The sequence below is a fragment of the Porites lutea genome, chromosome 1 (genome assembly GCF_958299795.1).
Source record: "Porites lutea chromosome 1, jaPorLute2.1, whole genome shotgun sequence".
NCBI classification, from domain to species: Eukaryota; Metazoa; Cnidaria; class Anthozoa; order Scleractinia; family Poritidae; genus Porites; species Porites lutea.
In genome coordinates, this window is record NC_133201.1 from 31,566,344 (window position 1) to 31,638,432 (window position 72,089).

Genomic DNA, 72,089 nt, shown 5'->3' on the forward strand with positions numbered 1-72,089 from the left:
CGGCATGTGCGTGTGAAACTTGGTAAGCTTTTTTTTTGTTTTGTTTTTTATAATGTCCCCATGGTGGGACATTTGATCGGCTTTTTGGCTAGGGGAGGGGGTAATTTGAAAAATTAAATCAAAGTCCATAACGGAGAAACTTTTTTTTTCCTCTCTCTCTCTCTCTCTCTCTCTCTCACAGGAGAAGTTAAGTTGCATTGACCATTTTTAAATGTAACTTAAAAGTGACTCAAACACTGCTAGTTGCAGACAATTGTGAGTGACTCATGCATTTTGCGTATTTGTTTGTAAAAAGTCAAATGCGCATGGGGTTGCCCGGAGAAGAGGGATGTTGAAAATTCGAGTTGTCCGATAAGCAGGTATAAGAACACACGTTTGTGCCAAAATTTCTCAAACGCTGCATGCCCTTGTTCACGATAGAAATTCTTGAAAAATTGGCACCCTTTTTATGAGTCTTATCTCAAACTTCAAAGCACGAAAATGCGAAAGTTGGGTACCTTGTTTACGATTATGAGAGCAAAATCTAAAAAAATCTAAAAAGTCTAAAAATAGTATACCCTGAATCGCGGCAGTAGACGCAGAGCTTATGGGCGATATATCCCCCTCCCCCTCGGTAATTTAACAATTAAGCATCACGTCTACAGGAAACGACAAAAGTCAGTTTCTCAAAATATAAAAACAGCTCAGAACAATTCCTGTGGATAAAATTGCGTGAAACTACCAATTTAAGTGTACAAATAATGAACAGTAAACGACAAGTAAAGGGGGAATTTGGTCACGTAGTACCAAATTGCCATTAGACGTAAACGTGATGCTTAACCTGTTGTCGCGGTATACTGTCGCTTCTTATCTGACCCAGATCGACTTTGTTGTGTGCAGAGAACGAAACTAGCGGTTTAAATACTAATGGCTATAACCAAAAATACTGATTTGCCATGGGCTGCAAAAAAAAACGCCAAACTGAAGTTATAAATTAACTATCCTTCAAAATAATCGGGGCTTGAGCAAATAGCAAATTGATACCTGAGAGACATTTTATGCAAGTTGAACGAGAACGAGTTAGATAACCATGAAAATCACAATTAAAGTGGAGGAGCAAGGAAAGAGAGGCTGGCAGGTGCAAGGCTATTTAAGTGTGAGAATACAAAACAAGAAACATGGAATTTATAGAGTGAATGGAGGCAAAGAATAAAAAGCTTCGAGACTAGGAGGCTTAGAACGTGTTCGTGGAGGAGAAAAGGTGATAATTCGCGTGAGAGAGAGAAAAGAAGAAAAAACCGATCTGTTCAAGCAGACTCTCAAGGTCATGTTTCACATTATCACGAGTTCATGAGTCGTGTTTTGCTTGTCGGACGGTAATTTCTAACTGAATCGATCGTTGTTTCGGTCAGCATTTGTGAAATAGCGTACACAGTGTCTCAAGAGACAATCCACGGATTCCTACAAATCCGTTGTCGGCGAGCCAACAACCACCACTACTGTGAGGGCAATGAAAAAGAACCAAACCTTGCTCTAAATTAACGCAGGCATTGCGGCCATGCTTGATTCAAACTGAAGTTACTTTTCAGCTCCATCGTACATGAAGGGGGTTTTTTGCTGACGGTATAATTCGGTGCCTCTTATATCACGACTTTCTGTGACCCCATATACACATGCTTGTTTGTAACGCATATATATGTGCTTTTTTGTGCGCATATATATGCCCGTTTGTAAGAAAATGGTCGTATACTTGGGAATAAAAAAACCCACAAAGCAGGAAAGGACGCAAGTATACGTGGCAAAACAACGCACGTATATCGTGTAGCAGGAATGATTGCACGTATACGTGGGAAGAAACCGCCCCTATATCGTGTCATAATTTTGAAACAAATGGCCGACTATAGATAATGGGACCAAAATGACACTGTCAGGTGTTTTACTACAAAAGCAAGTGATTGCCTGCATTTATTTAGAATCATTTTCAAATATGATGTAAAAGTCTTAACTTGGTGCTCCAAGATCCAAGAACAACCAGCAACATTAGAACAGGCATTTTTAGTTTCACATAATTGCTTTATTATTATTATCATTATTGTTATTATTATAGTTATTATTATTATAATTATTATCATTATCATTATCATCATCTTCATCATCATCATTATCATTATTTATTATTATTATTATCATGACTATAATTATTTTAAGTTGTCTTGTCAAAATAGAGCAATACGGTTGCCTCAAGGCAAAAATGGTTTGAGAGCTTGCAAAAGATTCAGATTAACCTTATATAAATTGCAGCCCAAAGGCAGTCCTTTAGTCTAGAAAAGATTTTTGCAACACATGATCAACGCCCGTCGGTAAAACCAACGTTCGATGTTCATCCCTTATAAAGTTTGTTCTGTGCATATTCTTTTTCGAGGCAGTAGAGCAAGAATAATTTTGAAATCAGCTCTCGGTATTATTTTACATTCCTTGAGTCGGTTGCCGTCGTGAAGTGTAAGACACAATCCCCTTAAATCAAGAACGAAACCACGCGAACGTCAAAACACGCCTTTTGGCATCTTTGATTTAGGGGTAGGAAGGTCTAAAATTCCCATAATTATTTTGTCTAATAAGATTGCTATAGTAAAAAACGAACCAGGTGCAAGTACCATACATTAAAGGGGAAATTTGCATCCCTTTCCTCTTAGGAGAGCGGCCAGGGAAGGAGAATCAGGCTACATACCATGGATGAACACGTACCTGCATATGAAAGATTGCTTATATTATGAACTTTATTCGGTAAAATATATAATATTACGTATGGACGCATTAGGCTTACGCTCTATATGCCAACTCGTATGTTTACAAGTATTGTATCGCAAGCCATCTAACCACTCTTACTTACAAAAATGATCAAAAGATGTAATTGCGTTTTGTGCTTATATTTAAGAAAATATCATAGTATCACGCATATGGATTTTGTTTGAATAAAAAAAAGAAGCAAATTTAATCTAGTACCTTGGAGTAATTTTTGCAAAACCTGAAAAAATTATTACATACCTGAAATTTGCAAGATTTCAAAGGCTACTCAACTCAGAATTCATAAAACTGACACAGCCGTTGATTTCACTTTCGGCAGATCTTTCTCTGCGCTACAGAAACGCACGCCATCTTTCTCTTGTTACACATGTTCCTCTGATGTTCCTTTACAAACAACGCGTGGTCTCATGGGATAAATGAAAGAAACCAAAATAATAGCGCCGCTAAAGCGTTGCGAATACTGATTTTTCTTTGAAGGTCCAAGATGCAATTATTAGTGACGTCATAATATATCCAGAAATGGATATATTGACTGATTCATTAATCTTGAAACGTATATTTCAGCGGGTTGTATCCTCGTATATAACAGCGCCTGCAATTGGCCAATGATATTTATGACGTTTTTGGTTTCTCACCATATAGAGGTCGCAAGTATCATGGTACAAACGTTAGGTAATAATTTTTTTCATCATGTACATGTGTAGAACAAAAAATGACAGAGGCACGGGCAGGCAAATTCTTAGGATGAGGGCACTGATTGGTCAGTAATTTTAGAATTTTTAAGAGCATCAGCTGATAGCTTTTTAGGCGCTGTCTGTAGGCGCCAGCTACCATCCACACCCGCGCACCCTGTATTCCACACGAAAAATGTTGCATGCCAAAAGAAGAAAAGGTAGGAACTCTGTTAAACTAAGTAGCAATTTAAAACGTCTTGTAACTAAATGAAAGTCCTGCTATATTTTATTTTTACTAATGACGACAATAATGAGAATGAAGGCATGCGAAAATGGTATACAGATGTCAAAAGAGCAAGACGGGATGTTTCCAAGCCTTACAATCTCTCCTTTTCCATCGCCATTGCTTGGGGAGGGTGGCAAGAGCGCACCGTGACATGTTAATTGAATTTTCGTCTCAGAAAGAATGTTCTAAAATTAGGGAAAAAGCTTGGTTTTCTTCTTGGTTGGCCATTGCATAGATCACGTATATTATTCAGTTTTAAAAAGATTAGGTGCAGCCCATTACCAGTGAAATAGTATACATGTTGTGTATCGTGCAAGAAACGTTTTGCACGAATTTGGGCTCTTTGAAACGTTTGATATTATTCAATTTATCGGTCAAATCGAAGCTTCAACATTCCCCTCCTGGGTATTTGGCACCTTTGCCGTCCTGAGGAAAAAGAATTTGATAATCAGAGCCTTCCGGGGGATGGGAAGTCGATCCCCACGCATAGGGCATAGGGGAATATTTTTTTCTTCGTGGCCAATTGGCAGTTGTTATATAATGATGCTCTTTGGCTCAACTTTAACCTACTTTTTCGTGATTAACCACGTCATTTTTCTGTCATCCGTCATCAAAAATTTCCCTGTCCAATTTCTGTCTTCAGTTTTGTACTTTTTTTCCAAACTTAAAGCAAAAAATGATACCCTACTAAAATCTATTCCCGTCAATGATAACCCCCAACCCTGATTATTTCCCTTATAGTAGTACCCCCTGCCTAACTTTTGACGGTAATTAATCAGAGAAAAAATGACAGAACTTAGACACTAATTAACGATGATATAATGACATAAATTTTTAGAATAAACTTAACTGACAAAGTTTGTAATTTATTCACACAGCTATCCAAAATATATAATCATTTACATAACATTTCAAACACCTGCCAGTTTTTTTAACTGATATGTGAATATTTAATCAGTTACAGAATATTCTAGAAGGGGTTTTTTTCCCTCAAAAAAAACTAATATTAGATTTTTATAATCCAGAAAAATACAGCATGTAATTGCGGTTTACCAACAATAGTTGGTAATAACAATAGTTTTCAAAGACAAAAGAACACATTCCAGATTACCCTAACAACGAACAAAACCGAAAAAAGTATTTAAGTTTACTTTTCAAACATTGAGTTGCTAGGGTATTCCGGAATGTAGTCTTTTGTTTTACACGTGAAAACCTATTGTTTTCCCTTATTAAAATTTATGATTCTCGTGAAAGTTCGATTAAATACGTGATACGGCTTTTATTTACCATAATGAGCGATTTTAGTTGATGCAGAAGAAAACAAAATTAAAGCTTAATGTACTATCTACTCTTATAATAAATGAGCGCTGCTGATTTAAACAATTAACCAATAAGTCATTTAAAGAAACTTGTTAAGGAAGAATTTAAATAAATAAAAAATTAAAAGAGGATAAACAAAAACAGCAACTTATTGAAGCTTATATAAAACTAAAGAAAAAACAAAACGAAAAATTAGGAAAGTAAAAAACTAATCCAAAACCAAAAAAGAAAAAGAAAAAAACAACAACAACAACAAAAAAAAAAACATTTCAAGAATATTTTCAGGAGTGTATCAAAAAATAATTCCTGCTGATACTCCTTCCTACGAACAAGGTACCAAGAAAGAGAAATCAGCTCTTGATGGTTTTGCTGAAAAATAAACCATTGATGGACAATCAGGTGTTATTCAAAATCAGTATTTTGCGTACAAAGCAACACAAATAAAAGAGTTTTTTAGAAATCATCGCAATATTAAAACCCGTCTTGTATTAGTTTGCCTCATGGAGCAAAAGCTAATTCGTGATAAAAAGAAAACAATATTTAAACAAGATAAGTCCTATTCTCATTCTGAAACATATATCAATGTTGAAGCAACAGATGTTAAAGAAATACTTACCAAGATGATACTAGAGATTCTCAAAAGAGAAATTGCTATTTATTAAAGGAATGGTAGCGGTTGGTATTTTAAAGAAGTACTCAGTCTTGAAATTCATTCTGTTGATTATAAACCAATGAGGAGGTCTTCTTGAAAAAGAAAGCAATTAGAAACATTCAAAACAAAGATGAAAAAAGTTTTCTCTGGTGTGTTCTTAGATATCTTTATCCAACAAATCTTAATGATACAAGATCAACAGACTCAAAACAAAAACCAAAACCGCTTAAACTTACTAAAGTAGAACAACAGGAATTTTATAAAGCAGAGTTTTGCCATATTTTTGAAAAAGAATTATACGATGACGATTCAACAGGCAAAATGCTTAAAGTCAGAGACCATTGTCACTTTACTGGAAAGTATCGTGGTGCAGCACATAACTTTGGCCACCTTCAATGTCGCAAGCCAATGATTCTAGTCCAGTCATATTTCACAGTATTCAGGGTTATGACTAACATTTGTTTATCAAACGACTTGCCAAAATCAAAGGTGGATTGGCATGTAATCCAACAACTGCCCGGGGGAGGGGGGTACTCGAGATTTCAAGTGACGAGGATGATCGAATGGAGCCAAAAGCCAAGACCCAAAAAAATCCCTAGGGCTTCCAGCAAAGGCCCCAAAAATCCCTGGACCAAAAGTTGACCCCAAAAAATCCCATGCCGATTTTGTGACCCTTAAAAGTTCCAGAAAGGGGTAATGCTATAACACAAAGAAAAACATTGGAAATTGAACACTCGTACGTGTTTGTTTATCCATCATACCATCTGAATATATCCTTTCCTTCATCTGCTTCTTTTTAATACCCCCAAAAAATCCCTACTCAAATTAAGCTACCCAAGCCAAATTTTCGTGCCCAAAAAAATCCCGGAATGGAAAATTTCAACCCCCCAAAAATCCTTCGATCATCCCCGTCACTTGAAATCCCAAGTAACCCCCCCCCCCCCCCCCCCCATGGGAACAACTGAGGAGAACTATATTTCATTTTCAAAAAAATATTAAAGTCGACGAATACAAATCAAGAAAAAATGGTGAAGCAGTTTCACTCAATTTTGAAATCCACTTTATCGACTCTTTCAAGTTTCGGTAAAACATGGAGAAAACTTATATTTACATCACTCGTATCCCCTGGAACAAGATTACTGCCTTACGCAACAAAAGAATTTCAAAACCTGTTCCAGCATTGGTAACCGGAGCTGTTTCTGCCTTGGGAGACCTTGGAATAAATAAAATATTAGGAAATGGTATAACTATTAAAAAGATTAATTGAAATGCTTCCACCTTTCAAAAATGAGTTTATAAAAGCTCAAATAAACCAAATAAATAAAGCTTATCAAAGCGGTGGAAGATTGGTATTCAAACCAACAAGGAAACAGATTGAGGGAGGATTCTTAAGTACAGTGAGGAACTGTATTAAGCGGACACCCTCTATTAAGCGGACAGTGGCCGAAGTCCCCAAATTTATTACCCTTATTTACTTTTAACGAAACCTTTATTAAGCGGACACCTCTATTAAGCGGACGCGGAAACCTAAAAAGTACCTAAAAAGGGCCATTTCTATTGTTGCTAAACTGTATTAAACGGACACTTGTAATTAAATTCCACCACCCAACATGCCAGACCCCGGAAATGAGAAAGATTGCCTCGAATTGCAACCCACAAATTTTTCGATTTTTACATTAAAAAACATGACTTGACGAACTAATTTGATTAGTTTCACAGTACAGGATTGTTTTCTATTTCGTTTTGTTTGTATAGAGCTTGTTTCACTCATCTGATTTCTTCAAATGTGAGTTGTAATCCATGTTTATGGTACTATGATCAATTGGTCCACTTTGATAAAGAAATTAATGCACACGTCTAACGTCATAGTCTCTGGGAGTATTATAAACGCTTTCACTGTTCATTTGAATGGCATTTGACACCTCATATGACGTTATATATCGAAACCTGTATTGGGCGGACACCCTGTATTACGCGGACACTACAGCATTCCCCGAGGGTGTCCGCTTAATACAGGTTTCACTGTACACTTGCTTTAATTGGAATTCCAGTGGCAATTAGTTTGGTATCAAAAATATTTGGAAGTGGAATTCAAGTTGATAGACAGGCTTCAATAAATACAGGAAATCTTTATGTTCCTCAAGCTCCAGTGAAAGCAAGAGGTGAGGGTCACTATCCGATGTATCAATCACAGCCTTTTTTTTGGAAGTTGGGAAAATCCAATTGGAGCTGAGGTAAAATGTGAAAAGGTTTATTGCTAGGAAAAAACAGCCCTTTCAGTTCAATTCCAATTATAGGATCATTTTGTAAATAAACCACTATCCAACTTTGATTTGATTGACTGGGCAAAAAAAAAAAAAAAATATTCACCAAAAAAGATTGGAAAAGAGTGTGGATTAGTCAATCTCGATGATATCCAAGGTTCCGGAACACACACTGGGTTTGTTATCGAAAATTTGGAAAATGATTTAGTTGAATACTTTGACCCATTTGGTTTGATTATAAAAAATGCCACTTGACATTTATCACTATTTAATTTCATCTGGAAGAAAAGATAATTTACTCTCAAGATGAAATACAAAACAGAGACTCTGTTCTCTTTGGTTATTGGTGTTTGTACTACCTGAATGAAAGAAATAAAGGAAAAAGTTTATTGGATGTTATTCATGATCAAGATTTTGACTAAGATTATTATTTAAACAAGATAACTTCCTTTTACCAATCCTCTCAGTAAATTAAGCTTTTCACTTATCTCAAGAATTACTTTGATTATTTCAACAAATCTTTTATCATTTTCTAATTGCGAACAAGGGAAATACTGAATCATAAATGTTTCTTAATTCTTCGTAAAAATTATCTAACTCTCCCTTTACGAACATTTCTCTTGAACTCATCTATTAAATACATTATATAATCTTAAATATAAAATGGAAGAAACTTATTGCATTGTAGATAAAAGAAAAACTCTTTGTGTTGTACTAAGTGGTTATCGAAGCCGATAAAAGAAACAGATTTCAATTTTATTGTACTTGTGCAATCCGTGCAACAAAAAAATGTTAGATATGTACAAGAAAACGGACAAATTGGAACAGGAAGAAAGTCAAAAAACTAATTAGCGCGTCTCACGGGGCGGGCGTTTTTGACACTGTTGTTGGTACAGCGGCAGATGCTTTTGTTCATCATGGTATCCCTTGGATGGCAAAAAAGTCTGTTGAGATGGTGCGAAGAGATTTTTGCAACACATTATCAACGCCGGTCGGTAAAACCAACGTTCGGTGTTCATCCCTTATAAAGTTTGTTCTGTGCATATTCTTTTTCGAGGCAGCAGAGCAAGAATAATTTTGAAATCAGCTCTCGGCACAATTTTACATGCCTTGAGTTGCCCACGAGAAGTGTAAGATACAATCCCCCTCAAATCAAGAACGAAGCCACGTGAACGGCAAAATAATTTTGTACCTATAATAAAAAACGAACCAGGTGCAAGCACCATACATTAAAGGGGAAATCTGCACCCCTCTCCTCTTAGGAGAGCGGTCAGGGAAGGAGTATCAGGCTACAAACCACCCGTCTAATTCCACAGATCTACGTTTAATGGATGAACACGTGCCGCATATGAAAAAATGCTTATATAATGTGTTATAAACTTTTTCCGGTAAAATAATATTACGTATGAACGCATTAGGTTAACGCTCTATATGCCAACTCGTATGTTTACAAGTATTGTATCGAAAACCATCTAGCCACTCTTACCTACAACAACGATCAATATATGTAATTGCGTTTTGTGCTTATTTAAGAAAACTGAATATTATTCCGCCAAGTATGAGTCAATAACAATCAATAAAGTACCATTTACATAAGTATCGTAGAATAGAATGTTTTCTATTTTTGGAAACTAAATTTGTTCATATCATCTGATACAGGTGGCTAGATGAATACCTGACCATTTTTGTGCATCAAACCTTTACAACGTCGATGAAGACAAGATTTTCCGCACATTTTGTCCATGCCCTTTTTACCTCCGTAAAATCAAACAAGATTTGTGTTTTGATAAAATGGTTCTTGTGAAAGATATTTTCTCAATGAAAAAGAGGGTTAACAAAAGTGCCAAGATTAAGTAAAGTTTATCTGCATTTGCCGTGGACATAAAAAGCTATATCTTTTAACCTCTTGCTGTGCATTTTATATCATGCATGTACAAACATGGGAGGTATCAGCCACTGTAAGAAGAATTATTTGTGGCATAATATGTTAGTATAAATAACAGGAAGGGAAACTCCGTTATGTGCTTTTGTTTCATGTGAAGTTCACTTGCGCTATTTACAGAGCAAATAAATATTTTAGAAAAGCGCCTTGGGGGTTTGTCGCTTTAGAATAAAATAACTTATTCTAAAGCTCTAAATTCCCATTGTGCTTTTCTGAATTTGTACTCATTGTTTCAAGAGCGAAATTGGGCTCCAATAGGCCACTTCCGAGTTCCAAAAACCCTCACTTTCAAAATGAGGCTAGATGCACAACCTTTCTTGTGAAAATGAGTTTTACTTGCATGAGAATGAAAAATGATTTCCACATCGAAGGCTGCGCACCTACCTCTTTTTGAAACAGAGGCCCGCGGGAACTCGGAAGTGGCCTATTGGAACACAAACACATAAAGGAGTTTTTCTCTCTGTCCTTTACACTATGTTGCGGTATTTTATTTCATTAGTGTTTACATCTTCTCCGATCAATAATTTCCAGGTATGAATTCCTTAGCGGTTCTAATCGGTCTGACGCTGTTCAGATATTGTGCCACTGAGTGGCTAGACATGTCGTACAGTTACGACGGCAAGACCAACTACTTTCCTGGTCACACCAGATTTAAACAGACTTCCTCACAGAACAAAACGGCGCCAGCTGGGTTTTCCTACTACGATATTCTGACCTCAGAGCACGGTGGAACTCACACGGATGCCCCTAAACATTTCTGCGAAAAAGGGAAATATATGGACGAAGTTCTGTTGGATGAACTTATAGGTCCAGCAGTTGTTGTGAATATCTCGGCCCAGACTGCTAAGAACCAAGACTATCTGTTGAGCGTAGGTGACCTGGAGACCTGGGAAGAAAAACATGGCAAGATCCCGGACGGTGCAATCCTCTTCCTTTACTCAGGCCGGGGAAAGGACTGGGCAAATCCAGAGAAGTTTTTGGGCTATGATCCCAAATCAAACAAGACTGGTTACGGTGATCTACATAACCCAGGTAAAGCTTACATAGGAAAGCATCTAACGTTTGTACTATTCCTTATTTTCATCAATTACATGGGGATCACAAGGAGTTCACAAGGCTCTCAAAGAGTTCCCATGTAGTGTAAAAGGAAGAGGGAAGTGAAAAGGAGTCGGGGAGGGATCAGCCGAGGAAGATAAAATGACACCGAATATGGAGATGAACGGAGAAGATTGAGGAAGCTAAAAAGTGTAATAAGAAGGGGGAGGGGGGAGGGGCGTTGGAGAAGAGGAACGGGAAGCTAAGTCGAGAAAGCGGAAATTATATACATCGTCAATTTGGAATCAATCAATTCTTGAACTTGAAGTATATTGTGGCGATAAACAGGTTCCACTTGGCCTCGTACGGTAACTCTTAGCCCGGCAATATTTTAGAACAATCATACTGGTAGAAACAAAAACACAACTTTCGTTTTTACATTAAGACATATACGAAAAATATATTTCCATTCTTATCCTAGGTTTCAGTGCTGAAGCAGCTGAATGGATTGTGAAGAGTGGAAAAGTTACCGCAGTGGGTGTGGACGTTGTATCGTGGGACAATGGACCGTCGAAAATCTTCAAGGCACACACAATCCTAACAAGTGCTAACATACCCGGATATGAAATGGTTGCCAATCTGGATAAGTTACCCCCCGCGGGAGCTATGGTGTATGGTGCGCCAATTAAGATCAAGAATGGATCAGGAGGCGCTACTAGAGTCTTTGCTGATACTGGGAAACAGAAAAAGTGCGATAAACAGAGAACGAAGGTATCATGCTTAATATGAATTACATTTTTTAAAAATATAGTTATTAGTTACTCAGCGTGAGCAAGTTTTCTATACCAATAGCGAATGCACTACGTTTTTGGTATATTTTAACATACGTTTTTTAGCGATAAAAAAAAAAGGAATAGGGTAGCTCTATCATCGCGTTTGCTTGGTTGACATTTAAATTTACTTATTGGAGGGTATGGTCGGAATAAAACGAAGGATTTTCAATGATTGTACCAGGGGTGCTTACCATTTGACAGAAAATTTCGGAAATTCCGGATGGAAGGTAAATGGTAAGGTCACTTTTCGGAAATTCCAACCGAAAATTGAGGAGTACGTTTTGAGGTAGTCCTTTCATTCCGGTTGGTACGAACCAAACGGAGTGTTGCTTACCATTAACCAATTTCTCGGTTCCTTCTCGGTTCCAGACTCACGCTACACAAATTCGCCCTTTTCTTGGATTCAAAGCGTAACGGATGTGGTATCTCTACGGTAAACTGGTAAATCGCTTACCATTATGCTTTCGACACCCCAACCGGATTTTTCTGTCAAATGGTAAGCACCCCAGTAATAGCGATTTCGAATTTAGTGTTGACCCAACAAATTTATTCTGAAGAGACAAACGACGTGCATGCCCATAACCGTGATCGCGTCCCTTTAATACTTCTATGATCATGTATGATCAATCTATTATTTGAAGAACTTCCTTTTATATTATCAAACTATTCAGAACAGATAGCTTCAGCCATATCAATACTATAAATTATTTTACTACTTACATGAAGGGGGACCAAATTGTTAGCACAAATATGTTTGGAATGTGTAACCATTTAGGCATGCTTGGGATGTACATCAGGCCATAATAAAGACTTTTCGGCTAATCTTGAGCAGTTTAAGGGTATTCGATCAAAGAAAGAAATAGTCGGAACCAATTTAAAGTAGAAGATGAAAGATCAGGAAGAACAGAATTTCTGAGAGTTGTAATTAATTTAACCTTTTAGAGATAATTCTCATTTTAGCTATAAAGCCAGTCTGTTGAAAAAGGTTTACAAACAGGAGCCAATTTTTATAGGCTCCTAATGCAAACGACTTTCTGGGATCCCGGAAGAGAACAAATATCGCATGTCATTCAACAAGCAAATAATCCTCGCGCTAGTAATGTTTAATCAATAGAGTAAATCTCTGAGAACAAAATTTTATTTCTAGGCTATTTCAAGATATAATTGAGTTCACAGGGAAAAAGTGTTAAAACAATTACATGTTAATTCTCGGATCTAGGAACACATGTCAAGCCAGCTGAATTATTTCAGAATACATGTACACATTTCTCATCTTACCACCTACGAGTTATGGGTACTAAGAATGGCATCATCAAAGGCAAAGGCAAAGCTCCGGCCTCTCAGCGAAAATTTTCGAAACGACACCGTAGATAGAGAGGCAATTTACAAAAACAGATAGGCTCAATCAACTCTCTTTGTAATCATTTTGAAATTATGACCCCATATTTCAATGACATAAATTCGCACTAGGCACAATTACGCAAAGCAGACCTTTTTTTTTTGCCTACGAACTATTTATACCAAGATAAAAATAACAATGATAAAATACGAATCATGCATGAATTGTTTTGTCGCGGCTTAATAAGAATAGCGCTACTACAAAGGCAGACGTAAACTGAAACGAAAAAATTCACATTAAAAATGCGATCAATGAAAACTGCTACAGTGTGGAATGAGGACGAGGATTTGCCCTCTTTTTTTCTTCCCCACCGCGGGGAATTTGGCAGCTGAAGTTTCCCACCCTACACAAAGAATTTACCATCCAATGCCAAAAATGGGCCAAAAAAAAAAAAATGTTAATGCCGGGGAGGGGGGTGGTGGGCGCATCTGGATTTGTCTGATGTATTATGTTTTCTCTTCTACGTTACGTCAACTGCAGCGTTGTGCGAATCTTCTTTCTCCACCGCTTTCCTATGTTTAACAAATAATATACAAAAATTAGTAATTTTTTCTTCGTTGTTCTTGCGTGAAGGTTAAGTGGCTGGACATGACGTATTCGTTTAGCAACGAGACTTTCTGCTGGCCAGGATTGACGCCTTTCAACATGAAACAAGTGTATTGGCCTAACGTGACAAGAGACGGGTTTTACGCCATCATGTATGACTTCCACACCTCTGAAAACTGTGGGACACACATCGAGGCACCAAGAAGCTTGTACAAAGAGAAAAGAAGCACAGGACAGATCCCCTTGGATGACCTCATTGGACCAGCTGTTGTAATAGATATTCGTCAGAAGGCTTTCTCAAACGCGGACTATCAGCTGATGCCGAGTGACATCGAGGACTGGGAAGAAAAACATGGCAAGATCCCGGAGGGCGTGATTCTGTTGGTGTACACGGGGTGGGGAGAATTCTTCTCCGACAATAACAAATATCTAGGAATGCAACCCACTGGAAACGTATCCAATATGCACTTCCCAGGTAAGTGCTAAAGCTTTTTGAGTCCTATGATCTTCAGATTATGCTAGAGAGATAGGTTGTTGATCATCTAATAACATATTATTATTATTATTATTATTATTATTATTATTATTATTATTATTATTATTATTATTATTATTTAATACGTTCTCTTTGAACTGCAGACGTAATTGATATAACCAGTGATATTCAATTTACACGTTTCGACAAAGCGTGCTCTCCTATTTTGCGAAGCGCTAATCCCAAAGGGAGTGACAAGAGTTGCCTAAGTAGCTACGTTTTCTCCAGTTTACATGATTTCTGCAGTCCTTATTACTTCGTCTGCCTTGCATACAAAACAGTTAAAACGTATAGAGCCCTCCAAAACATAATTTGCTCGCCAAAGAAAAAAGCTTTATTAGAAAAAGCAGCGTTTTTGACATAAGGTAAACGTCGTGTGGCCTAGTGTCTTCTTTTACAGTATGAATATTTTTACATGCAGGTTCCGTTTTGGCTGGTGGAGATCAACACTAGGACTAATAAGAACCAAGCACAACGGAGAAAGTTCAACATTAATTGTGCACCTAACTAAGAACTTATCCACTCCAGTTTTTAGAAGAAGTGTACGGAAACGTTGTGCACACTTATTTACATGAGTCTTCGAACTGTTTTAGGGAAGAAAGTGCCAAAATTGTCACAAATGCTTACCTAAAAAAACACCCTTTAAGCTTAAAGCAGAAGTCAGAATATCGGAATGCACACTCCGTAATTATTGGCTGCGTTCAGTAGCCAATAGGTAAACAACATTTTTCGACACTCGACTTTGGTATCAATGTACGGGGTCAAAGCTCATACAGAACCGTTGTACCATTCTCCCCACGACACAGCACAACTAGAGCTGCTCTTAGTAAAAGCAACTAAGCATGAATGCAACTGATGAGGTTCGCGTGGAAAACCAAAATTATTACCAAGGGAGGAACTACGCGCTTCAGTCCAAAACAACCGGGAAAAAAATCTCATTTGCTCCAGAACATAATCTACCCACCAAAGGGAATATATATATATATACACCCGTTTTCAAAAAGGTTTTCATACAGAGAGATATATAGATAGATATATACTTTTGTTCTCTTGCACGTGCGCCCGTGTGTATTTTTCACTTGTTATTGTCCAACTTGTGAAAAACTCGGTTCAACGATACATTTTCTCGTCGTCGGGTTTTTTGTTCCAATTGGACATGTCGTTTTGAGTTTTTTTTTTTTAGAAAAATACATGCGCCCTGCGATACAAATTTGCAATGGCGAATTATATGGCTGATTTTGGGAATGAACAAAACATCCCGCGAAGCAGCCGATCCGCGAGTTATACGGCGTCACCGAATTGGTAGCCCAAATGCCATGGCATCTGTAGCAAGTGACGAAGCATTTTTATTGATGGAGTGTATTAAAAAATGCGCTGTCCAGGGGCGTGCTTAAGAGAAACTGTAGACTAACTTGAATGCATTTGTGGCCGAGAGTTTATTCTGTCTTCAATGACACGTTGTGATTTTACACGAAAAAAGGTGAGACATTAAGATACATGACTTTATCATGGTTATGATAAAGTCTGCTTCTACGAACCTCGTCATCGTCTTAGTCCGTTTTAATCAACTGCTATAATATTGTTGCTCCTTCCCACATATCCAATATGGACATCCACCATGACATCTTCCTTCTCAGCGGTTTCGAAAACACATCTTTTTAATTTCATCTGCGTTGTTTTAAAAATGAAAATCTTCGATGTTTTTCCCCTTATCCTGTAACGACAACAATTATATGATCTACAAGTGACCGAATTCCTCATTCTTTAATTTTCAAGACAATGCAAATCAAGAGAATTGCAGACAGTGCTCGTGCATTATTTTTTTTTTAACTGACAAATTGGAACAAAGAACCTGACGAAAAGAAAATTTATCGTTTAACCAAGTTTTTTCACAAGTTGGACAATAACAAGTGTAAATGAACACGGGCGCAGGTGCAAGAAAACTCTTGCACGTGCGCTCGTGTGCATTTACACTTGTTATTGTCCAACTTGTGAAAAAAACTTGGCTAAACGATAAATTTTCTTTTCGTCAGGTTCTTTGTTCCAATTTGTCAATTAAAAAAAAGCACGAACATTGTCTGCAATTCTCTTGATTTGCATTCTCCTGAAAATTAAAGAATGAGGAATTCGGTCACTTGTAGGTCATATCATTGTTGTCGTTACAGGATAAGGGGAAAAACATCAAAGATTTTCATTTTTAAAACAACGCAGATGAAATGAAAAAAATGTGTTTTCGAAACCGCTGAGAACGAAGATGTGACGGTGGATGTCCATATTGGATATGTGGGAAGGAGCAAAAATATCATAGCAGTTGATTAAAATGGACCAAGACGTTGACTAGATTCATAATCATAACCATGATGAGCTGGTCATATATCTTAATGTCTCACCTTTTTTCGTGTAAAAATCACGGCCTGTAAGGCAACGTCTCACTGAAGACAAAATAAACTCTCGGCCACAAATGTTTTCAAGTTAGTTTAACAGTTTCTCTTAAGCACGCCCCTGGACAGCGCATTTTTTAATACACCCCGTCAATAAAAATGCTTCGTCACTTGCTACAGATGCCACGGCATTTGGCCTACCAATTCGGTGACGCCCTATAACTCGCGGATCGGCTGCTTCGCGGGATGTTTTGCTCATTCCCAAACTCAGCTATATAATTCGCCATTGCAAACTTGTATTGCAGGGCGCATGCATTTTTCTAAAAAAAACAAAAAAACTCAAAACGACAGGTTCTTTTCAAATTGGAAAAAAAAAACCCGACGAAGAAAAAATTTATCGTTAAACCGAGTTTTTCACAAGTTGGACAATAACAAGTGAAAAATGCACACAGGCGCACGTGCAGGAAAACAAAAGTATATATCTACCTATATATCTCTCTCTATGAAAACCTTTTTGAAAACGGGTGTATATATATATATATATATATATATATGAACAAGCGGCATCTTGAGGTAAAAGTCGTGTGGTCTACCTACCCCTTTCTACACTACTAAGTCAGCTACTAAAGAAGTTTAAGATGCAAACCCTTTTACAATAGATACTATGTGTCTGCTGTCTCTCTGCTGAATGACAAGCTTGTTGATCTTCAGGTATCCACCCAGACTCAGCCAAGTGGATGGTGAGTCGAAAGGTAAAAGCAGTTGGTTTGGACACAGCGTCGCTAGACTATGGCCAGTCAAAAGATTTCCAGTCTCGCAGAACCTTATTCAAGGAAAACATCCCTGGATATCTGAACGTTGCTAACCTTGACAAGTTACCCTCCAAAGGAGCCACAGTCTTTGCTGTGCCAATGAAAATCACTCATGGCGCTGGAGGACCGCTTAGAATCTTCGCCAAACTTGGAGGGGAGTGTCCCACATCAGGCGGCGGCCGGAGTCTCGCCAGTGGACAATTGTTTCAGATTATAACTCTCCTGCTAGTGCTCAAGTTCCTTATGTAATTGCAAGTTAGATGCAAACAGCATTAGAGATAATTGAAAGAACATTATCTGAATTAGACCGCAATGCAGTCCTTTTTCGCCAAAGATTCCTTGCAGGCAATCAAGGACTAACTATGTTTAAAGGAAACAATTGCCGCCTTCTTTTCCAGATTACTTTTCGAGGAATCATACTATCCATCCGTATAAATAGAACTTACTAGTTATTATAATTACAGACGTTTGTCAGTTAGATATGGAGATGTTATGATATGGATCAGTTTACCACACAACTGGAAGGAAATTAATTCATTTAAGGGACGGACCATTAGGAAATTTATGAAGCGGGGGGGGGGGGGGAGGGGTGGGGGACGGGCGAAGTACAAAAAAAAATATTCGCACAAGGGAAAATTAAATGAAAAAATTCTTGCACGCCAGTTAACACTAAAAAAATATTCATGCTATGACCTAAAAAAAAATCATACAAGGAATTTGATAACGAAAAAAAATTCCTGCGGCTCGAAAATTCCCCTCCCCCCCCCCCCCCCCATAACATTTCTAATGGTCCGTCCCTAAGTTGCATTTAATTAAAAGTAAACTGGAATGTTTTGTTAAAAAATATAAAAATATTATATATATAAGTATATTGGTAGTGAATCTTCGTAGTGGAACATAATATGTACAGTAGAAGCCCGGTAACTCGAACTCTGAAGGGAAGCGAAAAACAGTTCAAGTTGCGAGGAATTCGAGTTAACCCGCCGGGTAACTTTCAGTGAACTGATTTTGATCAAGGGAAACGAAATTTAGTTCGAGTTAGCGGGGAATTCGAGTTATCCGAGGTTCTACTGTACGATACTCTTGCTGCTTAACAATATGTTCAAGGGCCACATATATTCGATAAGAATGTTTGTAATGCATTATAGAAATTTAAGGGGACCTCCTTTGAAAAGCTCAGTTGAGGTTCCAGAGATCTCCTGCTGGTAGCATGTTATAGGCGTAATACGAATAAAAGACTGATTGATTAAAATCTTGAAACGTAATAAGTATTTTTATCTTGTGTCGAACAAAACTGATAGAGGCAAGGGCATGCAAATGCCAAGGGTGAGGGCACTGATTAGTCAGTAATGTAACAATTACTCAAGAGCAACGTTGATAACTCAGCTGATGTGGCTTCTTAGGCTCTGTGTTTCTGACGCCAGCTCGGCATTCGACACCGCACACTCTGTATTCAACACGAAAATGTTGCACGTCGAAACAGTAAAAGTTAGGACCTCTCTTAAACTAAGTAGCCGTTAAAAAGGTTTGTAACTAAATGAAGACGTCGTTCTATATTTTATTTTTACCAATGGAGGTGATAACGTGGGGAGGAAGGCGTGCGAAAATGATAAGATATAATGTTATTAAGCCAGAGAGTCATCTCTTTTTTCCCATCGCAATTGCTTGGAAAGGTCAAGAACTCACCGTGACATGTTGATAATTGAATTGCCGTCTCAGAAAAAAAAACAAAACAAAACAAAACAAACAAACAAACAACAACAACAACAACAGAGTTCTAAAATGAGTTAAAAGTTTCTAATTGGTTTTCAGTTTTTGGTATGTTGGACATTGCATAGATCACGAACGTCACTTTTTATAAAGATTAGATGCAGCACGCCCCCAGTGATATTGTGTAAATATTATGTATTAGAAACACTTGTGAAGGCATAACCACAACGGTACGACAAACTGGTGAGGGTACATGTTATGTATCATGCAAGGAATGTTTTGGTAACACAGCACAAACGGTCTGTATTTGTATTTGGGTTCTTCATTATTATTTTTTAATTTTTTTTATTTTCTTCATTATTATTACTTTGTTGTTTTTATTTACTTTATCTGTCAAATCGAAGCTTCAACATACACTGTACCCTTCCCGGGTATCTGGCACCATTGCCGTCCCGGAGGAAGAGAGTCTTCCGGGGGATGAGGAATTTGATCCTCATGCATAGGGGGTGGGGAATTTAAAACATATCCTCAATTTCATGTGAGATCTCCGTGCTATGAGGCGAGCTTATCGTTCGCCCATTTGCGGAAGCGCTTTTTAAAATAGAAAGGACTTCTGAGGGGAAGGTTTTGGCTTCGTGGGCAATTGGCAGCGGTGTGCAACGGTCTACACAAGCTGTGTTTGGAGGAGGTATTTATTTACTGTTATTATTTCTTTTTTTATGATTCTTGCATTGAATATACGGATTGAATACGTTGCGTTTACAATTGCAATACAATCGATACCAGCGATCAAACCTATGCGATGATTTGATATGCCGTTGCAATGAATGTATGTAATGTAGTAATAGAAGTAGGTGGACTGTTCGTAGAGCTTATATGTCGCCTGAAACGTGAAGAAGAAATGAAAAAAACAAAACAAAACAAAACAAAAAACAAACAAAAAAACTGTGCGTGCAGTGTGGTATGATGGAGAGTTTTGCTTGTATTAAATTGATTTTAAGTTGGTATTGAAAGATTTGTTTGAAAACTGAAGGCGTTTCTGCTGTCCTTCTTTCATATATGTCCTTGTGTAACTGGCCTATCTTCGTAACTTCTTAAATGTCCCTTGTGTGGGACATTTGATAATCTGAAATGAACCTGTAATCGAAGTGACTAAAAAAATTGTTAATTGCGGATAATTGAACGTAACTCATACAGTTTGCATATTTGTTTGTTAAAAAAAAAAAAAAAAATCAAACCGTAAGCACGGTTTATTTCATAGAAGGTATTTTGAGAACGGACCTCTGGCGCCAGGGTAATAATACGGTGGTCACTCACGATGAAAAATTTAGAAATTCCGTGACCTTTGTCCATGCTTCATATAAGGCCGTTCACAGAGGACCAGTAAACAAGTATAAGCCCATGGGGCAAACGACGAGGTGATTGGTTTGGTTCGTTTACGGATGAATTTGTGTTTTTTCTTTCTGATTTGACTGAAGGCCCACACAAGAAACGAATCAACGCACGGGATTTCTCTTGACCCTCAACTTAATCTAGCGTACAGGTAGCCCAGTATTCTTCGTTTTCACTATCACGCAATAAACACGACACACAAAAAATAAATTAGAAACCGTCCAGGAGAAGAAGCCAAGAAAATGAAATGTTATAAAAGACTTATATGTAAACAATTTGTCCAAGTCTCAGGTCTTTGTGGCCCACAGTTTCTGAGTTATTTGCCGAAACGTTTCACCTACCGTTGTAGAGCTTATGGAGACGCCGTTGGTGGATAGTTTTGGTCCACCAATATGGCCGCCGGAAATCAACAAAAACATCAAAAACGGTGAATTCACTTTCCGCAAATCTTTCTCTGCGTTACAGAAACGCACGCCATAATTCTCTTGTTTCACATGTTCCTCTGATGTTTCTTTACAAACAGCGCGTGATCTCATGGGATAGATGAAAGAAACGGCTGAATGATAGTGACGCCAAGCGTTGCGAATACTGATTTTTCTTTGAAGGTCCAAAATGCTATTGTTTGTATTTCAGCGGGTTGTATCCTTTTATATAACAGCGCCTGCTATTGGCCAATGATATTTATGACGTTTTTGGTCCCTCACCTCATAGAGGTCGCAAATATCATGCTACTTGTATTTTTCATCTTGTACATGTGTCGAACAAAAAATGACCTGACAGAGGCACGGGCAGACAAATGCCAAGGATGAGGGCACTGATTGGTCAGTGATTTTAGAAGATTTAAGAGCATCTGCTAATAGCTTTTTAGGCGTTGTCTGTCTTCCATTCCCACCCGCAAACTCTGTATTCCACACGAAAACGTTGCGCAGCAAAAGAAGAAAAGCTAGGACCTCCGTTAAACTAGGTAGCAATTTAAAACGTCTTGTAACTAAATGAAAAAGTTCTTCTAGATTTTATTTTATTTTATTTTTACTAATGACGACAATAACGTGAGGATGAAGGCATGCGAAAATGGTATAAAGATGTCAAAAGTGCAAAACGAGATGTTTTCAAGCCATACCATCTCTCCTTTTCCATCGCCATTGCCTGGGAAGAAGGCAAGAGCGAACCGTGACATGTTGATAATTGAATTTTCGTCTCAGAAAGAATGTTCTAAAATTAGCGGAAAAGCTTGGTTTTCTTCTTGGTATGTTGGACATTGCATAGATCACGTATATCACTCAGTTTTAAAAAGACTAGATACAGCGCATCCCAGTGTTATAGTGTACATGTTGTGTATCGTGCAAGAAACGTTTTCGTAGCGCAGCACAAACGGTCTGCAAACTTTAGTATTTGGGCTCTTTGAAACGTTTGATATTATTCAATTAATCAGTCAAATGTCTCAAATCGAAGCTTCATCATTCATCTCCTGGGCACTTGGCACCTTTGCCGTCCCAGGGGAAGGGAATTTGATGATCAGGGTCTTCCGGGGGATGGGGAAATCGATCCCCACGCATGGGGGAATATTTTTTTCTTCGTGGCCAATTGGCTCCGTAGCAAAAGGTGCACACAAATTAAGCTTTGTGCTGTATTTGAAGGTGTATTTATTTATTTATTTATTTTTATGGTTCTTGCTTTGAATACATGGAGCTGTTGTGTTTACAATAAAATCGATACCGTGCGATAATTTAATTGATATGTCGGTGAAAAGTTCTGAAAGGCCATGAATGCATGGAACGCAGTAATTAAAGTAGGTGAACTGTTAAGAAAGCTTATATGTTGCATGACACGCGAAGAAAAGCTGTGCATTCAGTGTGGCGTGTTTCTGTAATTTCCTCTGCTTTGCACGAGAGTTTCGTCGTATTAATTCGTATTTTTAGTTCGCATTTAAAGTTTTTCCTGAGACAACTGAAGGCGTTTCCGCTGTCCTTCTTTCATCCGGCATGTGCGTGTGAAACTTGGTAAGCTTTTTTTTTGTTTGTTTTCTTTTTTATAATGTCCCAATGGTGGGAGATTTGATCGGCTTTTTGGCTAGGGGAGGGGGTAATTTGAAAAATTAAATCAAAGTCCATAACGGAGAAACTTTTTTTTTCCTCTCTCTCTCTCACAGGAGAAGTTAAGTTGCATTGACCATTTTTAAATGTAACTTAAAAGTGACTCAAACACTGCTAGTTGCAGACAATTGTAAGTGACTCATGCATTTTACGTATTTGTTTGTAAAAAGTCAAATACGCATGGGGTTGCCCGGAGAAGAGGGATGTTGAAGCTTCGAGTTGTCCGATATGCAGGTATAAGAACACACGTTTGTGCCCAATTTCTCAAACGCTGCATGCCCTTGTTCACGACAGAAATTCTTGAAAAATTGGCACCCTTTTTATGAGTGTTATCTCAAACTTCAAACCACGAAAATGCGAAAGTTGGGTACCTTGTTTACGATTATGAGAGCAAAATCTAAAAAACCTAAAAAATCTAAAAATAGTATACCCTGAATCGCGGCACGTAGACGCAGAGCTTATGGGAGATATATCCCCCTCCCCTTCGCTAATTTAACAATTAAGCATCACGTCTACAGGAAACGACAAAAGTCATTTTCTCAAAATATAAAAACAGCTCAGAACAATTCCTGTGGATAAAATTGCGACTTTGTTGTGTGCAGAGAACGAAACTAGCAATTTAAAAACTAATGGCTACAACCAAAAATACTGATTTGCCATGGGCTGCAAAAAAAAAAAAAACGCCAAACTGAAGTTATAAATTAACTATCCTACCAAATAATCGGGGCTTGAGAACTAATAGCAAATTGATACCTGAGAGACATTTTATGCAAGTTGAACGAGAACGAGTTAGATAACCATGAAAATCACAATTAAAGTGGAGGAGCAAGGAAAGAGAGGCTGACAGGTGGAAGGCTATTTAAGTGTGAGAATACAAAACAAGAAACATGGAATTTATAGAGTGAATGGAGGCAAAGAATAAAAAGCTTCGAGACTAGGAGGCTTAGAACGTGTTCGTGGAGGAGAAAAGGTGATAATTCGCGTGAGAGAGAGAAAAGAAGAAAAAACGATCTGTTCAAGCAGACTCTCAAGGTCATGTTTCACATTATCACGAGTTCATGAGTCGTGTTTTGCTTGTCGGACGGTAATTTCTAACTGAATCGATCGTTGTGTCGGTCAGCATTTGTGAAATAGCGTACACAGTGTCTCAAGAGACAATCCACGGATTCCTACAAATCCGTTGTCGGGGAGCCAACAACCACCACTACTGTGAGGGCAATGAAAAAGAACCAAACCTTGCTCTAAATTAACGCGGGCATCGCGGCTATGCTTGATTCAAACTGAAGTTACTTTTCAGCTCCATCGTACATGAAGGGGTTTTTTACTGACGGTATAATTCGGTGCCTCTTATACCACGACTTTCTGTGACCACATATACACATGCTTGTTTGTAACGCATACATATGGGCTTTTTTGTGCGCATATATATGCCCGTTTGTAAGAAAATGGTCGTATACTTGGGAATAAAAAAACCCACAAAGCAGGAAAGGACGCAAGTATACGTGGCAAAACAACACACGTATATCGTGTAGCAGGAATGATTGCACGTATACGTGGGAAAAAACCGCCCCTATATCGTGTCATAATTTTGAAACAAATGGCCGACTATAGATAATGGGACCAAAATGACACTGTCATTTATTTAGAATTATTTTCAAATATGATGTAAAAGTCTTAACTTGGTGCTCCAAGATCCAAGAACAAACAGCAACATTAGAACAGGCATTTTTAGTTTCACAGAATTGCTTTATTATTATTATCATTATTGTTATTATTATAGTTATTATTATTATTATTATAATTATTATTATCAATATCATTATCTTTATCATCATCATCATCATCATCATCATCATTATTTATTATTATTATTATTATTATTATTATTATTATTACTATTTTAAGTTGTCTTGTCAAAATAGAGCAATACGGTTGCCTTAAGGCAAAAATGGTTTGAGAGCTGGCAAAAGATTCAGATTAACCTTATATAAATTGCAGCCCAAAGATTTTTGCAACACATTATCAACGCCGGTCGGTAAAACCAACGTTCGATGTTCATCCCTTATAAAGTTTGTTTTGTGTTTTGTGCATATTCTTTTTCAAGGTAGCACAGCAAGAATAATTCTGAAATCAGCTCTCGGTATTATTTTACATTCCTTGAGTCGGTTACCGTCGAGAAGTGTAAGACACAATCCCCTTAAATCAAGAACGAAACCACGCGAACGTCAAAACGCGCCTTTTGGCATCTTTGATTTAGGGGTAGGAAGGTCTAAAATTCCCATAATTATTTTGTCTAAGATTGCTATAGTAAAAAACGAACCAGGTGCAAGTACCATACATTAAAGGGGAAATTTGCATCCCTTTCCTCTTAGGAGAGCGGCCAGGGAGGGAGAATCAGGCTACATACCACCCGTCTCTAATTCCACAGATCTACGTTCAATGATCACGTACCTGCATATGAAAGATTGCTTATATTATGAACTTTATGCGGTAAAATAATATTACGTATGAACGCATTAGGTTTACGCTCTATATGCCAACTCGTATGTTTACAAGTATTGCATCCCAAGCCATCTAACCACTCTTACTTACAAAAATGATCAAAAGATGTAATTGCGTTTTGTGCTTATATTTCAGAAAATATCATAGTATCACGCATATGGATTTTGTTTGAATAAAAAAAAGAAGAAGCAAATTTAATCTAGTATCTCGGAGTAATTTTTTCAAAACCTGAAAAACTTATTACATACCTGAAATTTGCAAGAATTCAAAGGCTACTCAACTCAGAATTCATAAAACTGACACAGCCGTTGATTTCAATTTCGGCAGATCTTTCTCTGCGTTACAGAAACGCACGCCATCTTTCTCTTGTTACACATTTTCCTCTGATGTTCATTTACAAACATCGCGTGGTCTCATGGGATAAATGAAAGGAACCAAAATGGACAACCAAAATAATAGCGCCGCAAAAGCGTTGGGAATACTGATTTTTCTTTGAAGGTCCAAGATGCAATTATTAGGGACGTCATAATATATCCAGAAATGGATATATTGACCGATTCATTAATCTTGAAACGTATATTTCAGCGGGTTGTATCCTCGTATATAACAGCGCCTGCAATTGGCCAATGATATTTATGACGTTTTTGGTTTCTTACCTCATAGAGGTCGCATGTATCATGGTACAAACGTTAGGTAATAATTTTTTTCATCATGTACATGTGTAGAACAAAAAATGACTGAGGCACGGGCAGGCAAATGCTAAGGATGAGGGCACTGATTGGTCAGTAATTTTAGAATTTTTAAGAGCATCAGCTGATAGCTTTTTAGGCGCTGTCTGTAGGCGCCAGCTACCATCCACACCCGCGCACGCTGTATTCCACACGAAAATGTTGCATGCCAAAAGAAGAAAAGGTAGGAACTCTGTTAAACTAAGTAGCAATTTAAAACGTCTTGTAACTAAATGAAAGTCCTGCTATATTTTATTTTTACTAATGACGACAATAATGAGAATGAAGGCATGCGAAAATAGTATACAGATGTCAAAAGAGCAAGACGGGATGTTTCCAAGCCATACAATCTCTCCTTTTCCATCGCCATTGCCTGGGAAGGGCGGCAAGAGCGCACCGTGACATGTTAATAATTGAATTTTCGTCTCAGAAAGAATGTTCTAAAATTAGAGAAAATGCTTGGTTTTCTTCTTGGTTGGCCATTGCACAGATCACGTATATTATTCAGTTTTAAAAAGATTAGGTACAACCCATTACCAGTGAAATAGTATACATGTTGTGTATCGTGCAAGAAACGTGTTGCACGAATTTAGGCCCTTTGAAACGTTTGATTTTATTCAATTTATCGGTCAAATCGAAGCTTCAACATTCCCCTCCTGGGTATTTGGTACCTTTGCCGTCCCGGGGAAAAAGAACTTGATAATCAGAGTCTTCCGGGGAATGGAAAGTCGATCCCCACGCATAGGGGAATATTTTTTTCTTCGTGGCCAATTGGCAGTTGTTATATAATGATGCTCTTTGGCTCAACTTTAACCTACTTTTTCGTGATTAACCCCGTCATTTTTCTGTCATCCGTCATCAAAAATTTCCCTGTCCAATCTCTGTCTTCAGTTTTGTACTTTTTTTTCCAAACTTAAAGCAAAAAATGATACCCTCTAAAATCAGTTCCCGTCAATGATACCCCCCAACCCTGATTATTTCCCTTATAGTAGTACCCCCTGCCTAACTTTTGACGATAATTAATCAGAGGAAAAATATGACAGAACTTAGACACTAATTAACGATGATATAATGACATAAAAATTGCTCGCTTCGCTCGCAGGGGTTAATCAGGAAAAAGTAGGTTTGAGTTTAGCCAGAAAACATCATTATATAACTACTCATATCCGAGTAAATTTTTAGAATAAACTTAACTGACAAAGTTTGTAATTTATTCACACAGCTATCCAAAATATGTAATCATTTACATAACATTTCAAACACCTGCCAGTTTTTTTAACTGATATGTGAATAGTTTATCAGTTACAGAATATTCTAGAAGGGGTTTTTTCCCACAAAAAAAAAACTAATATTAGATTTTTATAATCCAGAAAAATACAGCATGTAATTGCGGTTTACCAACAATAGTTTATCACATGAAAGACAAAAGAACACATTCCAGATTACCCTAACAACGAACAAAACCGAAAAATGTTTTCAAGTTTACTTTTCAAACATTGAGTTGCTAGGGTATTCCGGAATGCAGTCTTTTGTTTTACACGTGAAAACCTATTGTTTTTTCTTATTAAAATTTATGATTCTCGTGAAAGTTCGATTAAATACGTGATACGGCTTTTATTTACCATAATAAGCGATTTTAGTTGATGCAGAAAAAAACAAAATTAAAGCTTAATGTATTATCTACTCTTATAATAAATGAGCGCTGCTGATTTAAACAATTAACCAATAAGTGATTTAAGGAAACTTGTTAAGGAAGAATTTAAATAAATAAAAGATTAAAAGAGGATAAACAAAAACAGCAACTTATTGAAGCTTATATAAAACTAAAGAAAAAAGAAAACGAAAAATTAAGAAAGGAAAAAACTAATCCAAAACCACAAAAAAGAAAAAGAAAAAAAAAAAAAAAAAGAACATTTCAAGAATATTTTCAGGAGTGTATCAAAAAACAATTCCTGCTGATACTCCTTCTCATGAACAAGGTACCAAGAGAGAGAGAAATAAGCTCTTAATGGTTTTGCTGAAAAATAAACCATTGATGGACAATCAGGTGTTATTCCAAATCAGTATTTTGCGTACAAAGCAACCCAAATAAAAGACTTTTTTAGAAATCACCGCAATATTAAAACCCGTCTTGTATTAGTTTGCCTCATGGAGCAAAAGCTAATTCGTGATAAAAAGAAAACAATATTTAAACAAGATAAGTCCTATTCTCATTCTGAAACATATATCAATGTTGAAGCAACAGATGTTAAAGAAATACTTACCAAGATGATAATAGAGATTCTCAAAAAAGAAATTGCTATTTATTAAAGGAATGGTAGCGGTTGGTATTTTCAAGAAGTACTCAATCTTGAAATTCATTCTGTTGATTATAAACCAATGAGGGGTCTTCCAGCAGAATTTTATAAAGTTTTTTGGGACGATTTGTCTACCTTTTTACTCGCCGCTTTAAACTCGTCTTTTACCCAGGGTCACCTTTCCATCTCGCAGCGTAGGGGATTGATAACCCTGATACCAAAGAAAGACAAACCGCTACAGCATCTAAAAAACTGGAGACCTATAAGCCTTTTAAACTGCGACTACAAAATTGCAACAAAAGCAATTGCAGCAAGAATAAAAAAAGTGTTACCTGATTTGATAAACAATGATCAAACGGGCTTCCTCAAAGGTAGATCAATTGGTGAAAATGTTAGGTTAATAGACAGTATAATAACTTACGCTGAAAGCCAGAACATCCCTGGCATTTTACTTTTTATAGATTTTGAGAAAGCCTTCGATACTTTGGAATGGAACTTTATTGAAAAAACTCTCCGCTATTATAACTTTGGTGACTCCTTGATTACCTGGGTTAAATTATTCTATAATGATATAAGCAGCTGCATTCAAAATAACGGTTGGTCTTCCGCCTTTTTCAATCTTACTAGAGGTGTCAGACAAGGTTGTCCTTTATCCCCGTATTTATTCATTTTATGTGTTGAAATACTAGGAAATGCCATAAGAAACCACGATCAAATCAAAGGCAATTGTGTTTTAGGCACAGAATGTAAACTAAGTCAATACGCAGATGATACAACCTTGATCCTAGATGGCTCAGACAACTCAGTTCACCAGTCTTTTAGTCTTTTAGATTCTTTCGCAACTATCTCTGGCTTACGAATCAATTACGAAAAAACAGAGGCTCTTTGGATTGGCTCTTCACGTTTGCAAAGAAGAGTAATCCCGGGTTTTCAACATATTATGTGGCCTGTTAATAAAGTTAAAGCCTTAGGGGTCTGGTTCTCTACAACTAAAGGCGAATCTCTAACACTGAACTATGAAGAAAAAAAGGAAAAGATTTGTAGGTTAGTTGATATTTGGCAATTCAGAAGATTAACCCTTCTTGGGAAAATAACGGTCATTAAGAGTTTGCTTGCTTCGCAGCTAGTTTACATCTTGTCCCCTCTACCTTCGGCGCATCATGAACTTAAAGAAATAAAAGATGTTTTCTTTAAGTTCCTATGGGATGGCAAACAAGATAAGGTCAAAAGAACAGAAATAATCAATGACTTTGCCGAAGGTGGCCTCAAAATGCTAGATTTACAAAGTTTCAATCGTGCTCTTAAAGCGAAATGGATTCAACGATATCTAGATCCTCATAACAGAGGAAAATGGAAGCTGTTTGTAGAGTTCTCCCTAATAAGTCACGACATTAACCTTCTTTTGCAAGGTAACCTTAATTCGGATGATGTTGCCTCCCTGGGAATAGAAGACCCCTTTACTAAAGAACTTATTGAAACGTGGTCACTTCTGAATTTTAAAAAACAACTTTCCAACTTCGGCGAAACACCAATTTGGTACAACTCTCTTATACGTATTGACAACAAGCCTATCCACTATCGTAACTGGTCCACGGCAGGTATTTATTTCGTAAATGACCTTTTGGAAGAGGATTCACAATTTTTAACGTTTGATACTTTCAGGGAAAAGTTTGCGATAAAAGCTCACTTTCTACAGTACCACGGAGTGATATGTGCCATCTCGAATATAAAACGTAAAAACCATTGTCCACAAATGAACGGTGCTAAAACCGACACCAGAAGCCTATTATCCTCTGAAGCTTTCTGTAAATTAGCTTACAAATCTTTTCTAACTCAAACCGCCTCTATCCCTTGTAAAAGTCAGGAAAAATGGCTGACAGACTGCAACTTTTGTGACTTTGACACGATTGATTGGGGTAATTCATATACCCTTGCTTTCCTATGTACCAACGAATCTAAATTACGTGTATTTCAATTTAAACTTCTGCATAGAAAATTGGCAACGAACTATTTCCTTTTTAAAATTGGAATCAAATCTAATGATCAATGCAGTTTCTGTAAAGAAAGCTCGGTCTTCTTATATCTTGTGAAAAAGAATTATACGATGACGATTCAACAGGCAAAATACTTAAGGTCAGAGACCATTGTCACTTTACTGGAAAGTATCGTGGTGCAGCACATAACTTTGGCCACCTTCAATGTCGCAAGCCAATGATTCTAGTCCAGTCATATTTCACAGTCTTCAGGGTTATGACTAACATTTGTTTATCAAACGACTTGCCAAACTCAAAGGTGGATTGACATGTAATCCAACAACTGCCCGGGGGGGGGGGGGGGGGGGGGGTACTCGGGAACTCAAGTGACGGGGATGATCGAATGGAGCCAAAAGCTAAGACCCAAAAAGATCCCTAGGGCTTCCAGCAAAACCCCCAAAAATCTCTGGACCAAAAATTGACCCCCAAAAAATCCCATGCCGATTCTGTGACCCTTAAAAGTTCCAGAAAGGGGTAATGCTATAACACAAAGAAAAACATTGGAAATTGAACACTCGTACGTGTTTATTTATCCATCATACCATCTGAATATATCCTTTCCTTCATCTGCTTCTTTTTAATACCTCTAAAAAATCCCTACTGAAATTAAGCTACCCAAGCCAAATTTTCGTACCCAAAAAAACCCGGAATCGAAAATTTCAACCCCCAAAAAATCCTTCGATCATCCCCGTCACTTGAAATCCCGAGTACCCCCCCCCCCCCCCCCCCCCGGGAACAACTGAGGAGAACTATATTTCATTTTCAAAAAAATATTAAAGTCGACGAATACAAATCAAGAAAAAATGGTTAAAAATTTTCACTCAATTTTGAAATCCGCTTTATCGACTCTTTCAAGTTTCGGTAAAACATGAAGAACACTTATATTTACATCACTCGTATCCCCTGGAACAAGATTACTGCCTTACGCAACAAAAGAATTTCAAAACCTGTTGCAGCATTGGCAACCGGAGCTGTTTCTGCTTTGGGAGACCTTGGAATAAATAAAATATTAGAAAATGGTATAACTATTTCAAAAAGATTTATTGAAATGCTTCCACTTTTCAAAAATGAGTTTATAAAAGCTCAAATAAACCAAATAAATAAAGCTTATCAAAGCGGTGGAAGATTGGTATTCAAACCAACAAGGAAACAGATTGAGGGAGGATTCTTAAGTACAGTGAAACCTGTATTAAGCGGACACCCTCTATTAAGCGGACAGTAGCCGAAGTCCCCAAATTTATTTCCCTTGTATACTTTTAATGAAACCTTTATTAAGCGGACACCTCTATTAAGCGGACGCGGACACCTAAAAAGTACCTAAAAAGGGTCATTTCTATTGTTGCTAACCTGTATTAAACGGACACTTGTAATTAAATTTCACCACCGGTACCCAACATGCCAGACCCCGGAAATGAGAAAGATTGCCCCGAAATGCCACCCAAAAATTTTTCGATTTTTACATTAAAAAAAAATGACTTGACGAACTTATTTGATTAGTTTCACAGTACAGGATTGTTTTCTATTTCGTTTTGTTTGTATAGGGCTTGTTTCACTCATCTGATTTCTTCAAATGTGAGTTGCAATCCATGTTTATGGTACTATGATCAATTGGTTCACTTTGATAAAGAAATTAATGCACACGTCTATCGTCATAGTCTCTGGGAGTATTGTAAACGCTTTCACTGTTCATTTGAATGGCATTTGACACCTCATATGACGTTATATATCGAAACCTGTATTAGGCGGACACCCTGTATTAAGCGGACACTACAGCATTCCCCGAGGGTGTCCGCTTAATACAGGTTTCACTGTACACTTGCTTTAATTGGAATTCCAATGGCAATTAGTTTGGTATCAAAAATATTTGGAAGTGGACTTCAAGTTGATAGACAGGCTTCAATAAATACAAGAAATTTCTATGTTCCTCAAGCTCCAGTGAAAACAAGAGGTGAGGGTCACTATCCGATTTATCAATCACAGCCTTTTTTTTTGGAAGTTGGGAAAATCCAATAATCCAATAATCTAACTCTCCTTTTACAAACATTTCTCTTGAACTCATCCATTAAATAAATTATATAATGTTAAATATAAAATGGAAGAAACTTATTGCATGGTACATAAGTGGTTATTGCCTTTCAGGGCGCGTCTACTTTTCTATAAAAGTCTTGTTATGCCCCTTTTTGAATATGCTGATCTAGTATGGTACAGCGGCATGCTTTTGTTCATCATGGTATCCCTTGGATGGCAAAAAAGTCTGTTGAGATGGGGCGATATGGAGCAAGTCAATTAATGAGAAATAAAAATTTACAAAAGAAAGCTGTGAATAACGACATCAATGAACTTACTCCACTCATTCAAGGTTCTGTTGGAAAACAAGAACAGCCAGCAACATTTTAGTTTCACAGAATTGCTTCATATATCATTATCATTATTGTTTTAAGTTGTGTTTCCATTAATTAGAGCAATACGGCTACCTTAACGGAAAAATGGTTTGAGAGCTGGCAAAACATTCAGATTAACCTCACATAAATTGCAGCCCAAAGGCAGTGCTTTTGTCTAGAAGAGATTTTTGCAACACATTATCAACGCCGGTCGGTAAAACCAACGTTCGATGTTCATCCCTTATAAAGTTTGTTCTGTGCATATTCCTTTTCGAGGCAGTAGAGCAAGAATAATTTTGAAATCAGCTCTCGGCATAATTTTACATGCCTTGAGTTGCCCACGAGAAGTGTAAGATACAATACCCCCCAAATCAAGAACGAAGCCACGTGAACGGCAAAATAATTTTGTAGCTATAGTGAAAAAACGAACCAGGTGCAAGCACCGTACATTAAAGAGGAAATTTGCACCCCTCTCCTCTTAGTAGAGCGGTCAGGGAAGGAGTATCAGGCTACATACCACCCGTCTAATTCCACAGATCTACGTTTAATGGATGAACACGTGCCGCATATGAAAGATTGCTTATCATTATAAACTTTTTTCGGTATAATAATATTACGTATGAACGCATTAGGTTAATGCTCTATATGCCAACTCGTATGTTTACAAGATTAGTATTGTATCGAAAACCACATAGCCACTCTTACCTACAACAATGATGAATATATGTAATTGCGTTTTGTGCTTAAGAAAACTGAATATTATTCTACCAAGTATGAGTCAATAACAATCAATAAAGTACCATTTACATAAGTATCGTAGAATAGAATGTTTTCCATTTTTGGAAACTAAATTTGTTCACATCATCTGATACAGGTGGCTAGATGAATACCTGACCATTTTTATACATCAGACCTTTACAAAGTCGATGAAGATAAGAATTTCCGCACATTTTGTCCATGCCCTTTTTACCTCCGTAAAATCAAACAAGATTTGTGTTTTGATAAAATGGTTCTTGTGAAAGATATTTTCTCAATGAAAAAAAGGTTAACAAAAGTGCCAAGATTAAGTAAAGTTTATCTGCATTTGCCGTGGACATAAAAAGCTATATCTTTTAACCTCTTGCTGTGCATTTTATATCATGCATGTACAAACATGGGAGGTATCAGCCACTGTAAGAAGAATTATTTGTGGCATAATATGTCAGTATAAATAACAGGAAGGGGAACTCCGTTATGTGCTTTTATTTCATGTGAAGTTCACTTGCGCTATTTACAGAGCAAATAAATATTTGAGAAAAGCGCCTTGGGGGTTTGTCGCTTTAGAATAAAATAACTTATTCTAAAGCACTAAATTCCTATTGGCTTTTCTGAATTTGTACTCATTGTATAAAGAGCGGAATTGGGCTCCAATAGGCCACTTCCGAGTTCCAAAAACCCTCACTTTCAAAACGAGGCTAGATGCACAACCTTTCTTGTGAAAATGAGTTTTACTTACATGAGAATGAAAAATGATTTCCATATCGAAGGCTGCGCACCTACCTCTTTTTGAAACAGAGGCCCGGGGAACTCGGAAATGGCCTATTGGAACACAAACACATAAAGGAGTTTTTCTCTCTGTCCTTTACAGTATGTTGCGGTATTTTATTTCATTAGTGTTTACATCTTCTCCGATCAATAATTTCCAGGTATGAATTCCTTAGCGGTTCTAATCGGTCTGACGCTGTTCAGATATTGTGCCACTGAGTGGCTAGACCTGTCGTACAGTTACGACAGCAAGACCAACTACTTTCCTGGTCACACCAGATTTAAACAGACTTCCTCACAGAACAAAACGGCGCCAGCTGGGTTTTCCTACTACGATATTCTGACCTCAGAGCACGGTGGAACTCACACAGATGCCCCTAAACATTTCTACGAAAAAGGGAAATATATGGACGAAGTTCTGTTGGATGAACTTATAGGTCCAGCAGTTGTTGTGAATATCTCGGCCCAGACTGCTAAGAACCAAGACTATCTGTTGAGCGTAGGTGACCTGGAGGCCTGGGAAGAAAAACACGGCAGGATCCCGGATGGTGCTATCCTCTTCCTTTACTCAGGCCGGGGAAAGGACTGGGCAAATCCAGAGAAGTTTTTGGGCTATGATCCCAAATCAAACAAGACTGGTTACGGTTATCTACATAACCCAGGTAAAGCTTACATAGGAAAGCATCTAACGTTTGTACTATTCCTTATTTTCATGTTACATGGGGATTACAAGGGGTTCACAAGGCTCTCAAAGAGTTCCCATGTAGTGTAAAAGGAAGAGGGAAGTGAAAAGGAGTCGGGGGCGGGGGGGCGATCAGCCGAGGAAGATAAAATGACACCGAAGATGGAGATGAAGGGAGAAGATTGAGGAAGCTACAAAGTATAATAAGAAGGAGGGAGGGGGGGCGTTGGAGAAGAGGAACGGGAAGCTAAGTCGAGAGAGCAGAAACTGTATACATCGTTAATTTGGAATCAATCAATTCTTGAACTTTATTCAAGGTATATTGTGGCGATAAACTGTAACAGGTTCCACTTGGCCTCGTACGGTAATTCTTAGGCAATAGTTTAGAACAATCATACTGGTAGAAACAAAAACACAACTTTCGTTTTTACATTAAGACATATACGAACAATGTATTTCCATTCTTATCTTAGGTTTCAGTGCTGAAGCAGCTGAATGGATCGTGAAGAGTGGAAAAGTTACCGCGGTGGGTGTGGACGTAGTATCGTGGGACAATGGACCGTCGAAAATCTTCAAGGCACATACAATCCTAACAAGTGCTAACATACCCGGATATGAAATGGTTGCCAACCTGGATAAGTTACCCCCCGCGGGAGCTATGGTGTATGGTGCGCCAATTAAGATCAAGAATGGATCAGGAGGCGCTACTAGAGTCTTTGCTGATACTGGGAAACAGAAAAAGTGCGATAAACAGAGAACGAAGGTATCATGCTTAATATGAATTACATTTTTTTTAAAATATAGTTATTAGTTACTCAGCGTAAGCAAGTTTTCTATACCAATAGCGAATGCACTATGTTTTTGGTATATTCCAACATAATTTTTGTAGCGATAAAAACAAACAAACAAACAAACAAACAAATGAATAGGGTAGCTCTATCATCGCGCTTGCTTGGTTGACCGTAAATTTGCTTATTGGAGGGTATGGTCGCTGTAACCAGACTTCCAACAATGCCAGATTTTTAATTGATTTCTGACGACTTAAGTTTTATTCCGTGATACATATGTAAGACTTAAATACTTTGCCAAGAAAAGGTACTAATGATCCGTTTTTGTGTTGTGCACAGACTAGTTAAGATAGAGAGAGTGGAAGTTAATGTTCGTGATTCACCTTCAATAAAACTTCAGTGAGGGTTATATCTTACTCCCAATATTTTCTTTCTTTTACACCTTCTACGTTCTACACTCGATCTCTAACATTCCACAATCTGTCTTAATTATTTTCTTTCCTTTGTCTTCAGTACAACATAATACAATTCTAACGTTTCCATCACATCACGGACACTGTACATAGGTAAAACAAGGCCTCGGGCCTCGACTGTGTACTTTAATCTAATTTTATTACGATACAACCGCAAATGACATTCAGGTGTGAGTATAGACTTTCTCAAAGTCCTTCGCTTCTCACTTCCAGTTCCTGTAGTTGGCCCATCTCCTCATTTCTCGATCTAATTGTTGTTGTTTTTTTTGTTATTGTTTTCGTTTTCTTTTTTTAATGACGTATGCAAACCTTGCAAGGATTCTTACGTACTTGAACTCCACTGAAGGACCAGGCCCGAAACGTCTGGAGACTGAACTCACAAATATCACAAGACAGCACTTTTGTTCATTACACGTTTTTTTTATTAAATATTCCTTTATTTACTTTCTCTTATCGGATTTTTTTTTTCGATATTTGTTTGTTTTGACATACTTTAACAGCTCGCGACGACACACGCGACAGAGACGCAATTAGTTCGCGCCAAAATGACGTCACTTGATGCGAATTTTTTTTTGTTGTTTTTGTTGTTTTGTTGTTTTTTTTTTTTTTCAGGGAAAACAAGTCGAGCTCTAGCTCACTCGCTCGCTTTTGCAGCCGAAAACATAAAAAAATCTACCGCTCGCACCGGCTTCGCGCTCGTGAAAAAAATTGAGATCGACTTCTAGGCAAGTCTGGTGTGAGTGATAAGTTTTTCAATGAACATCATTATATATCCTGCGTAAATTTGAGTTGTTACGTTACGTAAACAATATTTCCCAACAGTGAAAGCAGAAAGAGTTTGAAATGGAAATATAAAGAACAATCACTTTCCGAACACAATGTGTAGGCCTATTGATTTCTACAACGTGTTGTTGGGTTATTTGTTCATTTGTATTTAAACATTTATGCATCAGTCAAATCCAACTGCACCCCCACCCCCGGGCACTGCGGGACATTACCTTCCTTGTCACTCCGGGCAGCCCGGGAGTGGGACCGGGCATTTGCAAATTTTGCGTGGCCCGGGATCGGGCATTTGCCTACCCCGGGGCCACCTCGAGCTTTTGGCACGCACTTGGTTTCCTATCGTAGCTAAAATAACTAAACATGGAGGAATTTACTGGAAATACAACCAGATTAGCAGATTGGCTTATCAAATAGGACGCGAGAAACTTGTAGATTTTTTTCAAGAGGCATGTTTTAGTACTTGAATCGACGTTGTTGTTGTTGTTGTTGTTGTTGTCTTTTTCGAATCGAATTTCTTTTGATCTAGGAAGGGGGTATAAAATGATTTTACACCTACACTACATCTTCACCTCCATCAAAGGAAAACGATGACCCCTTAAACTGTAAATGCAAAAACCTTATCTATCTCATTGAGGTCGAAAAATGGGGCAAAAAGTACATTGGGGAAACCAGGCGCTATCTCCACCAACGCCTTGGGGAGCATCGCCTCTCCATTCGCAACAATGGCCACTTTCCTAATCCTACTCCTGGCTCCGAGCATTTTAATCAAGCCGATGACTCTATCAACGACGTCCTTCCTATTCCCCCTAGAACTAATCCGGTCCGTAGCAACCGTGACTCTGTCAGAAAGGCAAGTGAGGCTCACCTCATTGACAAAGCTATGACTTTAGAACCTCATTGTAAAAACAGACGTGATCAAATGAACTCCCCTCAGTTATATTAGTGACATTTATCATTTTAGTAGCCTATCATTTTCTGTTTGCCATGTATTCAAATCTCGCATATGTAACGTTAATATTTTATCTGTATTCATATTTTTTTCATAGCCCCCGTGTTGGAGGTTTGTGTTGTAAACCGAAATATCGGGCAAATATAATTCACCACTTTATTATTTTTTCTTTCTTTATTTTTTTCTATCACCCTTCCTGCCGTAAGGATCAATTTATTGTTTTCAGTTTAAAATAAGGCACTCAAGATTTTACTGATCCAGGTCTAGTAAAGATAATTGCGGACCCTCTCTGGTTTGTCGTTGTGTCGAGTTGTGGGTTTTCCTTCATAAGTGTAATGATTTTAAAGGGACTGGTGCACGGTAATGCGCATGTGTGAGTGCTGACAGTAGCTGATTGTTTTTAAACCAATCGGAAGCGAGTTAGATGCACACACGTAAATTTACAAAATTCAAACTCATTGTTCGCAACGCGAGAGTATTTCCGGGCATTTGGTTTGGTTTTATATATCCCCATAATTCAAGTTTATTCTTTGCTACTCCTCAGATATATGTTGCAGCCGATAAGAATAAGATTTACGGCCCCTGTCCTGCTTTCAAACAAACATTTACCATCGTGTATTTTTACGAGGTCGTACCCACGCTAACAAAGCAGTCACCGATCATCAAACAAAATTTGTAAACAAGCATTTTAATACTGTTCTCTCAGTTCGCCTTATATAAACCCAAAAATACCTACATATAGCGCCTGACCGGTGACAGAAACACACAACGTATGAGTATAAAGATTATCCTTAATTGAGCATAAATTTTAATTGTTTATCAGCAAATGAACAAATTTATTGGCGTCGCATCGGGTCGGTGTTCCTCAAAACAAATGTTATCGAGTAGAACACATAAAGAAACTAGATTATAAACAGAATATTCAGGCAATAGTTTCTTTTAAAAACATCAATTCTTAGACATATACGATCGTAAAACAAAGATACAAGGAACATTTCAAGAGTACCAGATCGGTGAAGATCGCGGGACCTGTTGCGGTGTAACTGCAGATCAGAGTCAAAAATCAAATCAAAGTTGAACGAACTTGATCATGCCTTTAACCACTTTCCAAGTGTCGTGTATTCTTTTCGTAAGCCACACACTACTCCTAGAACCATACCAGATCGATCGGCTAAGCTCCTCTATCTCCAAAGACTCTTGAGAACGTCCTGTTGCCGGACGGCCACGATGCTCTTCTGAACCTCCATGATCAAAACATTATTTTTTCCGTCTTTTCTGAAAACATAATCAGTCAAACAACACAACCACACGTTAGTCACCACTACCGAAGTATAACTAGGCCAGCCAAAGCGACTAATGTCGGAATAAAACGAAGGATTTTAAATGATTGTACCAGGGGTGCTTACCATTTGACAGAAAATTTCGGAAATTCCGGATGGAAAGTAAATGGTAAGGTCACTTTTCGGAAATTCCAACCGAAAATTGAGGAGTACGTTTTGAGGTAGTCCTTTCATTCCAGTTGGTACGAACCAAACGGAATGTTGCTTACCATTAACCAATTTCTCGGTTCCTTCTCGGTTCCAGACTCACGCTACACAAATTCGCCCTTTTCTTGGATTCAAAGCGTTACGGGTGTGGTATCTCTACGGTAAACTGGTAAATCGCTTACCATTATGCTTTCGACACCCCAACCGGATTTTTCTGTCAAATGGTAAGCACCCCAGTAATAGCGATTTCGAATTTAGTGTTGACCCAACAAATTTATTCTGAAGAGACAAACGGCGTGCATGCGCATAACCGTGATCGCGTCCCTTTAATACTTCTATGATCATGTATGATCAATCTATTATTTGAAGAACTTCCTTTCATATTATCAAACTATTCAGAACAGATAGCTTCAGCCATATCAATACTATAAATTATTTTACTACTTACATGAAGGGGGACCAAATTGTTAGCACAAATATGTTTGGAATGTGTAACCATTTAGGCATGCTTGGGATGTACATCAGGCTATAATAAAGACTTTTCGGCTAATCTTGAGCAGTTTAAGGGTATTCGATCAAAGAAAGAAATAGTCGGAACCAATTTAAAGTAGAAGATGAAAGATCAGGATGAACAGAATTTCTGTGAGTTGTAATTAATTTAACCTTTTTAGAGATAATTCTCATTTTAGCTATAAAGCCAGTCTGTTGAAAAAGGTTTACAAACAGGAGCCAATTTTTATAGGCTCCTAATGCAAACGACTTTCTGGGATCCCGGAGGAGAACAAATATCGCATGTCATTCAACAAGCAAATAATCCTCACGCTAGTAATGTTTAATTTATAGAGCAAATCTCTGAGAACAAAATTTTATTTCTAGGCTATTTCAAGATATAATTGAGTTCACAGAGGAAAAGTGTTAAAACAAATTACATGTTAATTCTCGGACCTAGGAACACATGTCAAGCCAGCTGAATTATTTCAGAATACATGTACACATTTCTCATCTTACCACCTACGAGTTGTGGGTACTAAGAACGGCATCATCAAAGGCAAAGGCAAAGCTCCGGCCTCTCAGCGAAAATTTTCGAAACGACACCGTAGATAGAGAGGCAATTTACAAAAACAGATAGGCTCAATCAACTCTCTTTGTAATCGTTTTGAAATTATGACCCCATATTTCAATGACATAAATTCGCACTAGGCACAATTACGCAAAGCAGTCCTTTTTTTTTTTTTTTTTTTTGCCTACGAACTATTTATACCAAGATAAAAATAACAATGATAAAATACGAATCATGCATGAATTGTTTTGTCGCGGCTTAATAAGAATAGCGCTACTACAAAGGCAGACGTAAACTGAAACGAAAAAATTCACATTAAAAATGCGTAAAGTGGTACTATTAGACTATGCGATCAATGAAAACTGCTACAGTGTGGAATGAGGACGAGGATTTGCTCTCTTTTTTTCTTCCCCACCGCGGGGCATTTGGCAGCTGAAGTTTCCCACCCTACACAAAGAATTTACCATCCAACGCCAAAAATGGGCCAAAAAAATTGTTAATGCCGGGGAGGGGGGTGGGGGGTGGGGGGGTGGTGGGCGCAGCTGGATTTGTCTGATGCGTTATGTTTTATCTTCTACGTTACGTCAACTGCAGCGTTGTGCGAATCTTCTTTCTCCACCGCTTTCCTATGTTTAACAAATAAGATACAAAAATTAGTAATTTTTTCTTCGTTGTTCTTGCGTGAAGGTTAAGTGGCTTGACATGACGTATTCGTTTAGCAACGAGACTTTCTGCTGGCCAGGATTGACGCCTTTCAACATGAAACAAGTGTATTGGCCTAACGTGACAAGAGACGGATTTTACCTTATCATGTATGACTTCCACACCTCTGAAAACTGTGGGACACACATCGAGGCACCAAGAAGCTTGTACAAAGAGAAAAGAAGCACAGGACAGATCCCCTTGGATGACCTCATTGGACCAGCTGTTGTAATAGATATTCGTCAGAAGGCTTTCTCAAACGCGGACTATCAGCTGATGCCGAGTGACATCGAGGACTGGGAAGAAAAACATGGCAAGATCCCGGAGGGCGTGATTCTGTTGGTGTACACGGGGTGGGGAGAATTCTTCTCCGACAATAACAAATATCTAGGAATGCAACCCACTGGAAACGTATCCAATATGCACTTCCCAGGTAAGTGCTAAAGCTTTTTGAGTCCTATGATCTTCAGATCATGCTAGAGAGATAGGTTGTTGATCATCTAATAACATATTATTATTATTATTATTATTATTATTATTATTGTTATTATTTTTATTTTTAATTTGTTCTCTTTGAACTGCAGACGTAATTGATATAACCAGTGATATTCAATTTACACGTTTCGACAAAGCGTGCTCTCCTATTTTGCGAAGCGCTAATCCCAAAGGGAGTGACAAGAGTTGCCTAAGTAGCTACGTTTTCTCCATTTTACATGATTTCTGCAGTCCTTATTACTTCGTCTGCCTTGCATACAAAACAGTTAAAACGTATAGAGCCCTCCAAAACATAATATGCTCGCCAAAGAAAAAGCTTTATTAGAAAAAGCAGCATTTTGACATAAGGTAAACGTCGTGTGGCCTAGTGACTTCTTTTACAGTATGAATATTTTTACATGCAGCTTCCGTTTTGGCTGGTGGAGATCAACACTAGGACTAATAAGAACCAAGCACAACGGAGAAAGTTCAACATTAATTGTGCACCTAACTAAGAACTTATCCACTCCAGTTTTTAGAAGAAGTGTACGGAAACGTTGTGCACACTTATTTACATGAGTCTTCGAACTGTTTTAGGGAAGAAAGTGTTAAAATTGTCACAAATACTTACCTAAAAAAAACACACTTTAAGCTTAAAGCAGAAGTCAGAATATCGAAATGCACACTCCGTAATTATTGGCTGCGTTCAGTAGCCTATAGGTAAACAACATTTTTCGACACTCGACGTTGGTATCAATGTACGGGGTCAAAGCTCATACAGAACCGTTGTACCATTCTCCCCACGACACAGCACAACTAGAGCTGCTCTTAGTAAAAGCAACTAAGCATGAATGCAACTGATGAGGTTCGCGTGGAAAACCAAAATTATTACCAAGGGAGGAACTACGCGCTTCAGTCCAAAACAACCGGGAAAAAAATCTGATTTGCTCCAGAACATAATCTACCCACCAAAGGGAAAAAAAAAATAAAGAAAAAAGAAAAATATTGGAACAAGCAGCATCTTGAGGTAAAAGTCGTGTGGTCTACCTACCCCTTTCTACACTACTAATTCAGCTACTAAAGAAGTTTAAAATGCAAACCCTTTTACAATAGGTACTATGTGTCTGCTGTCTTTCTGCTGAATGACAAGCTTGTTGATCTTCAGGTATCCACCCAGACTCAGCCAAGTGGATGGTGAGTCGAAAGGTAAAAGCAGTTGGTTTGGACACAGCGTCGCTTGACTATGGCCAGTCAAAAGATTTCCAGTCTCGCAAAACCTTATTCAAGGAAAACATCCCTGGATATCTGAACGTTGCTAACATTGACAAGTTACCCTCCAAAGGAGCCACAGTGTTTGCTGTGCCAATGAAAATCACTCATGGCGCTGGAGGACCGCTCAGAATCTTCGCCAAACTTGGAGGGGAGTGTCCCACATCAGGCGGCGGCCGGAGTCTCGCCAGTGGACAATTGTTTCAGATTATAACTCTCCTGCTAGTGCTCAAGTTCCTTATGTAATTGCAAGTTAGATGCAAACAGCATTAGAGATAATTAAAAGAACATTATCTGAATTAGACCGCAATGCAGTCCTTTTTCGCCAAGATTCCTTGCAGGCAATCAAGGACTAACTATGTTTAAAGGAAACAATTGCCGCCTTCTTTTCCAGATTACTTTTCGAGGAATCATACTATCCATCCGTATAAATAGAACTTACTAGTTATTATAATTACAGACTTTTGTCAGTTAGATATGGAGATGTTATGATATGGATCAGTTTACCACACAACTGGAAGGAAATTAATTCATTTAAGGGACGGACCATTAGGAAATTTATGAAGCGGGGGGGGGGGGGGGGGGTGGGGGACGGGCGAAGTACAGAAAAATATATTCGTACAAGGGAAAATTAAATGGAAAAATTCTTGCACGCCAGTTAACACTGAAAAAATATTCATGCTATGACCTAAAAAAAAATCATACAAGGAATCGAAAATTCCCCTCCCCCCCCCCCCCCCCCATAACATTTCTAATGGTCCGTCCCTAAGTTGCATTTAATTAAAAGTAAACTGGAATGTTTTGTTAAACAAAATAAAAATATTATATATAAGTATATTGGTAGTGAATCTTCGTAGTGGAACATAATATGTACAGTAGAAGCCCGGTAACTCGAACTCTGAAGGGAAGCGAAAAACAGTTCGAGTTGCGAGGAATTCGAGTTAACCCGCCGGGTAACTTTCAGTGAACTGATTTTGATCAAGGGAAACGAAATTTAGTTCGAGTTAGCGGGGAATTCGAGTTATCCGAGGTTCTACTGTACGATACTCTTGCTGCTTAACAATACGTTCAATGGCCACATATATTCGATAAGAAGCTTTGTAATGCATTATAGAAATTTAAGGGGACCTCCTTTGAAAAGCTCAGTTGAGTTTCCAGAGATCTCCTGCTGGTAGCATGTTATAAGCGTAATACGAATAAAAGACTGATTGATTAAAATCTTGAAACGTAATAAGTATTTTTATCTTGTGTCGAACAAAACTGATAGAGGCAAGGGCATGCAAATGCCAAGGGTGAGGGCACTGATTGGTCAGTAATGTAACAATTACTCAAGAGGAACGCTGATAACTCAGCTGATGTGGCTTCTTAGGCTCTGTGTTTCTGACGCCAGCTCGACATTCGACACCGCACACTCTGTATTCAACACGAAAATGTTGCACGTCGAAACAGTAAAAGGTAGGACCTCTCTTAAACTAAGTAGCCGTTAAAAAGGTTTGTAACTAAATGAAGACGTCGTTCTATATTTTATTTTTACCAATTGCAATGGAGGTGATAACGTAGGGAGGACGGCGTGCGAAAATGATAAGATATAATGTTATTAAGCCAGAGAGTCATCTCTTTTTTCCCATCGCAATTGCTTGGAAAGGTCAAGAACTCACCGTGACATGTTGATAATTGAATTGCCGTCTCAGAAAAAAACAAAACAAAACAAAACAAACAAACAAACAACAACAACAACAACAGAGTTCTAAAATGAGTTAAAAGTTTCTAATTGGTTTTCAGTTTTTGGTATGTTGGACATTGCATAGATCACGAACGTCACTTTTTATAAAGATTAGATGCAGCACGCCCCAGTGATATTGTGTACATATTATGTATTAGAAACACTTGTGAAGGCATAACCACAACGGTACGACAAACTGGTGAGGGTACATGTTATGTATCATGCAAGGAATGTTTTGGTAACACAGCACAAACGGTCTGTATTTGTATTTGGGTTCTTCATTATTATTTTTTAATTTCTTTATTTTCTTCATTATTATTACTTTGTTGTTTTTATTTACTTTATCTGTCAAATCGAAGCTTCAACATACACTGTACCCTTCCCGGGTATCTGGCACCATTGCCGTCCCGGAGGAAGAGAGTCTTCCGGGGATGAGGAATTTGATCCTCATGCATAGGGGGTGGGGAATTTGAAACATGTCCTCAATTTCATGTGAGATCTCTGTGCTATGAGGCGAGCTTATCGTTCGCCCATTTGCGGAAGCGCTTTTTAAAATAGAAAGGACTTCTGAGGGGAAGGTTTTGGCTTCGTGGGCAATTGGCAGCGGTGTGCAACGGTCTACACAAGCTGTGTTTGGAGGAGGTATTTATTTACTATTATTATTTCTTTTGTTATGATTCTTGCATTGAATATATGGATTGAATACGTTGTGTTTACAATTGCAATACAATCGATACCAGCGATCAAACCTATGCGATGATTTGATATGCCGTTGCAATGAATGTATGTAATGTAGTAATAGAAGTAGGTGGACTGTTCATAGAGCTTATATGTCGCCTGAAACGTGAAGAAGAAATGAAAAAAACAAAACAAAAACAAAAACAAAAAACAAACAAAAAAACTGTGCGTACAGTGTGGTATGATGGAGAGTTTTGCTTGTATTAAATCGTATTTTAAGTTGGTATTGAAAGATTTGTTTGACAACTGAAGGCGTTTCTGCTGTCCTTCTTTCATACATGTCCTTGTGTAACTGGACTATCTTCGCAACTTCTTAAATGTCCCCTGTGTGGGACATTTGATAATCTGAAATGGACCTGTAATCGAAGTGACTAAAAAAATTGTTAATTGCGGATAATTGAACGTAACCCATACAGTTTGCATATTTGTTTGTTTAAAAAAAAAAAAAAAAAAAAAAAAAAAAAAACAACCAAACCGTAAGCACGGTTTATTTCATAGTAGGTATTTTGAGAACGGACCTCTGGCGCCAGGGTAATAATACGGTAGTCGCTCACGATGAAAAATTTAGAAATTCCGTGACCTTTGTCCATGCTGATATAAGGCCGTTCACAGAGGACCAGTAAACAAGTATAAGCCCATGGGGCAAACGACGAGGTGATTGGTTCGGTTTGTTTACGGATGAATTTGTGTTTTTTTCTTTCGACTAAGATTTGACTGAAGGCCCACACAAGAAACGAATCAACGCATGGGATTTCTCTTGACCCTCAACTTAATCTAGCGTACAGGTAGCCCAGTATTCTTCGTTTTCACTATCAAGCAATAAACACGACACAAAAAAATAAAAATAAATTAGAAACCGTCCAGTGGAAGAAGCCAAGAAAATGAACATGAAATATTATAAAAGACTTACATGTAAACAATTTGTCCAAGTCTCAGGTCTTTGTGGCCCACAGTTTCTGAGTTATTTGCCGAAACGTTTCACCTACCGTTGTAGAGCTTATGGAAACGCCGTTGGTGGATAGTTTTGGTCCACCAATATGGCCACCGGAAATCAACAAAAACATCTGGAGTTCACTTTTTCTGTTAAAGCTCTTTCTTTTCATTCGAGAGCTGGCATACGTACGCATAAACACATCTTTTAATACTTGAAATGGTTAAGCCTGCTGAAAATCACGAGGGGAGACGTTTTTCAACGAGAAAACTCGGAAGTTCAAATTGCTGTATTTTCGAAATGAAACATGCTTCGGGGCGGGAAACGTGTACAAAGATTTATTTTTAATTAATTTTCAACCTAGTGTAAATAAGAATTTCCTAAAACCTCGCTATTTTGACTTTGCAATTTAATGACGTCACTTTGAAGACCATTAAATTCCTGATAAAGTTCGGTATATTGACTAATTAAGTTTAACACTTATTTTACTATTTGGCTAGTAGAAAATGTATTTGTCTAGACTGTATTCCCTGCACCTTTAGCTGCCTGTAAAAAAAAACAAAAAAAAACGCATAAACCTGATAACATGAAGTATAAATATGAAAATATAAAAAATATAACTTAACAAAATAATACTAGAATTGTGCCAAATATTAGAAACGTGTTTGTAAAACAAGTCGAGATGAATTCAACATGATTAACAGTTTCTTAACAGCAGCCATCAAGTACAGTGGTCAATATACATTTCGATACAAAATTAACCGAGCATCAATTTTTGCAATATTAAATTGGCTTTTAGATGCATACTATCGCACAAAACCTTGACACCGTTTACGACAGAAATTTGCGGAAAATTGGCTCCCTTTTTTTTATTTTGATCTCAAACTTCAGGCTTTCATTTGAAAAACAAGTGATTTTTGAATCATCGAGTTCTTTTATTATTATTATTATTATTATTATTATTATTATTATTATTATTATTATTATTATTATTATTATTATTATTATTAAGGGGTAACGAGGTAACTAAATTAAATTAACCACCCGTGTTCAAAGAGTGGTGTAATTTCTCGCATGTGTATTGTTAAAGGTGTCGCAAAATACAATGCTCTCCTTACATAGGAGAAACGGTATTCGTTTTCTAGGCCCGCTTTAACGATAACGTTGAGTAGTTCAACCGCTTTTAGAGACGCACACTGAAAACGTTTTCATTAGTATGTCTTCGTGAGTGATCGAGTTCATTCAAGAGCTACTGAGATGTGGAAAGCAAGTTCCTGTAGTGCATTTGATAACTCTGCCCGCCATGTATAGCTAGATGAATAGCCTGCGGGAAAGATCTCCTTTTTGGGGCGAGTCTCGACAAGTCACGCGAGACCGTGACACTCGAAAGGAAATGTGGCTAGAGTGATTTCAAAACAAGGTAAACAAAACAATACATGCTGAGTCATCATCCAGGCGATGGGTAAGCCTCATGGTAGTCTTTGTGTAAATATGGGATACGGCTTATACGGTATCTTTTGGAAGAAAATGAATGGCAAATGCCTAGGGGAAGAGCTGGATTTGCATGCTCGTTGAGCCACATCTGTGAAATTTCCATATGCTTAGAAGTTTGCGAATGTCAAAGATTAGGGCACTGATAGGTCAGTGCATGCTGTTAACTCAGCTGATATGCACTTTGCACTGAACACGAAAATATTGTACGCTGAAAGAGCAATAGGTAAGACCTCTATTATACCAAGTAGCAAGGTATTGTAACTAAATGAATAAGTTATTTTCTATTTTATTATTACTAATTATGGTTGACTTAAGCGTTTACATTATTCCGGTATTGAGCATTTTTCAAGTGGTATTTTGGTAGTTACGATTTTTACGTGCAGTATTGCTGTATCATCTAGTAGCCCTGCCGTATGCGGTTTTTCATCCTCTGGCTATAACGGTATTCAGTAAAGGAATTTCTCACAGTGGGTAAAGCGGTACTGTTCACTCGCGCTCTTCCGTGTAATACAGGTCAATACAATTATGCAGCACAAAACGAGTCAGACTTCAAAGGTAATAAAAAGTTTATAAATGATTACACAGTTTCTGATATTCAACCTACAATAAAACTGTCGTTGCATCCAATGACCAGGCTTTTCGATCGTCCTGTTGATAAGTATGAGGTCCTGTACGTTTTCTTGCAATGGCTGAGCTTGATTTCTGGTACAAAGCTGCTTGAGATAAACAAACACGCGATATGGATAGACGCGCTATCGGTGTTTCGTCTATTCTCGACGCCGCATTTCTATATTTGCCATTTTTTCTTACGGTATTGCGGTATTTGCTACCGCCCAATATTCCCCTCATGCAGAAAGTGAATTTGAACTGCGGGGGAAAATGGTATAAAGATGTCAAAAGTACAAGACAGGATGTTATCAAATCAAAACATCAAACGTGTCCCTTTTCCCATTGCTATGTATCGGGGAGTCCGAGTTTTGATCGGGGTGTCGAGGGTTTATTCTTTCTATGTTGAGTTATTTATTTATTTATTTTATTTTATTTTATTTTATTTTTTTCGCTTTCTTTAAGCGAACAAGGAGCGCCAGACACGCAAAAATTCAGTGTTCATTCTGATTAGCGCTGACCCAGTGTGCTGACAGATTAATTTTGATAATAGTGTACTTCTAATAGAAAAGAGTCTAACCTTTGGTCGCGTAAGATAGTATACTAAAGCACGAAGTGAGTGAGGAGTGTCAGATATGCAAAAGTCCAGTTTTAAAAAGCTTTGACCCAGGAGTCCAACATTTGGTCAAGTAATTTAACATACAAATGACCTTTCTCTTTTTAACGATATCTATTCACGGCAAATTAAAAGATAAAATAACGAGACGAATCACGGCCTTTCGACTTCAAAAAACAGAGTAAGAAAATCTTATGCAAAGACCTGACATTACTTGCACATGGAATTCGTCGACCGTGGTTGAGCTTTTTCACGTGTCTTAATGCTAGCGTTACGAGGAGAGTGCGATAAGTATATATTTTTTTGTTCACCAATCACGACAAAGAAAAAAGCCAAACACAGTCTCTGACGATGCAAGGAGAAAAGGAGACAGCTCATTTCGTAAGGAGGGGTGTTGCAATTTTGAATTTTTTTTTTTTTTTTCACGAAAAACAAGGCACATTTTGTTAAAATAACTGACAGCAACCTGGAAATGATTACCCTGTTCACAGTCCCCCAATTTTCCGTAAGATCGCTGAGGTCAGAAATCTCCAAATTAGTTTTACGTTAATTCCAGGTGTGAAAAATGTCATTTCTTCCTCATTTGAAAGTCTGGTATTAGTTTGACTCTGTGGTTTGGCGGTTTTACACAGAAAGTGATGTGAGCGCACGTAGGGCTCTTCGTGTATTACAGCACGTATACCTTGGCAGGTCAAGACAAGTACGCGGGTTTACAGTTACAATAACCCTTGATAGAGCGATTTTCGTATGACCTTGAAAAATGGTTTCGAAAAAAAAAAACAAAAAACAAAAAACGAGAAACGGATCGCTTCGTTCTCCCGCCAAAGAAAACCCTAATATGGAGAAGGCATTGTTCGATTGGTCAATCGTGTTACAGTATGACGTCAAAGCGTAGAATCGATTGATTTCTAGAAAGTTCTCGGGCGTGACGTTTTTTCACCCAAGCGTTCGCTTAACCAACAAAAAAACGAAATATAGTCCTTGGGAAACCTCTGGCAAGAGGTTTTTGTAACCGCGGCTAATGCAATCTCTATTATGGAGATCAATCATTCTGTCAAGCATCTATGAAATTAACTTGGTGCTGACAGTACCGCAAATGATCCCGAGACCGCAAATGATCGCCAAAATGGACTGCAAATGATCTTCAAAGTCGACCGCAAATGATCCCGTTTAAAATTGTGGAATTGAAAGGGTTTTATGGGACTGATTATAAAAGAGGAACCTTTTTCTCTAGCCTCCCCGCAGACTTCCTTTGGGGTTCGTTTGTCACGCATTCATAGAAATGAATGCGTGACAAACGAACCCCAAAGGACGTCTGCGGGGAGGCTACTTTTTCTCTTGCTTTCTAAACAAAAAAGGGAAGGGGGACGCCACATCTCAGGTCAATTTATACTGAAGGCGAAAAAAAAAAATGGAATAAATCTGAAAAGAATATGGTATCAACTGTATACTTCTTCCTTTGTCAGTTGCTTCAAAATTTTTTTCAAGAACGGTTTCGTTAAGACTGGAAGGACGTTACGCAGGAAACACTATTATTTTAACGCCTAGAAGCTCAACTTGTCTACTGCGGAATACAAAGCCGGGCACACTCGATCTACATAACAAGAGCTTTATTGTCCTTACGGATCTTTTTGGAAGTGTCGAAATAATATTCAGAATAAGTAATTTTGATTTTTATCTGAAGTGTTAATTTTATGTGATAAACAGCAAGACATTTGTTCGTAACTTAGGTGCCCGTTACGAAACAAGACATGATTTCAAATAAATTTAGCACACGTCAAAATGGCCTTATCAATGTCCAATTGCTTAAGGCTCATGAACATGGATACTAGTTACGAATAGTTATATTGACGCTTATATGTCTGTGTTATTTTGCTAAAAGGTGCCCGCTAAGTTTTCGCTTGAACACGGTTATCGCCCGTGTTTTCAAGTCAGTGTAGCCGGGTATCCAGGCTTATTACGTGCTTATCCGAGCCCAGCAGAGAGCAGACAGCCCAGGGCCTAGCCTCCCCGCAGATTTTGTGTGAAAACCAGAGGGGTAGGGAGGGGAGATTTTTTCCACCTTGATTAGAGTTTTATCACAGGCAGACCACCCTCTGTTAGTTGGGGCAGTTGTTGATTGAAATCTGAGCAACGATCTTATGTTGTTCATAGAAGAAATACATATGAACAATACGGTGGCTATAATTTGTTCCAAAATGCAGAATTTAAAGCAAATTTTTCAATAGAAGTTTGAAGAAAATGTTAACTGAGTCACGTGCCATGTTTTTTTTTTCGCTGTCCCGTGCTGTTTTAAGTGCTATTTTGTGAGATGAATTAGAATATCTGGCCTTGGCGGTTGAAACTAAAGAAGGAGACAAGGCAGGCAACAATCAGCCGCCGGCGCGTGACCCAGTCCAATTTAAGCTGGAACTGACGCCAAACTATTTAATTTCTTACCTCGAAAATACCGGCTCCCGATCCACTAGATATGTATCCATGCCTCATCCGAATAAGAGCTCAATCCTTCCAAAATTTCTCGAGAAAAGCGACCCTGAAGTTCCAAGACCAGCTTTCTCAACATGACCGGTGGAAAAATCTAAACCAAAGGCATTTGAGGTATGCGCGTCGATTTAAATCCACGATGCACAGCATTCGCGACCGTTGGCAGTTCAAAACCACAACCGTGCCCCGGACAGGGATGTTTTTTTGGTCCCGATACGCTGATTGGTGGTTTTGAATCGACGCGCATACCTCAAATGCCTTTGGTTTAGATTTTTCCACCGGTCATGTTGAGAAAGTTGGTCTTGCAACTTCAGAATCGCTTTTCTGGAGAAATTTTGGAAGGATTGAGCTCTTATTCGGATGGGGCATGGATACATATATCTAGTGGATCGGGCGCCGGTATTTTCGCGGTAAGAAATTAAATAGTTTGGCGTCAGTTCCAGCTTAACGCGCCGGCGGCTGGTTGCTGCCTGTCTTGTCTCCTTCTTTAGTTCTAACCACCGAGGGCAAATATTCATCTCGCAAAATAGCGCTTAAACAGCATGGGACGGCGAAAGAAAACATGACACATGACTCAGTTAACATTTTCTTCAAACTTTTATTGAAAAATTTGTTTTAAATTCTGCATTTTGGAACAAATTATAGCCACCGTTTTGTTCATATGTATTTCTTCTAAAGCAACTAAAGATCGTTGCTCAGATTTCAATCAACAACGGCCCCCACTAACAGAGGGTGGTCTGCCTGTGGTTTTATGTCAGAAAACTTGTATGAAATATGAAATCCACACAGATGTATATTCATTTGTTGTTCCTTTGCTGGAGACAGTTAACAGGAATTTAAACGTGGCAATGAGAAACGCAAAAGCGAGGTAGGCGGTAGTTATCTCGTGACAAAACATCGCAGGAAACCGTCCCATTCACGGACAAAAATAAAATTGCTTATAATTGATCGGACCCAGGAGGCAATTTAAGAAAACTAAACAACCTAAAACCCTCATTTAGCCGCAATGAAGAGCTTTGCATTTCAAAAGAGGTCAAAGGAAATCCTCTTGCATCAAAGGGCAAATCATGCCGACCAGAAACAATGACCGCAGAAAATCAATATGTTTGTCATGACCTCTCAGTATGAAATAAGCGGCAAAAATCACATTAATTCTCAGTCAAACGTTTTCCTCCAGAGGTGTAATCTACCCGCCAGGGAAAAAAAATCATAGGAACAAGCAGCATATTTACATGAGGTATAAAAGTCGTGTGTTTCCTACCGCTTCATTTTTACACTTGAATGATTTTTTTTTTTCATTTAGTTTATATTTGAGAAGTAAAATTTCGCTTTTAATCTGACTTTTTGTACATAATAATAATAAAATTGACACGATGATGCGCTAACTGAGTCCAAGCCATTCATATTTTTCTTTATGGATCATTTGCGGTCCATTTTGGAGATCATTTTTTCGGTCCTGTACAGTGCTCCCTGACGCAACGTCATCTACAGTAGCAACATAATTTTTAGTTTTACCGAAATGTTTTTCATTACTTGTCAATATATAGGAAATACGGCTGCTTAAAAGCGAAAAAAAAAATTGACAACTTTCAAAACATTCGTTGAGTCGCATTTGTACCTTAAAAACATGGCAAAAGCCCGTTCAACCCCAGATTAACCTAATATAAATAAAAGCGAATTATTATCTTACGAGAGCCCAAAGGCAGTGCTTTTGTCTAGAAAAGACTTTTGTAAAGCAGCACCAACGGTCTGTAACACGAAAGTTGACGTTCGGCCCCCATATATAAATGAAAGTTTGTGCTTTGCATATTCGTTTCTTTTTTTTTTATAAAGATACTAGAGGTAAGAAAAGTTTCGAAATGAACTGTCATATTATTTCGCATTCCTTGTGTTGCCCTCGAGAAGCGTAATATGTGGCTAATCAACAGCGAACCAACTGTAAGCGCTAGCACGATATATTAGACGGTATTTTTACCCCCTTTTGTCTCAGGAGAACGGTCAGGGAGGAAGGATTAGTAGGATCCATACCAACCGTCCCTAATTCCACAGATCTACGTTCAGTGGATGCACACGTGCCTGTATATAAAAGATTTCCGATATGATCATTATTCAATAAGAAAGTATATATGAATGTTCTTTATATTATAAACTGAATTTATAAGAGGTGGCTAGATGAAATACAAGTTTTATGTGTCATAAGCTTTACAAAAGTCAATGAAGACAAGCATCCCGTCACATTTTGTCTGTTTTTTTTTTCTTCTCTCATTTTCCATTTCTTTTTTTCCCTTTTTTTTTCATAAAATATACTAGACGTGTTTTGATAAGATTTTTCCAAATGTATCGGAAAATTTTGATTTAAATTTTTACATACACATTAAAAAAATAAAAAAGTTTAACGACATTGCCAAGATCTACGGAAGTTTATCTGCAGTTGCATTCCACATCCAAATTACCTCTTAAAACCCCTTTCTGCACGTGTTATATCACATATAAGGGAGGTCTGTACCACTACAAGATGTGTTATTTGTGTCATAATATGTCATGTCGTGTGTTTGTGTTCCATGTGAAGCCCACATTTCCTATTTATAGAATAGATAAATATTCAGAAAAGCGCCATGGGAGTTTTGCGTTTTAGAATAGGTGAGAAAAAAATAGTTTATTCTGAAACGCTGAATATGTCTTCTTCGTATAAATAGTGAATTTGGGCTCCACAAGGAACACTGTGTAATTGTGATCTGTGTTGTGGTAATTTGTTTCCAGTGATAACATATTCTCCGATCAATAATCTCCAGGTATGAATTTCTTAGTGGTTCTGATCGGTCTGACGTTGATCAGCTGCTGTTCCACTCAGTGGGTGGACATGTCGTACAGTTACGACAGCAAGACCAACTACTTTCCTGGGCACACCAGACTTAAACATACTCCCGTTCAGAACAAAATGGCGCCAGTTGGGTTTTCCTACTACGACATTCTGATGTCAGAGCACGGCGGAACTCATATAGATGCCCCTAAACATTTCTACCAAAAAGGGAAACACTTGAACGAAGTTCTGTTGGATGAACTCATAGGGCCAGCGGTTGTTGTGGACATCTCGGTCCATACTGCCAAGGACCAAGACTATCAGTTGAGCGTAGGTGATCTTGAAGCCTGGGAAGAAAAACATGGCAAGATCCCGGATGGTGCTATCCTCTTCCTTTACTCAGGCCGGGGAAAGGACTGGGCAAACCCAGACAAGTTTTTGGGCTATGATCCTAAATTAAACAAGACTGGTTACGGTTATCTACATAACCCAGGTAATGCTAAAATAGAAAAGTATCAAACGTTTGTACTCTTTCCCTATTTTCATGTTATATTTCATTGGGACCACAAGGAGTCCACGTGGGGTTTAGCGATGTTTCACTTGACTCTCAATGATATGAGTCCCATGCAGTTGGAAAGGATTACTGGAGAACGAAATGGAAATCCAAAACCAAAAAAACATGTGTCCCTCTGAAATTAGTTTTAGCGAAGTCGATGTTCAAATTTCCTGTGATAGTGAAAAGAGAATGTTGTTTTCGTATCTGTTAAAGAAAATGGCGCCGATTTATCCAGAGACTGACGAATTGTGGCGGGCTGAAAATTAGCCCAAATTAGTTTCATCCCTTGTCTCTTCATTATATGTAAGTTGCTGTTATTCTTCCGCCGTCATTAACGGTTTTCCAGAGCATTGCATAATATTTTACCAGGTAGTATAAGACGATGGAATGACGGTTTGCTCGATTCTACAGATAAAAACAAAGGCGATGCGCGTAACTACAATCAGCAATCAAGGTTACGTCAGGGGCACCCAACGGCAATTTTCGGGAAAATATCTGTTCGGAAGACGATTTGAGAACTAGAATTTTCGGAACATTTGTTGTGAAATTTCTTGCTTGCCTGCCTCTCCTAGGATTTTCGAAGATCTACAAAATGTTCAAATTACCCATTTTAAACGTATATTTACCCTAAAAAAGGCCACCTAGAATTTTCGGGAGCCTTTTCCTGGCTGAAATTTTCGAAAAGGTAAGTTTTGATCCCTATAATTTTCGGATCACTAGACTTTCAGCTAGGAAATCCGAACAGATGAAAAGTTTTTAGGGGATAAAAATATGCCTATGTCTACCGTTTAAGTACTAAAATACGTTCAACAATGCTATGTTAAGTGGTTTTGAACTATATCTTCGTTGGGTGCCCCTGTTACGTATAACTCGTCTATGCCCTGTAGTCATACTGGTGCAAACAAGTGCACAATGTTCATTTTTAGATTTGCACATATACAATGAATTTTCTTTCTATTTTTATCCTAGGTTTCAGTCCTGAAGCAGCTGAATGGATTGTAAAGCGTGGAAAAGTCACTGCAGTGGGTGTGGACGTAGTATCGTTGGACAATGGACAGTCGAAAATCTTCAAGTCACATACAATCCTATTAAGTGCCAACATATCCGGATACGAAATGGTCGCCAACCTGGATAAGTTACCTCCCGCGGGAGCTATGGTGTACGGTGCGCCAATAAAGATCAAAGATGGCACAGGAGGCGCTAGTAGGATCTTTGCTGACATTGGAAAACATGAAAAGTGCTATAAACAGAGAACGGAGGTAGCATGCTTAACATATATAGGACGGTATATTTACTAAGCCAAAGCAAGTTTTCTTTACTAATAGCGAATGCCCCATTTTCTTTCTTTTTTCTTTTTTTTTCTTGTAATTTTGACAGTCAAGAAAACAAATAACTAGGGTATGCTCTATTTCGCGTTTGCATGGTTGACAGTTAAATTTGCTTATTGACAGGGATATATCACTGTAACCAGATGCAAAAATGACGCATTTTTGATTGTTTTTGACGTCGTGAATATTATGTAAAACTATAATATTTTGACTGCTGAGAAAAGAAAAGATCTGATGGTCTGTTTGGTGTTGTGTACATATATAGTTAAAAAAAGAGGGGAACGGAGAGGAGAGAAAGGTTGTAAAAGCAGAAATAATTTAAAATGAATATATAAAGAGCTAGCCTGCATAAGTGGGCTTTATGAGCTAAGCGAGGCGAATCGCGAGACGAGGGGAGAGGAAAAAAAAATAAAGGGCCTGTTACCAGTCCATTGTTCTGGCTCCTCCCAAGTTCACTACATGAACGTCGCATTCCAATTGGTTAATTGATGACGAGTTTTTCTGGCGAGATTCTGGCATGTTTGTCTGAAAATGGCCGTCACGCAGTCATGCTCTCGTTTTGATGATGCTGTTCGAGAAGCTTTTTTTTTCCAAATGTTCCAGAAACGAAGGAAAACAAAATAATTCTTTTTCATTCATTGCTTAGGAAGGAAGGTGTTCTTGGATTGCTTCCAACTGGGTTTGGAAAAAGCTTGATTTAGTAAAGGCTGGTTTTCACCAGCGACAGAGTCGGAATCGGAGTCGTAAGCGATAAGTCGTAAGAGCGCTTAAAGCTGGTTTAAGTCACTAGCGACGGAGTCGGAGTGGGAGTCGTAATCAGAAGCTTAGAGCTTATGATCTTATGAAAACTCCGCTTATGACTCCTTCGCTTACGTTTTGCTTATGATCTAGTCAAAACCAAATTGTCGGAGTCGGAAGCAGAGGCAGAAGAACCAAACGCGCATTGTGATTGGTTTATCCTTCCGCTACTGCTTCCGACTCCGTCAGTCTGGTTTACAATAGATCTTAAGCGGAACGTAAGTAGCGGAGTCGTAAGCGCAGTTGGAAGAAATGGAAACGTTCTGATTCTTCTGACTCTGATTCCGTCACACTTATAACCCGATTTTTGGTTTTCACTAGGTCATAAGCGATCTTACGACACCGTACCGCTTACGACTCCGACTCCGACTCCGACTTCATCGCTAGTGCAAAACCAGCCTTTATGACCTAAAAAAAAAAAAAAAAAAACATCGGAGTCATAAGCGGAGCTATAAGCGCGACGGAATAGGAGTCAGATGAATCAGAGCGTTTCCATTTCTTCCGACTCCGCTTACGTTTCCGTCGCTTATGTTCCGCTTATGTTGTAGTGAAAACCAGATTGTCGGAGTCGAAAGCAGAAGCGGAGGGATAAACAAATCACAATGCACGTTCCCACGCATTTTGATCGGTTTAGTTCTTCTGCTTCTGCTTCTGACTGCGACAATCTGGTTTTCACTAGATCATTAGATCATTAGAGGAACGTAAGCTACGGAGTCGTAAGCGGAATAAGAACGCTGTTTTCACTACATCATAAGCTCTACGCTTCTGATTAAGACTGCGACTCCGACTCCAGTCTAACCTTTTGAAATTAAGTGTTGATAGGCCAACATGACTTATAAGCTAGTAAGTTAGACGTGACCTTGAAATTTGTTTGAACAAGAGGTTTTCCCTCTTTTCTTTCTTGCCGCTGTGTTTGGGCATAAACTTTCACTGAGCAAATCTTAGTCTTGCCGCACTGAGTCGTACATTACTGAAGGTGAATCATGCACCTGCATTTGTCATTAACTCATAATTGTTTTTAGCCTTTTTTTGCTATCTAAATTCAAAAAAAGAGGAAGGGTTCATTTTTAACTGACATTTGTGCCAACTACAGCCTTGTATGATTATTCTTTTTCTACGTTTTTCTTATTTAACAAGTATTATATATAGTACAGAAATTCCAATTTGTTTCTCCTTTGTTCTCGCGTGAAGGTATCGTGGCTGGATATGACGTATTCGTTTAGCAACGAGACTTTCTGCTGGCCAGGAATGACTCCTTTCAACATGACACAGGTGTATTTTCCTAACGTGACAAGAGACGGGTTTTACGCCATCATGTATGACTTCCACACCTCCGACCGCTGCGGGACGCACATCGAGGCACCAAGAAGCTTGTACAAGGACAAAAGAAGCACAGGAGAAATCCCCTTGGATGACCTCATTGGACCAGCTGTTGTAATAGATGTTCGTCAGAAGACTTTATCAAACTTGGACTATCAGCTGATGCCGAGTGATATCGAGGACTGGGAAGAAAAACATGACAGGATCCCAGAGGGCGTGATTCTGTTGGTGTTAACGGGATGGGGGAAATTCTTCTCCGATAATAACAAATATCTGGGAATGCAACCTGCTGGAAACGTTTCCAATATGCATTTTCCAGGTAAGTGCTAAGCTTCAGTCTTATGATCGCCAGATGATATCTGCTTAAGAGGTAGCTTGTTAAGTTATCTAATAACATATCGACCAACGGTTAGATTATGTTTTTTTTTGTTATTGTTGTTGGCTCCGTTACACTTTGAGCCCGAGACGTAGAAGTAGTCGTGGCTGCTAAGCGCTAACCCCAAAGAGGGTTACAAGAGTTGTCTAACTAGCTAAGCTTTTACCATTTTTAAAGACAATTTCCAGAACTCGCAAGGCCATATTACTCCGTCTATATTCCATGCAATACATAAAGCTACTAAGCTAAGCTAAGTTGAGTTTTTATTCAAGACTAAATAAGTAAGTACTTGGAAAATGTAAACCCTTTTACAATGGGGACATGACAGCATCTGTCTGCTCTCTCTCAACTGAATGGCAAGCTTGTTGATCTTCAGGTATCCACCCAGACTCAGCTAAATGGATGGTAAGTCGTAAGGTAAAGGCAGTTGGTTTGGACACAGCGTCGCTTGACTATGGCCAGTCAAAAGATTTCCAGTCTCGCAAAACCTTATTCAAGGAGAACATCCCTGCATATGTGAACTTGGCCAATCTGGACAAGTTACCCTCCAAAGGAGCCACCGTGTTTGCTCTGCCGATGAAAATCACCCATGGCACTGGGGGACCGCTCAGAATCTTCGCCAAGCTTGGAGGAGAGTGTCCCACAACAGGCGCTGGTCGGAGTCTCACCAGCGGACAACTGTTTCAGATAATAACTTTCCTGCTTATGTTCAAGTTCCTCATGTAATAATTCTGAGTTATAATAAACAGCATTGGAGATATAGACCAATTACTTTGCTATATGTTTTTCATAAAATAACGGAGAAACTAATGTTCAATAGATTAGTTACAATTTTCTTGATACAATAAACCTGATATGCTAAATTATGAGAATCAATTTGGTTTTCGCAGTGGACGCACAACTACTCACGTTTCTATGGTTGAAAATAAATTACACCCTTCTGGGAAATCTTTGGGGTTCCGCTCCTACTTTGTGAGGGTCTCAATGGGATGGTAGCTTTGACGATTAACGGTTAATTTCCTTCAATTTGGCGGTTGAAAGTTATTAAGTGGAAATTCAATCCAAGAGTTCTAGTCATAACTTAATTCTGCATAAAATTTTAATAACTATCGTGTTTTTTGAGGTTGTCTTGGCCTTTCTAAGTTTTCGAAATAATTTCAGATATACGCAATTTCTAAAGTCTTATAATGTCCAGAGGGAGTGCTTTTGAGAACATGGGAACTGGTTTTCCAGGTTGGAGCTGGATTCTTGAGGGAATCGGTCATATCAGTCTTCATTTAGGGATATAGAAAAGTAGAAATAAAGGTGTTGGTGTTATTGTTCGAGAGATAAATAAGCTAAGAAAGATTATCCGAATAAGGCAGTCCTTTTTTTCCCCCAAGATCAGAGTCATTACATGTATGTCGCTGAATGGCGTTTGGAGAAACAAGAGGTATGCTTTCTATATCCTAGTGTTTTTAAATTTCTTCCCTTGGTGTAGGACACAGTTTTACCGCGGTTAAGATCAGGCTATTTGCGTACTCATGAGTAGCTAAGCCGCGATTATAGGTTTTTAAAACCTACTAATACATAAGATATGATAGCCGTAAAGAAAAAACGTTTAATTACCGCAATGGATATTTTAAAAATTGTTGCAGCAATGTTTATGGCATGGCAGCATTTAGTAATTTTACTTTAGAGCACGGACAACTTAAACGCTGGGTACTTCACAGGACCTTGACAAATCGTAAGCAAATTTCTTCAAGTTTTTGAAAACATTTATTTGTAGGAACCAAAAAAATGTTACATACCTGTAAACACTAAGACAGATGGCAATCGGTGCCCTGTAGAAAGCCCCCTTGCTCGATGTTTTTTCCAAAATTTCCCTATCCAATCACAGCCGAAGCTATCACCCATTCGGTTGTAATGTATTTCATGGAATATAACTGAGGACTAAATCCGCCTAGGGCTCAAATAACAGTCTAAATGAGTTTCCTCGATGTCGGCACCGGAAGCCATTAATCTTAATAACGTCATCGATTATGCAGAAATGGTTAGGGCATGGACTGATCACTTACAGTTGCAACATTAAGAAACAACACACATCACAAAATCAAACAATCACGAAATGCAGTTTCAAAATGCCCACTTGTTGATCAGTAAGAATAACGTGCAAGGCTATTCTAGGTATTGGCTACTCGATTCCATGCACCTAAATAATAAATAGATAAATAAATAAATAGATAAATTACTAAATGATTGTGTCACAAAATAAATTACTAAATGAATAAACTAATTTCAATCCCACCCCAACGTTTGCACAAGTCGACAACGAAGGGAAATGGAAAGAACGAAATGCTGTACATCAAACAATTAACTCTGATTTTAAACTTGCAAACGGATTCATACGCTTTAACGATTTCTTTACTGATTTTGACTTTTGTTTTGCAGTCTAATGTGCTTAATTCTTTGCCCAGATACGTTTTTCATATATGCAAATTAATTAGAGTACTCCTCGCGTCGATATCCATTCCTTGTTGATGATGGCGTCGTGATGTCGCCGGAACGTCGGAACTATATTTTTTTACTTCGTACATGTTTATGTTTCAATAAATTAGTACAGACAGAGATACAAAAACAAACATACCTCGATCAAAATTAAATTTGACAGATTAAAAGATGAGGCACCATTTTATGGGCTAGGAGAGCGAACCTACATTTTTTTCCCCTTCCCCCAATTCCCTGCGTGTTGTAAAAAGATGCAGTTCCGCATATCAGATTGGGCCAATTTTTCTTCAATTAATCGCGTCATGGCGAATGCTACTAAGATCATGGGCAATGATGCGGTTACTGGGGGCACGGGTTTCGAGAACATGGAAAATTGAAACAAAGCCTAAACATAAGAAATACCACTTTCAGCTACTTTGTTATTCATTCCTCTTTAATTAATTAATTTAATTTAATTATTTAATTCATTTATCTTTTTTAATTACATTTCTCCATCTCCCCGTATTTTTTCCCCCAACCATTTTTCTTCCCATCGTGTCCTTGCCGCAAATGATAAGCTGATTTGAAATTATGAGCCCAATTACCCCTGAATTGTATGAGACAAGGGCTGGAAAAATGCGATAAACTCACAACTGGAATATTTATTAAAGTTAGACAGTACAATTATGTTATTACATCACGATCAGCTAACAGCTGGCCGAAGCAAAACGAACATTGCTTACCTATACAACTTCTGGAGAAACTATCGGAATATTAGCTGCCCTAAGTAAATGAATATTTTTAATACATGTTTTTAATTAAGTGGGTTAACTGAAGCCGGATAACCTGCTGATTGAAGTTTTTTTCTAGGCATTGATTTCCTATCAGCGACTAATACTTGTTTAAACTAAAGCTCCTTTGCCAGCAACATTTCATGCAAGAATTTCATGGTCGCTCAACTGTCAAATTCGGCCTGTCGGAATAGCACGGAATACAAGCAGATTCTTATCGGAGGGTCAAATTGGACAGTTCTAAAGTTGCAGCTAAATTAAGCGATGAATGAAGCCTACTGAGAACCAATACGAATCGAACATTTTATTATTTCACAATGATAATAATAACAATCATAATCACAATCAAGGCAGAAACGATCAAGTTGTAGCTAGAAATATGCCGGTATATGTACCAAAAACAATGCTAGCGGTTATGCTGTTCAGGATACTAAAAGTCATGTGATAAGCCTATTCTGTCTCAGGAGTTAAGAACCGGATACATAGAGCTCGATAAATATTCCATTTAGATTTAAAAAAATGACATTGAAAGAAATTTTCACTGGGTGGATTGGTATCATGATTAATTATCTCTGTCTCACGTACAATTATGATATTTCATGGTCAAGTGCGTTACAACAATTTCTTTGACGCACGTACTCTCACAATTAGTTAAAAGTATAGCCTTGCTTTCCTTGTCTTCTTTAATTGTCAAATTAACTATAATCAGTAGAGATACAGAAAACAAAAACACGCCTTATTTAGACGAGCTTCTAAAATTAACCAACAAAACCTCTAACCATAACCATCGAAAGAAGCACGTATTTAAATTCCCTTCACACAATATCAGTCACCACTTATCAGTCAATAGCATGCTGTTGAAACCTGGAGTCCAAAAATATTACAAACCAAAACTTTTCTTTGATCTTATCATAAGTAAGAAGAACGTGCCGTAAGACACACTCACAAAGGGAGGGCCTTATGGAAGGCTTAAATGAATACAAAACTACGACAGGCGATAAGAATCCAAACTTTGAAGAAAAACGTCCCAAAAAAAAAAAAAAACAAAACAAAACAAAACAAAAAAAAAAAAGGAAGAATTAAAAGTGTTTAAGCCAGATTAAAAAAAAACAAAACAAAAAAAAACAAACAAAAAAAAAAAACATAAGTTATAAATATATTGTCCCTTGCTCATTTCACCACTTATGATTTTTGGTCAAATATCACGTTCCTTGCTGTCTGTAGTAAAAAGTCTCTATAGCCATGGCGTACTCTACATTTATAATGTATATTATTTTTTAACTCATTTTTGCGTTTACAAGTGATCGGTTTAGGAAATGTAAATCGATACAATGATGGCTTTCCTAAACTCTCACAGGTAATCAAAACTAATTCACTATCCACCTTTAGTAATGCATTTGGTTAAGTACTATCAAGTACCCTCTCATTTGAAGTACAGTCCTTGCACAGTGGTTCTGTCTCGAATCCATATTGTCCCTGAAGGCATGAACTCAATGATAGTTCAGACTTTTTAGAACCGTGTATGTGAGCATCCCGAACACTTGCAGCAATGGCGTTTTCTCTTTGGCTTACAATGCTTCTTCTGTTAGCAGCTATTGCTGGGCTGGAAGGTAAGCTGGTGAGTGTGTTGTGGATGAATCTTGAACGTTAAAAAGATGATTTGAACCTAACACATTTCTTTTAATCTTTCACAGCAGAAGTCGATATTAAGAGAGTTTGGTAGCTAGTTACCTTTAAGAAACTTTTACGATTGTGCCCTGAGAAAAAATTTAGATTAGGGTAGAAGACACACATAGCCTGGGGTAGTAACTCCTGAAGCGAGAAAATAATAATAATGATAATAATGATAATGACCTTATAGTCACCAAAGTTGAGCGCCACCTTCTTGGTCTCTCTGTGCGCATGGGAGACCTTGGATTTACAGATCCTGTAGTGACCTCATCTTGTTAATACGAGGCTTCAGTCAAAGTTCATCGCGCAGAATGCCTATTGTTTTCGGGACATTTACTTCCAGTTCAACAAAGTTCGTAGATCTGTCATATTACGCGCAATCGTGCATAGACTCTATGAAAGCGCTTCAGCCATTGGTTGCCAAGAATGCACGACGAAGCTCACCAATATGTTGTAGGTGGCAAACTAAACAATGAATGCAGCACGCTATTGTTTTCTCCTTTTAGCTCTTTTGTTTCGCAAAACCGCGAATATGCGTATATTTCACAGTGAATGTTCAAATCATGAGAATACATACACTTTGCTTTATTTTTTTCAAAAGTTAAACCACAGAAAGGAAGGTGAAATTTTCCATTTATTTAACGCGCGTGCGAGATCTCTAATATTAGAGATCTTATATTCCTGCAAATTTTGCTTTCAATTTACCACATTATGTTACTAGGTATATGCACCACACCGGTAAAAAGGAGAGTAAAAAGAAAAAGAAAAAGAAAAATAAAAAATAAATAAGATCCCGAAAAATTACTTTAAGGGGAGTCGAACCCAGACCCTCCAAATACGTTAGAACTGAAAATAAATGTCTCTATCTACTGGACCACCTCGGTAAGCGCTGCCAATTGAAGTTTAAAAGTGGTACAAATTCCTTCTCTATGGTGATTGACAGTTTTCAAGGATGATTTGTTCGTTTTTGTTGTTGTTGTTATTGTTGTTGTTGTTGTTTTAATTTCCGTGTAGAATTGAAATATTTAACTGATCGAAGCCAGACGTAAAGCTTACAATAAACCCATTACTATTCTTTCAGGCCTGGCCCATGCCGGGGAACGTTTAAGAAATTTATGAACTTTCGATCTCGCGGCTACCGTCTGAACAGTAAGACTGCACTATTCTCTCCCTGCTCGTAAGATGTCTTTTCATCGGTCGGGGAAAACATTAACACAACATAGTTTATCATTATTTTCATTGTTTTAGGCAAGGGTAGCAAACCATTTGGCTTTTAGCGTTAGAAGAACTACTACATGAAAAACAATATGGCCGCCAAATACATCCTTGATCATCCTTTTAGCTTTGAAAGTTCTCCTTTATTAACAAACGTTGAACATTTATTTCGGCAAACAAACAGTTAAGTTAAAAAAGAATTTTACAAAATTCTCAAAAGTAGGGCTCCTTTTCGATTTTAATTTGCAATATCGGTCGATTTACGCAAGTTTTAAACTTCTGGCTCAGTTTTCGTCTCCATCTACTCTAAAAATGGAATAATAATTACTCAGGGGTAATACAGTGTGAAGATTTGTAGAGAAAAACAACAAAAACTTGCAGGTTCATTAAGAAAAATGTACTTTAAAACGAACTAAAATATTCAAAACGCTCTGATCACGTGACTGATGACGTCATGCCCCTCTTTCGGTAACGAAAAAAAATGTCAGGTATAATATTACTTTCCTGCAAATTTTCTCCGCCGTGTGATAAAACGTCAACTCTCTACAGCCCTGGGCCTAGTTTCCCGACTTTTTCGCTCATGATCATTGCCCCCTTAATTTTTACATGCCGGACGTCAACTGGTTATTTTTAAATGCTGCACACAACCAAAACCTCAAATATACTATTTTATTTTAACCCAATAATGAAATCTTGTCACTGCAACAAAAACTCTTAATTCAGCAATGGTCACGTGTCTGATGACGTCATCACCCTAGATGAGACATGAGAAGATATTTTAGGGCAAATGTTACCTTGTTGTGGTCTGACAATCTTCTCCCTATAAAATTTTGAAAGTTATAAAGCTTTCCAAAAAAAGTTGCCTCAAAGGATTCTAGGATGTTATTTATTTATTTATTTTTTTTTTATGATAATTATAATTTACTTTTATAGTTATTACATCTTTCTATGCTGACGCTTGGTTCCAACCCTTTATTCCCCGCATTAAGGAGGTATTCTGTGGACGAACTTATTGCTATTTATTATTATTTTCTTTAAGGTGTGGAGGATTCTCAGGGGCGGATCCAGGATTTTTCTTAGGAGGGGGTGCACCACTAACTGACCGATGACGTAAAAAATTGTAAAAGCGAATACGAAGAAGAGGGCTTTTGACTAGGAAATAACATAATGTAAACTGCTGAGAATACATATCAAACGATAGAGCAGATTTTGTATGTCTGTCAAGCTACTGCACAGTGTTAATTAGAAAGCGGCCGCAGGTCATCCCAGGGGGGGTGCGCACCCCTTGCACCCTCCCCCTGGATCCGCCCCTGATTCTAGCTTGCCACCCAGGGTTTGTCTTCTTCCTCCGGTACATGGTCCATGCAAAGGGTATTTTCGACGATATTTCTTTCATGTAAAAAGTGGACAGTGCAAGGAATTCACCTATGGGGGTTGCCGTGGAAACCAAAACAACTTTTTAAACAAGTTAAGCTGCGAGCAAAAATGTCTCGGTGAGAAGATTTAACTTAAGTTCATAAACTCATTAAAAATTCAAAAAGGAAGAAAACTAAAGAATTTTAAAATGTTTAAACCTTAAACATTTTAAAATGTTTTAACCCCCAATAAGGTTTTTCTGACTTTTTTCCTAAAGGATGGAACATCAGCACCTGACGTTTTCAGTAGCTGTTCGTTCATCCCTCGCGCAGATTTTGAGGGGAGTTTAGTGATGGTCAGTTGCTATGATTCCGAGATATGACCTCATAAGTAGCAGGTGGTCAAGCCAATTTTGGGTGAAATTACATGTTTTTTCAACTTCGTTCAACAATAAAAGTAAATCTTGTCGCTAAAATCATGCAACGAGTTTATTTATGTGTTATTTTTCATGTAAAGCACAAAAAAAACAAAACAAAACAAAAAAACAAAAAAACATTTCTCGCGGTTTTAACCTGATTTCTAATTCCTTTCTGCCTTAATCCAGATTCAATTGAACACACCTTTTTATATTGTCAAGAGTCAAAAGAATTTTTTTCCAGAACTTTAAAGTGGCTTCATAAATATCAAAAAGAGAACGTACAACTTTCACACAAGCAAATTTTATTTAACACGTTCGATGACTCCCTTTCAATGCAAATGCCAATTTCAACTCAACGCAAACTTCGTCTATTGGTTTTACTACAAAAGAAATACCTGTATTCTTGCAAGAACATTGTAACGAAACCTAATTTAGAGGAATTTTTACGTAAGCTTTTTGAACAATATCGCATTGAAAATTGTGGCAAACAATATTAAGTATGTGTAGCAACTGACAGTTTTTTTTTATTATTTATTTTCCAATACTTTTTATTTTTATTGTAATTTGTTTTGTTACTTACTGACGTATTTATTTACTTACTTATTCTTTTACTTTCTGCTGTGTATTAATGTTGTTAATTTGTTATCAATAAAAAAATATATTATTGGTAAAATCCAAGAATGGTGGCCAAGATGGCGACCATTGTTGGTGACGTCACAGGCCTCCTGCAGCGCCACCACCCATAAAATATACCTCATCTTGTTTAAAAGATCAAAGGCCTTCCACTAAAGGTAAAATCATTTGAAAATACTGCTGCAGCATATCAAAAACCCTAACCCTAACCCCTAACCCCTAACCCATATACCAGAATATACCATATAAGTATGTGTAGCAAGAGTTTAGTGTAAGAAGTGTTAGACGGCATATCAAGTAAGTTTGGTTAATACCTTTTGAATGTTTCTACTGGGATGTATTCTACGCTGTACTAAGCATTTAAAGAGACCACCTAGTATCTCAGGCTACGTTTAATTCCAAAACTCCGAGCAGCTGGTCATTTGGCAATAAATAGTACTCTTTGTGGGCCGTATTATTGAAATGAATTCTAGACTAAAAGGCTTCAAAAATCCCAACGCTTCGCGGCGGCAGATGTCTTACTAGCAATAAAGCACATTTACATGATACAGCTAATCCCTGGGAAATTATATTGCAAGCGCTTCTGACTATGAGCAAGGACTGCTTAGCATTTCGTATCATTTTTTTCTACAGGTGGATTTGAACCGGGCAAGTGTGATTGGCCTACAGGAGCGTGCTACTACATCGAAGATGTTTGCCCTCCTGGTACGAGGCTTTGTGCTGAAAATAATAAGGGATGCACACTGGCCACACTTAAATGCTGCTGCAACATCAAACAATAAACTGGTAAGGAGTTGATAAATGTGTTCTATAATACGGAAAGGAGCACTTTTTAATTAATTTTAAAAATTTGAACACGGAGCAATTATGGGCTGAGAGAGGTATTTCTTTCAGTTTCTTTCTTTTTTTTTTTCTCATAGGTACAGAGTATATCCATGTAAGTTACCTCATTCTAATAGAACATTTTTTCTTATATCAATCTCCAATTGTTTTTTCAGTGTGATTTGCCAAACAGAGGTCACCCTTACCAAGAAATGCCGAAATTCCTGCCTGACTAAAGGATAAAAACAAAATAAAATAAAACAAAATGAGTTAATTAATGAATATCAAGGTTTTAATTTTACATTTTTTTTTTTTTTTTAAGTCGTGGAGTTCAAGAAAGGAGCATTTGGTTTAATAATTAGCGGAACAAATTAATTTAGTTACAGTTATGAAGTTATGATGAAAAAACGTAAATAAACATATTAAAATATATATATATATATTTATATGTGTTTCCTTTTTGACCACAGACTTTCTGGTCATAAAATATGGGGAAAAAAGCTTTAAAAGCGAAAAAAAAAAAAAAATGTCTTCCAATTTACGTTTAACGTTAAAACAAACTTACTAACCAAAGTGATAAAAAATACAAATGTCACCAACTGAGTTCATCACGTCTAGTATTAGCGGGGTTTTTATGACAAAGCAGTGGCATTAGAACCTCATGGTGTAAAAATAGACGCGATGAACTCAACTATAAATATTACTGGAAATTATATCATTTCGAGTATGTAACGTTCATCTTATATCTGTATTCATTTTTGTCAATAATTTTTCAGCCCCCGTTTCAGATTTGTGTTGCAAACCGAAATATCAGACAGATACGTGTATACGTAATAACCATTTCATTTTGTTTTCCTTAGTTATTTTTAATATCATTGTTCCTGCCGTAAAGATCAGTTTACCATTTTACTCTAAAATTTTTAATTGACGATTTTACTGTTCGAGGTCTACTAAAGATCCGGCCGACCGCTGATAGAAAAAGGCCAATGGCCAGCTACCATGACCTCACGCATAGTCAAAATAACACGTATGAAAAATAACAGGCAAACACCCAGCTAGTAAGGTGTCGTAACAATTTTATTAAATCACACATTATTTGCTAAACAAATGATATTTAAGTTTTACATGAATTTAAAACTAGTAATCAGCATGTTCCCTTTTGCCACATTATCGTCTGTCGTGTCGCGCTGGAAATTAACAAAATTCAACGTAAGTCTGTTAATGCTCATAAACGCTCAGAGTCGAGGACAGTTGAGGGTTAAAATAGTGGTTAGAGACCCACCTTCCGGAAAACCTTCTATTGCTGGTAACCATTTACTGCGGTATTATCACCTCTCCCGCCTGTATAGTAAATGACACAATCCGATAAGGGCAATCAAGAATCACCAGGAAGTTATTTAAGACCAAACAACTTGCAATTATTCATCGCGTAGAATGCCCGGTCACATCCGGGAATTTAACAGGCTAGAGCCGCATTCGAGCCACGATTTGGTCTTTAAAATATGGTGGAATAAGTTTCGGAGTTTTTTGCTCTCTGATATCAGAATACTCACAATCGATTGTGAGTTACTCGTCACCCAATCTCAGTGGGTACCACCGGAATATTTATATCAAGAAACATCAAATTCAAGATCTTACCTTCGATTAATGCCAGCTTAACCGATTTCACAGGGTTTTTCGCGCTAAAAACCAACCAAAAAATCGCCATTTTTGTATGGATTTTCACCTGCGTAGACTTTCGCAGAGAGATGACAACAAAAGTTTGTAGAAATCGCGAATGGTAGTACCTGATATAGTGACATCTCTTGTCTGCCTTTAAAACCACCACAGTCTTTGAAACCAAGGATTGTGATAAAAACTGGGTTTTTTGTTTTCCTTTGAATTTGACTGAACCCGTGAGGGGTAGCCGGCCCGAAGAAAATTTCCAGAAAACGTGTTTGAAAGGCAGAAAAAAATTCTCCACGTTTCGGCCGCCATCTTTTTTATTTTTCAAACTTGTTTCCAGTACTGTTTAACCGTTTTATTGCTTTTACCTCATGTATGATTCATTCAGAAGTGTCACGGCTAAAAACGACAAAATACTAACCCCTAACCGGACGGGAAATTTTTTGTTGACCTCAATGGACCCGGGATTCTAAGCGACAGACATTTAAATTTCATCGATTTAGGCATCCAATTACTATATCCTGACTAAAAGAATGGAAAAATAAAATAAAATAACGAATAAAAGTGAGCGACTGATAAGCTAAGATTAGCTCAACAGACAAGCTGCTACAAGCAAAATGACGACCTGATTCTTTTCAAAAAACAGTCTGAAAAAAATTACCTTGTAGCAGAAACGATTAGGGCAACGGACAGTTAGATAACACCGTAAAGTAATTGAAACGTAGGGTACCCGCGAGTTGAAATGTAGGGTACTTGCGAGTATACCCTTAGCCGAGTCGGCAGTAAAAATGGCATTTACAGTACATTGCAAAAGAAATGAAAGCGAAGTTCACTGAATTTCGTGAATACGAGTTGCTTGGAAACTTCATCCACCCTTATTATTGTGTTCCATTTAATAATTACAATTTTCTGGTGCTCAAATCTTGCCAAAACAGAATAGAAACAAAAAAGGAGTAAAGACAAAGATATTTGCCAAAAAGCACGGTGATCACCAAAGAGCTGAGATTTTGACTTCCCTACAAACTCTTCATGTATGTGTTGCTTTTAAGGCGTTTCCGTTGCTCCTCGAGGACGTAGTTGTCTGAACCCCCAAATTAAGAATTTGTCCATGCTTAGCGTGCGTATATGGGACGCACGCGGGAAGTTTGGAGAGCGGGAAAGATGCGTAATAGTAGCTCTAGCTTCTTGAGTGCTCTCCAAACTTTTCAAGTGCATCTAGAACTCGATATACGCACAGCTAAAAGCATGAGCAAAATTCTTATATAACATAGCTGACAAAAATGCTTGCTTTTTGATTAACTGCAAAATTCTCGTAACGCGCGACACAATAACAAACGCTTCTATTGGCTGATTACAAACACGCCACATTCGTCTAATCAATGACAATTCTTTCTGCAAAACTGATAAAGAAAATTTGCTTATTTATTCGTTAACGATGAATGAAAACTAAAGCAGAAACAAAGGTAAAAGAGTATTGAAGTTCACCTAAGTTATAATACTCACATGTTCGTGAGAAGTCGTGGAGTATGGTTTGGATTTGCTGAAAAGATGTTTACGTTTTGCTAGGCGAAATCCAGAAAACGTTTTTATTAAGCGAAGACGACTGTCGTCATTTACATTCATTTACGAACTTTGGCTTGTCATTGCGGCTTCTTGAGAACACCCGGCAGCAGTTGTTTTTATGAGTAATAAATTTATGTCTTCTTGTGTGATTTGTCTTGTTATTGCAAAAGAAATTTTCGAAAAATTAACGAATAACAAAAAGAGCATATTTTTTCGTTATTGAGCTTATTATGATTAACTTGTTTTGTAAACAAACGTTAAAAGCGGAGGACACTTTACACAAATTGGATATTTTGCGACACAGAACAATTTCTGGTCTTTTCTCACTTCAATGCCAGTCTTTACGGCAGACTTTTCATCGAATCATTCAGGCTCTATTATTTGCAAAACATCTTCATTGCTTTTGCTGTCTAGTTTGTTTGAGTGGCTAGAACGAAGCTAAATTAAAAAAAAAAAAAAAAAAAAAAAAATAGGTAGTTTTTCATCATTGCCGTCGACGAATTTTGAGTACTTAGGAAAAGAGATGAAAAACATAGCTGAACACGTTATCATGAAAAAAAAAAAAAAATCTTTATTTACGTACGGGCGTTCGTAAATAAAGAATTTGTTCATGGCGGCTCAATGGGTCTTATATAGGGCAAGCACGCGCGCCTTTGTTTGTTTTCTTTTTATACCTATGTTAGTAATTTGTTTTCTGTGTGTTTTTTTCTTTTTTTTTTGTTAATACTGTATTTATTTTCATGTTCTTAATTATTTCTTTTTTCTTTAAAATTCCTCATCAGTTACGTAAGATGAAAATAATTATAACTTGTCTACTTACGCCAATAACGCATTCGATTTCGGCCTCTCCGACCTGATCCACCCGGTCCACGCCCTCCTTTCGGCCATTTTCTTCGAAAACATTTATCTCCAAAAAAAGTGAAAGAATT

At 37.8% G+C, this 72,089-nt stretch overlaps 3 protein-coding genes and 1 long non-coding RNA gene across 4 annotated transcripts in view; all 4 read left to right on the forward strand.

Annotated features, from left to right (window-relative positions):
* Positions 1-18,023, forward strand: part of LOC140948306 (uncharacterized) — a 19,248-nt gene extending 1,225 nt beyond the window's left edge. The window contains exons 2-5 of the mRNA XM_073397538.1: positions 10,454-10,954; positions 11,439-11,728; positions 13,763-14,210; positions 17,363-18,023. Coding sequence (XP_073253639.1) covers positions 10,456-10,954; positions 11,439-11,728; positions 13,763-14,210; positions 17,363-17,712 — 1,587 coding nt within the window. The 5' untranslated portion in view covers positions 10,454-10,455 and the 3' untranslated portion in view covers positions 17,713-18,023. The remainder of the gene's footprint in view (positions 1-10,453; positions 10,955-11,438; positions 11,729-13,762; positions 14,211-17,362) is intronic.
* Positions 18,024-29,125: 11,102 nt separating this feature from the next.
* LOC140928026 (uncharacterized) lies at positions 29,126-43,345 on the forward strand. The gene is made up of 5 exons (XM_073377747.1): positions 29,126-29,783; positions 34,285-34,785; positions 35,279-35,568; positions 41,033-41,480; positions 42,687-43,345. Exons 1-5 carry the CDS (start codon positions 29,126-29,128, stop codon positions 43,034-43,036), a joined length of 2,247 nt encoding a protein of 748 aa, XP_073233848.1. The 3' UTR covers positions 43,037-43,345.
* Positions 43,346-54,227: 10,882 nt separating this feature from the next.
* On the forward strand, positions 54,228-59,328 carry LOC140948317 (uncharacterized). Its single transcript, XM_073397549.1, has 4 exons — positions 54,228-54,675; positions 55,708-55,997; positions 58,056-58,503; positions 58,937-59,328. The coding sequence occupies exons 1-4, from the start codon at positions 54,243-54,245 to the stop codon at positions 59,284-59,286; spliced, it is 1,521 nt and encodes a 506-aa protein (XP_073253650.1). The 5' UTR covers positions 54,228-54,242; the 3' UTR covers positions 59,287-59,328.
* Positions 59,329-67,347: 8,019 nt separating this feature from the next.
* LOC140948371 (uncharacterized) lies at positions 67,348-68,356 on the forward strand. The gene is made up of 2 exons (XR_012167031.1): positions 67,348-67,896; positions 68,109-68,356. It is a non-coding gene; the product is annotated as an uncharacterized lncRNA (long non-coding RNA).
* The last annotated feature ends 3,733 nt before the right edge of the window (positions 68,357-72,089 follow it).

Coding starts and splice junctions, on each gene's coding strand:
- LOC140928026 (XM_073377747.1), top strand. CDS start 29,126: ATGTGGCCTGTTAATAAAGTTAAAGCCTTAGGGGTCTGGTTCTCTACA. Junction 29,784..34,284: donor TCGTAACTGGTCCACGGCAG/GTATTTATTTCG, acceptor AATAATTTCCAG/GTATGAATTCCTTAGCGGTT. Junction 34,786..35,278: donor CGGTTATCTACATAACCCAG/GTAAAGCTTACA, acceptor TTCTTATCTTAG/GTTTCAGTGCTGAAGCAGCT.
- LOC140948317 (XM_073397549.1), top strand. CDS start 54,243: ATGTCGTACAGTTACGACAGCAAGACCAACTACTTTCCTGGGCACACC. Junction 54,676..55,707: donor CGGTTATCTACATAACCCAG/GTAATGCTAAAA, acceptor TTTTTATCCTAG/GTTTCAGTCCTGAAGCAGCT. Junction 55,998..58,055: donor GCTATAAACAGAGAACGGAG/GTAGCATGCTTA, acceptor TCTCGCGTGAAG/GTATCGTGGCTGGATATGAC.